The 72,089-nt window shown below is 34.7% G+C and overlaps 4 pseudogenes; all 4 read left to right on the top strand.

The window, feature by feature from the left end:
- Positions 1–498: 498 nt before the first annotated feature.
- On the top strand, positions 499–32,750 carry LOC114746070 (protein PPP4R3C-like; annotated as a pseudogene).
- Positions 32,751–36,698: 3,948 nt separating this feature from the next.
- On the top strand, positions 36,699–39,261 carry LOC114746058 (glucan endo-1,3-beta-glucosidase, basic isoform-like; annotated as a pseudogene).
- Positions 39,262–53,810: 14,549 nt separating this feature from the next.
- On the top strand, positions 53,811–54,859 carry LOC114746059 (glucan endo-1,3-beta-glucosidase, basic isoform-like; annotated as a pseudogene).
- Positions 54,860–67,608: 12,749 nt separating this feature from the next.
- LOC114746071 (serine/threonine-protein phosphatase 4 regulatory subunit 3-like) lies at positions 67,609–71,672 on the top strand (annotated as a pseudogene).
- Positions 71,673–72,089: the final 417 nt, after the last annotated feature.

Genomic DNA, 72,089 nt, shown 5'->3' on the forward strand with positions numbered 1-72,089 from the left:
AGTATGTCCTCTCCTGGCTAAGCTGAGCATGGTGATCTCTATGTAGGAAGGTGTGATTCACTGTTTTGTTATGTAGTCTGCAGTTATCCACCAACCCAGATACTAATGGTTAATATTTACAGAATTTGCAGCTAATTAGTTCGTTATGGGTCCAATATGTTTTCAATCACCATGGATATACTATGTTCTGAAAGTACCGTTAGTCATGTATGTGGTTCATATGCTGTCAACGGTTAGCATCCAACTGGAAGCATTAATATCACGTCATTTTTTGGGGGCAAATGAGAGGAGGAGGGAGGGGGGAATTATTGGGTTGGATATGGTGGAAGGTTTCGGTTTGGTTTAATAAGTGGTTTTAGTTTTCTTGCTTTATAATAGCTTTTTCATTTGGAGTCAACACACTTGAGTTTTTTTATGCAGGTCTTAATTTTGAATGTTGACTTTTGTTTTATGATATATCTGCTGATTTGTTGGAAAACTTGTCAGTTTTCATGTGAGATGGAGGTCTCTTTCTAGGTTCGTCACATTGTTATTACTGGACTAGTTGTATTCACTATTTTCATTTTTTTTCTTCCCGACAGAGGGACACTATTATTGATATCTTCTATGAGAAGCATTTGGGGCAACTGATCGAAGTAATAACAGCGTCATGTCCTTCTGTTGCTCGTGCAAGTAGCAATTCAGTGGATCCCAGTCAAAGGGTCAAGTGTCAGATGGAAACAAAACCAGATATATTATCAAACACATGCGAATTACTATGCTTTTGTGTGCTGCATCACCCATACAGGATAAAGTATGTTGCTGCTGTGCATTATGTGATTGATATACCTTTAGGAATTTGTTGCTGCTCATGTTAATTTTGAACGTGAATTCACCCATACAGGATAAAGTATGTTGCTGCTGTGCATTATGTGATTGATATACCTTTAGGAATTTGTTGCTGCTCATGTTAATTTTGAACGTGAATTTTTCTGTTGCTCGCTGGTGCAACTTCCTTTTGAACAGTGTGATTGACAAAATTTTGCTTTTGACAAAAAGAAGGGAAAAATACTAAGTTGTTGGTGCTGTTCGATTTGTTCGTACTATCCTCTCTTGTCATGTGAGTCTTAATATCTGCACTAATAAAATGTTCGATGAATTTTATTTTTAGGGAAATGCAGAATGTATGGTGGTGGAGTTGAGAAGCAAGTGTTTGTTAATTTTAATGGTCCATTGGTCCCCAAGTTCATTTTAGGATAAGATTACGGATGGTTTTTTTAATGGACACTTAGGTGGTATGTTATGCCGAAGTCTTGCGGTGAGCAGTGGGGTATCTAAGTTTCAAAATTGAGTAGTAATGGGGTGCTTAACCGGTATTTATGTGCTTGTTTGGGATCACAATTGGACACCCCAAAAGCACTTATTCACATAATTTGAAACAAACCTCTCATATACTTACCTCATATTCTATTAATTATGATTGCAAAGTTGAGTATGAAGAATTCATCTGCCATTCCAAACAAGCACTATGTAGATTGGCTCTCCAACCTCAATAGTTAACTTTTGGGGGAGGGTTTCTCATTTTACTTAAGTACCTATCAATTGTTATCAGAGTTGATGGACATTGGTTCTGGAAAGGGCTGCCTATTGAGGGTTTTAACCGTTGGAGGATTTAACTAACAACGAAGATGAGTGAAGTGTTGTGGATTCTATTGGGATGCCTAAATCTCACATAAAGTAGCATAGGACCCTCAATAGGGTGTTCAAGTAGGTTCTCCACTTTTATGGATAGCTTTTGGAGGAGGGTTAGTGTTAAGAATGGTTTGAATTTGTTTAGTGTCCTATATTTTCTTTTGTTTCCATGTTATTCTGGTTTTGCTGCCATTTTCTGCTGGCTGACCCCCTTTAAGCATTTTGCGTAACATTTTGGAGTGTTGACCTGCAGGACGAGCATCTGATAAATCATTTTGTTAGGAACAACCTTCTCAAACCAATTGTAGACGCTTTTGTTGACAATGGCCATCGCTACAATCTGCTAAACTCTGCAGTTCTAGAACTTTTTGAGTATATCCGGAAGGTTCTTTCTTTTATACCTATGTACCGTGCATCTTAAATGTCTGAAGCAATTATTTACTGATAACATTGTATGCTGCAGGAGAATCTAAAATTGTTGGTGAAATATTTAGTTGATTCTTTCTGGCCTCAGCTTGAGAAATTTGAGTATTTGGCTTCCATTCAATCACTGAAAGTAAAATATGAGCAGGTATTTTCCTTGCTGCTGCTCCTGGTTTTGGCGCATATGTTGCTCGTCCTTGATATAAGAGTGCTAGTAATTAATGAATGAGGTTTTGAGTATTGATATATGACAAATACTCCAACATGATGTAATTTCGAATGCGAAGAAAAATAAAGTGTCTGCAGTTTGAATGTCTTTAAGATACGAATATAATCCACGCAAAATCCCTCTTTTACACGGCGAGGGCACCGATGATCGCTTGAGTTAGGGAGGTCCAGAGATGATCAGCATTCCTCTTTCTCCATAGTTCATAATTAAATTTTGGTTTTAACCCCTATATATAATTTCATAAGGAATTGTTTGGCTATGAAAGAATAAATGTTTGTGAATATGCGTGTGAATGGAAGTACATAGGAAATAAGAATATGACTCATTCTCTGGCCACGCATAATTTCATTGTCACGAGTCAATGTTGATATGATGAGGCAGAGGCGTGTTTAAACTTGAGCAAAGAAATTGCTATACTGGCCTTGACGGCATCGAGGTATTATGGTATTGATGCGCAAATGAATGCAAAAGAAAGCCCAAAATCAAATAAAAGGGCCACAATTGTATATGGGCTTTAAATTTCAAGTTGATGTGGCTAATTGGATGATGCAGGACTTGTGTAAATCAGAATATGCTTTAATAATTATTTGGATGGAGAAACTAACAAGAGTTGCTCTAACTGGTAAGGAATTAACTCATAACCTGTAAAGTTGTTCGTTTGAATTCTGCTTTCAATATAAAGATCTTGTTGATTGTTGTGTTCTTTGAGTTTAGAAACATGCAATAATTTTGGTGAGTTTCTACGCTCAATTCATCTGAATTTTTGTTGTATAAAAATATTATTTGGTTGGTGAGAAAGGAGAGTGATTTGACATGAGCTTGTGAGCGTTATTACATATTGAAAACCCGAGACGCGATCACGGATACAAATCCGTAGGCAGGTGTTAGAAACGTATGGCTATATATATAGGCAATGGGAAACGTCATTTTATTATAGTACGATAAGATTGGTTGACAGCAGGATGGAATGCAAGGTTCAGACCGCGTTAAAGCATATGACAAAACACGTTTTATTCCTATTTTTCCAAGCTCTCGACATGGGGATTATAGATGATCTACTTGTCTTGTCTCCTTTAATTTTTTTTCCCAAGAAAATAACTTTATCCTCTATTTTTCTTTTAAGCAGCTGTTTTCTAAACTTAAAAATATGTCCTGATTTTAGTGAGTTCTGTATCTAATTCATCTAAATTCTTATTATATCAAAAAATATTGGTTGGTTGGTGAAAAAACAAGAGTGATTTAACTTGAGGTTATAAGCATTATTACACATTGAAAACTGAAAAGACTCGATCACCAGCAGGGAACCTCTCCATTGCATACCCTCTCCGTTGCGCTTCCATTTAATTGAAACGGCATTGTTTGGATTTTTTTTTTGGGGGAAAAATGGCAGCTTTCTTTTCCAATCCTGTGCAGCATCCATCCCAAATTTGTTTCGGCCTCTTTTTTTTTTTTTGGCAGCTGAGCAAGAAATTCTGGGTTTTGTCTCCAAAAAATTTCCCAACTCATATGTGAGAAGAAATAATGGAAGAAGTTGCTCACCGGTTCACCTCTTGTGTTTGTTGGTTGCCTCTTCATTTCGTTATATACATCTGTTTTATAGTTTGAATGCACTCCTTTGAGTTACTTTCAGGTTGTTTCTTATGATCGTTTAATTAGGGAAAAAAAAAGAATCGTTTCATTTTATATTTATACTTTTGCTTGCCTCTTGCGTGTTTCATCACCTTTGTCCTGGGTGATTTTCGGATGATTACCCGATATCAATTTGCCAAATTTAGGATGGACACAAAACGAGACTGGAAAAGAAAGCCGCCAATTCTTCTTTAAAATAAGCAAATGATGCCGTTTCAATTAAATGGAGGCCCAATAGAGAGGGTATGCAGTGGAGAGGTTCCTAGTCGCTCAATCACGGGTACAAATCCATGTAGTCAGATGTTAGAAGCGTATGGCTATGTGCCCCCGCGCGCGTGTAAATATGTATCATGGGCATTGCTTTCTGGGAAAGTTCGTTGTAAGGTATTCCTTTTGTCTTATTTATAGAACACTTTTAATATATTTCATACAGATTTAGAAAAAATTTAAACTGTATTAACTCTTCATTAAAATTTAGTAACTTTTTAACTTTATCCCTATTTAATATATATATTCTTAAAAAAATAACTATATGCATTATAATAAAAAGAATAATATAATACATTCATGATAAAAATTTAATGAAGTGACTTATAGATAGAACAAAAAAAAGCTTCTTTTCTTGTTTTATAAATAAGAGGAGTAGTTCCGCCTTTATGATAGGACGATAAGATTGATTGAAGGGATGTTTGGATGGAAACCAAACTATGATTTTAAAAGTGTTTTTACGGTACACTAGATAAATATGTGAAGGAGTTTGCCTCGTTTTGTGGAAAAGTGCTTCTAAGAAGCACTTTTGGGTGCTTCCAGGGGGTGTTTGGATGAAACCAAACTATGGTTTGGAGAACAATTTCTGGAGAATAGATTCTTGAGAAAATAAATTTTACGAAAAATAAATTTTGTGAAAAAGTGATTCAAATAAATTTAGAGTGTTTGGATAGTTGTTATCAGAAACACTTTTTATATATGTAAATTACTAAAAAAAACATAAGTTAATGTGATAATTACATAAAAGATAGATTTTATAATATATTTTAATTTGAAGGAATAAAATTGTTAATAATATATTTTTTACCAACATAATTAATAATATATAAGATAATGTAATTAATAAATAATTAATATGTGTATATATATTTATAAAATATAAGATTAAATATGTCCATAAAAAAATAATTGAGAGATGTGAAAGTCATATTATTGTTGAGATCTACTCTGATAGGCATAATCATACTCTTTAATTTGAGCTAGAAACAGAATGGATTCACTTCTTTTGAAATCATGATTTTGAGTCCAAAATCATAATTTTGACCAAAACCGTAGTTTTCCGAAAATCATGCTTATTTGGCAATTTTTCTCTCCAAACAATGATTTGGGTTCCCAAACTATAGTTTGAACAATTACCCAAACAGGTCCTGATAGTAGGAAGGTTCACACCGCGTTAAAGCATGTGACAAAACGCTTTTTATTTCTATTTTTTCCAGCTCTCGACATGTGGTCTATAGATGATCTACTTGTCTTGTCCCTTTATTTTTTTTCCGAAGAAAATAACTTTGTCCTTTTTTTTCCGTTTAATACTACCTCCGATCCTTAATATAAGATTCTGTTTAATTTTTATTTTGGTTTTAAATATAAGATCCTAATCTACTTTATCTCTCATATTTACTCAATTTTTTTCAAGATAATCCTTCTAATAATTATAGTTCTAGTTAATACATTTGATTAGTAAAGATATTTTAGGAAAGACAACATCTATTTAGGACAAATAACTAACTCAACTTACTTTCTTAATATCTTCAAATTAGTCAACTGGCTCTTATAATTAGGATCGGAAGTAGTATATATTTTGTAAAATATGTAATTGATCATTTCTAATTAGAGAAACCTTTGTTAGCAAATCGGATGATTTTTAGCATGAAGGCACGTGCGCCAACTGGCTCGGCGTCCTCGCAAATTAATTATACGGATTATATATTGTGACGGCAATTATATATATTTACATGACGCTGCCGACAGCTGATGCTTTTATAAGCCTCTAATCTCACTATTATGAAAATATTTAATCCCAAAGTGTATATATAATCAATCAAACTAATAATAACAATAATCACTAATTGACATTATTATTTTCCTAACAATTGAGATTATCTATCCATGAATTATGAACACGGACACGGTGGCTCTTCCATTTTTTTAATTTTTTTTTAATTTTCACATATTCTATTGAGCTCTACTTTATTGGATTCATTAAATGTGATTCAAATTAAAATTATTTTTCTAATTTTATTCATATTAAATGATGTTGTGGATGAGAGGAAAAAATGCAAGAAATTACATTTTGTTATGAATATAATAATATCTTTGTGAATGTTCATATATCTCCCTTTATCTCCTATATCTCCTATAATCTCTAATATCTCCCATTATCTCTATATCCCACAATTATCTCATATTATCATGTAATCTGGAGATTCTATCAAAGATATAAAGCTGTGCCTATAAATAGAGGCCATGTATAATGTATTGTGTACTCTTGAATGGAATGAGAAAAACTCTCTCTTATCAATCCTTTCTTCCTTTGTATGATTCTTCTCTATTCTTCTTTATTCATAACACGTTATCAGCATGAAGCTCTAACCAAGGTGCGTATGATATACCTTTCTATTCCAGCATAATTTTAGAGCATCATCTATATTATTTTTTTTTTGGAGTATCTCTTGCTTTGTTCAAATAAGAATATCTCGAGTATCACAAATATGGTGTTTCAGAGTATCCATATTCCTATTCAATTTATCTAGAACAATCTAAGCTATTATATGGAATAAAAAAAAATATCTACTGTTGTTTTAAACATCGGGTTCCATGGCTATGATTGGAGATTCTTTCCCCCTCTATTTCTTATTGACCTGATGTCACTATTTCGACGGAACCCGAAGTTTCAATGGATACTAGCAGTATCTTAAAAGAGTTACCATCTAAAGTTAAATGGCCAAAAGCCATATAGTTCTAAGTTCTCATCTCATTGCGATTAAATGGCTAGAAGCCATATAACTCTGATTTTACATTCTTTTCAAATTAAATGGCTAAAAGCCATATAATTTTGATTTTCTATATTATAGCCAGAAGCTATACAACTTTGAGTTTTTATCTTATGGCTAGAAGCCATATATATATATATGGTTAATTCTCTATTTTTTTTAAATGACTTGAAGTCATATATATTTGATATTTTATCTTATTAAATAACTAGAAGTATTTACATATAAATTTTCTATCTTATGGTTAGAAGCCATATATATTTGATTACTGTTATCTTATTAAATGGCTAGAAGCCATGTAATTTGAATTTTTATTTTATGGCCAGAAGCCATATATATATAATTTTGTTTTATCTTATTAAATGGCTAGTTGCCATATAAATTTGATTTTCTATCTTACGGCCAGAAGCCATAGATATTTGAATTATTTTTTATCTCATTAAAAGGCTAGAAGCGATATAATTTGTATTTTCTATTTTATGACCAGAAGCCATATATATTTAATTTTTTCTTTATTTATATATATCATGTTGAATTTTCTATTTTATAGCCAGAAGCCATTTATATATATTTAAATTTTCTTTTATCTTATTAAATGGTTCGCATTCATATAATTTTGATTTTCTATCTTATACTAAAAGTCATAAATATTTAATTTTGTTATTTTATTAATTGGCCTGAAGCCATATAACATCAAAGTTTTATCTTATGGTCAGAAACCATATATCTTTAATTTTTTTTATTTTGAAATTAAATAGCTAGATATCATGTATCTTTATTTTCTTTATTAAATTGCTTGAAACCATATAGTTTTGATTATGAGAAGGATCATTATATGGTTTGTTTATAAAAGAAAAATTATGACAATTAGAATTATAAATAATGTAGCCCCAGAAAACTAATGACTATATAGTGAAGGATGTATTGGTAAAAAAAGTTTATTTTTTTAATTTTATGTTACATTTAATTAATTTGAAATTCAAGTTTTATTTTTATTTTATTCTCATATATTTTTGACATTCAATTTGATATTTATTAATATTATAATTTTGTTATTACTAAATGGCCAGCAGCCATTACACTCATGTTATTGAATGACATGAAAATAATAACTTATGATGTTTTTAAAGCCATGAAGGTTTATGGTTTAAATATTAAGTGACACAAATGATCTTTAAAAATATATATAATTTTTAATATAGAGTCTTGAAGACTAATGACTTATAAATAGTCCTGAAGGCTTATGGTTCAAATCTTCCTAACTATAGTTTGATTTTAGTCCTTATAGATTTTTTTTTTTGAATTTATAAATTTATGAATAAGTTTTGAAGCATTACATAATATATACAAAGAAATAAAGTTTTTGAATAACGAAATATCGAGAAAATATATATTTTGTTCAAAAAAAAAATACTTCATATCTTGAGCGGAAAAAAAAGTATAACAAAAGTGAAATATACCATATAGTGATATAATAATATATTTTAGTTCCTGAAGAACTATATAGAGCATTTTTTTTTTGAAGAACTATATGTAATCAAAAAATTGATATAGTTCCAGAAGGACTAATAACAAAAGATTAATATAGTTTCAGAAGAACTAATAGCAAAATGTTGATATAGTTCCTGAAGAACTAGTAACAAAATCGATATAGTTCTTGAATAACTAATGTAGTTCCCCCCCTTTTTTTTGTGGGTAGAAAAGGAATTGATAATGAAAAATTATAACCCACAAACATTTATATGAGATATTTACTTATTATAGGGTTTTAAAGTGATAGCTCAATTGGATTTAAATCTATTATTATATATGAATCAGGAAACATTTGGATTTCCAAGTTAAAGATATGTTATTAGCTTACTATATATTATTCACTGTATTTGAAATATAGAAATAAGAAAAATATATTTATATGACTCACACTTGAGGGGGAGATTGTTGAAATACAAGTGTGAATCATGTTAGGTGGAATTTGTTATTATTAATATTAATTTCATTCCTTATATCTCATGTTCCTTTTGAAAAAAAAAAGCTCCAGAAGAGCCAGTAGCGCTCAACCTTCCATGAGTGCACAGGTTTCTACCATTTGGGTAAAAGATAAAAACTAATGCTCTAGAAGAGTTATATCATTATTTATTATCCTGAAGATAAAATCTATAATTGATAACATATTCCTTATGGAATATTAAGGAAAAAATAAATAATATAACATGGTAACAAGAAGTTTACCAATAATTGAGAATAATTTTACAATAAACCAGAAGTTTATGCATTCATAGTTTGGCATGACCGGTCAGATCATCCCGGATCATAATGATGCAAAATATCATAAAAAATGTGCATTGTCATTTATTAAAGAACCAGAAGATTCTTTAAAATGATATGTGATTCAAGAATTTTTATGTGTTGTTTGTTCTAAAGAGAACATCACTAGCTATGCTCAAAATCGGATCCGTACAGATTTATAATGTATCAATTTATATATGGGCCCATTTAGACACCATGTAGACCAAAGTAATACTCTATAAGTGAAAGATGCATCTATAAAATGGTCACAGGTGTTTATGATCAACTTGCAACCTGAAGTTTGCAAATATGTTCAATAATTACATTAAGTACATAAGTTCTTGATTATGAAATCAATATGATTCTTGTTGAGATTGCTAGTGATTGTTCCTCACGTTGCTGATAATTATATGCTTAGTAAAAGCCTCCATAAGTAGCTAGATCAAAGTTTATGAGAACAGAATTCCTACTTGAGTGTTGGGATGATTGATTTTATATATTTTTGCACATAAATGCATCAAGCCAACAATGTATTGTGAATTCTCCCATTATATTTGGCTTTTAGTCAGGAGTCAGACATTTTTCATCTTAAAATATGCAATATTTATTATTCCATCGTAATAATGGACATAGGTGGATATTAAAAGTAAGTTGGGATCAATGTTGGATAAGAACCTCCTTATTCTTGTTTGTCTCTAAATGAAACAAAATAATGTTTCTAAAAAGATTTATGGATTTGGGAGACCTACATTGCATATTCCCAATATGAGGGGGAGAAAATGTATAGCTGGAAAAGAGAACACATAGAATGTACTTTCACTATCAAATGTAGATCCTCAAATATAGTAGTATGAACTAGAAGTTCATGAAGTATTGCATTTGTAAAACATTACTAATGTCTGCCAGATGCAATTACTGACCCAAATGAGAATTTTTAATTCTTATATTCCGGCTAAAAATGCTCCTATTCTTGAAGACATGCTAAAAGCATGATATTATGATCGGTTCCAAAAGAAAAGAAAAAGGAGCAAATGATAATGATGATCATACTAAGGAGGCATGAATTGCAAAAGAGATTAAGACATAACTCTTTGACCCCTGAAGAGGTTTAAGTGTCTGAAAGCAATAAAGAGATCTCGATATATTATGTCATAAAAGAAAACGGGACCGACAAAGGAATAAAATTGTCGACAATAATTTGATTGATGATATCACATGATCAAGTGAGGATCTTATATATAAATCTGTTATGAGATACAGACAGAAAAATGATTGGCCAACAGAAAAGAAAAGATGCAACATTATAACAAGAGATTTGTGTATTTCTAACCCAAACACCTGAGTGTAAGGGGTATTTGTACAAGAAAAGAGAAAGAGAATCTTGTGGTGAATTAAAATTTTTATGTATATTATCAATCTGGCAGTTTGATAAAATCTCATATGCGTCTAGAAATACAGTGACCCACTATGTAGTGAAATTATATGTGAATCCCAGAAGGATTCAAATTCTTGTATAAATATAAACGATCCAATACATGAATAGATATGGATCATAATGTATGAAAATTCTTGAAGGATTTAAGTTTCTAGAAGCATACAATTATGTTCTCAAGAACATCATTGAAGTAAGTCTCTATATGAGAGATATGTGGTTAATATCAACTGAAGGAATGTTGTAAACTTATTCCAACTTGTCTGTTTATGAAAAGATTCAAAATGAGTTTGTTATCAATACTATTTATAATGATAGTATCACAACTCCTGATGAGTTTTCAAAAACTACAAATTAATTAAAGAAAAAGTTTGAAATAAAAGCTTTGAGAAGAATACATATGGATAAATCACATCCATTATGTGTTTCGATAGTTGCAAGATCTTTAGATATGGATTAAAGATCGATTTAGACCTCTAGAAGGTAATGAACAAATACTTGGTCCAGAAGTACCATGCTTTAGTGTCACTAGAGCACATATGTATCTATCTAGCCACACATAACTCAATATATCATTTGCCAGTTAGCATGATATAGTTTGTCGCTAATATAAAGACGATGGAGCGAAATTAAGAATATTTTTCATTTAAAGGATACTGTGGATATTTGAAAGTACCCACAACTAATTTTACTGGCTATGTAGATAAAGTATTTCTGTTTGATTCTCATGTTAAGAGATCACAGTATAATCCACATGTGGGTAAACTATAAAAGGACTATTCGTCTCATAATTTTTAGAAGATTATGAAATTCATATTTGACATTTTTATCTAATTACAATATTTGGAAGAGTTGTTCGTTATATTAGACTTTGCAGGCTCCAAGATGTCAACTGATGTTGTCAAGAGGGGGAGTTGATACACGCTGTACTCTTTTTTCCTTGTTTATGGTTTTGTCCCACTGGGTTTTCCTAGCAAGGTTTTTAATGAGGCAGCATTGCATAGTGTATCAATGAATGATGTACTCTTTTTCTTTCGCTGGGTTTTTATCCCATAGGGTTTTTTCTAGTTGAAGTTTTTTAACGAGGCACATTCATATATATTGGACATCCAAGGGGGAGTGTTATGAATATAATAATATCTTTGTGGATGTCCATATATCTCCCTTTATATCTCCCTTTATCTCCTATATCTCCTATAATCTCTAATATCTTCCATTATCTCTATATCCCACAATTATCTCATATTATATGTGATCTGTAGATTCTATCAAAGATGTAAAGCTGTGCCTATAAATAGAGGCCATGTATAATGTATTGTGTACTCTTGAATGGAATGAGAAAAACTCTCTCTTATCAATCCTCTCTTCCTTTGTATGATTTTTCTCTATTCTTCTTTATTCATAACACATTTAACCATTAATTGCAAAAACAAAATTGATAAATAAGTATTATTTACTCTTCAAGTGACTTATATTTTTGATCAAACTATTCTTTTACAAGTGATTTATATTGAGGGCATTGGAGGAAGTATTAATTTCTTTTCAGTTTGTGCATATAAACTTACAAGACAACTATTTGTTTTGGAGTGGCTTTATTAGTTAACAAATTAAACTCATGATGCAGTTAATTGACCTCAACATTAAAAAAAATTAATAGAAATGGAAATATAAACAAGTGACGTTGCCAAGTGGTGTATATGTTAAAAAAGATCCGCATATTTAGGGGTATCAAATAAAGTAGGAAGCATGCGTTTGCTCCGTTACATTATTGAGGCAATTCATTGCACCAAAAGTACAAACACTCATTGCGAAAAAGACTACATGACTTTATCAAATTGGAGGTGGATGGTTCAGATGGAAGAAGTGGTTGTGATGGTGCTCTTTGGAACAATCATGGACAATGGATGGGGTGATTTAGCTGCAAGATTATCTCCGTACCACCAGTTGTTACTGAGCTTCTTGGCATGATTCATGGATTGCAACTCTGTTGGAGCAGAGGCTACAAGAAGATAGCGATATACATTGATTGTGTTGAGGCCATGTCTCTGTTTTGTGGAGGCTGTGGTGAAAATTACCCATTTAAAGATATTGTTGATGATGCTAGATTATTCTTTTATAGAAACTGGACTGTTGTCCCGATTCATACCACTAGAAAATAGATCTCCATGGCGGATGATTTAGCCAAACTCTCGTTTGATGGAGAGTAACTTTTATATTATAGATCAACCACCTTCTACGAGGGAGGAGGAGGTTGAGATAGGAAACTAGATTTTTGTTAGACTTTGTTTGTAATGCTTTGTAATCCAATACTGATTCAAAAAAAAAAAAGATAGGAAATGAAATAATTAATGCGCACGTTGTATTTTTTTTATATCATGATGATGTCGTTTTATTATGAGAGCCCCATATAAGCAGCCCTAAGTTGTTTCAATCCATAGGACTTACAAGTTTGGTCAGTCTTAATTTATATTGAGGGCATTGGAGGAAGTATTAATTTCTTTTCAGTTTGTACATATAAACTTACAAGACAACTATTTGTTTTGGAGTGGCTTTATTAGTTAACAAATTAAACTCATGGTGCAGTTAATTGACCTCAACATTAAAAAAAAATAATAGAAATGGAAATATAAACAAGTGACGTTGCCAAGTGGTGTATATGTTAAAAAAGATCCGCATATTTAGGGGTATCAAATAAAGTAGAAAGCATGTGTTTGCTCTGTTAAATTATTAAGGCAATTCATTGCACCAAAAGTACAAACACTCATTGCGAAAAAGACTACACTAACTAACTCCAAGATGACTCTATCAAATTGGAGGTGGATGGTTCATATGGAAGAAGTGGTTGTGGTGGTGCCCTTTGGAACAATCATGGACAATGAATGGGGGGATTTAGCTGCAAGATTATCTCCGTACCGCTAGTTGTTACTGAGCTTCTTGGCATGATTCATGGATTGCAACTCTGTTGGAGTAGAGGCTACAGGAAGATAGCGATATACATTAATTGTGTTGAGGCCATATCTCTGTTTTGTAAAGGATGTGATGAAAATTATCCATTTAAAGATATTGTTGACGTTGCTAGATTATTATTTTATAGGAACTGGACTGTTGTCCCGATTCATACCACTAGGAAACAGATCCCCATGGTTGATCATTTAGCCAAACTCTCTCATTCAATGGAGAGTAACTTTTGTATTCTAGATCAATCACCTTCTACGAGGGAGGAGGAGGTTGAGATAGGAAACTAGATTTTTGTTAGGCTTTGTTTGTAATGCTTTGTAATCCAGTACTGATTAAAAAAAAAGAAGATAGGAAATGATATAATTAACGCGCACATTGTATTTTTTTAATATCATGATGATGTCGTTTTATTATGAGAGCCCCATATAAGCAGTTCTAAGTTGTTTCCATCCATAGGACTTACAAGTTTGGTCAGTCTTACCAATCAGATTTGAAACTTCGATCGAGTCCCTTTCATGGTTTTGGATAGACTTCCATAAATTTGTTTGTCAATTTGTTAATAAATTTTATGTATCTGACTGGCTGGCTTCCAGCTACTATTAATTCAATCCCTCACAAGTTCATAAAAGATCCATTACAAAAACTACGCAATTTTATACATAAAGAGAGTTATTTTTACATTAATTGACTCAGATTAATTATAGATCACAGTTGGCATCTGTAAATTTATAGGGGAAAAACAAATTGCATCTCTTTTTCTTTTTCTGCCAAATTATATATCTTAAATTCTTAATTATGTCTGGATGGATCAAAAAGATATATTGCATATCTATCATACTTTGATTTACAAATTAAAATATTGACTAACTTGTGCATGTGCGGGGGAGAGCCATCGCCATGTGGCTGCATCAAGTTGAAGAATGAGCTAAAAAGCTTGAATTTAAGTGGCTAGTCAAAACACTCAAACTGGGTGGCAAGTATATATATTGAGGGCAAAAGTTGAAAATGGACAAGAAAACTGTGGTACTCTTCCGGTTTTTAATATAAGACCCAATTCTTGAGTTAGTTTTGGTCCTAAATATAAGATTCATTTCTCATATTTATTAATTTTCTCTAAATTACCCCTATAGATACTCCCTCAACCATAATCAAGTATAAAAGGGAGATGAGGTATTAAGAAAGATGATTATGGTGTTTTAGAAAAAATGTGTCACTTTTTTTATAATTAACTAACTTACCTAACTTCTTTAATCTAATCAAATTAGTTAAATGAGTCTTATATTAAGGACCGGAATAGTATTATCGATTAAGCCGAGGTTCCCAAGTTTTCAAGTAGCATCTTTTCTATTCATTTTGTTATGGGAGCCTCCATTGACCTGACACGTACGCACTCCAAATCCTTATTCTTCATTCTTCACCAGCCATTAATCTAACTTCGTTTTCATTCACATCAGCTCGTAGTTAAAATAAGCCAAGTCACTGATGCGTCCTTGAAAGATCATTCAATTTTTTTTAAAAAAAATAGTCCTTTTTTTTTCCTTTTGGTTTTTGTATTAGATTTTATACAAGACTTCAAAAGTTAACAGTGAACAAATATATTTTATCAAAAAATAAAAACAAAAGTGAAACGATAGAACTTAATATGAGTGAATCCGATTGATCGCATGGTAATCTTTAGACTATCATAAGTTCCTGGAATATCCCACAAGTAAGAATTATGATTTTTTTTATCAAATTCCAATTCATTCATATATATATATTAATCATTTAGAAAACCCCAATTTATGGATGTTCCTTAATCAAATCATTTTGAAGTCGAAGAAAGGACATCAAAACCTTAGGGTCGTAGAAAGTGAAAAAAGTTGAGTCTTAATTTGAAATAATTTGACGAGATTATCAATACCGATCTCCAGCTAATTTTATACGCAGAATATGCATTCATTTGTATCGTTTACTTGGAACTAATTAACTCTTTATGAGTTTATTAGACTTATGGCTACGTCAGTGGGATATAGGACATAGTAGGATTAATAGTGAAGGGGCCGCCGAAAGCATAACATTTCAAGTGAGACATGAGAGGAGAAATTCTTGTGTACACCTGGAGCACCACCTCATTTGTACTCTAACCAATCAGAATATAACAAGTCACAAAATTTTAATCTTAGCTGGCTGCCAGGTCATCTCTAATTATTAAGCAATTAAGATTTCAATTAAAATAATAATTATAAGAAAAACTATCGGGGATTTCAACTTGCATCGAGAAACTTCAAATTCAAATTTCCATCGAAGAACCCTAGCCTCTACATTTAACGATCGTCCTCTTCCCTTGCTCTGCAACCAACGCTCTTCTTCGTCCACGAATCTTCGCCGCTCAACGCACTCGCCGTCGATTACTTAGGCTACATTTGGATTGCCGTTTCAAACGGTGAAAGAGCCTAGGAAATTGTGAAACCAACGTTTGTAACTGAAATGAAGGAAAATGGTTGTTTGGCTGGAATATCTTATCCAACTGACTTCTGTGGCAAACGGGGAACATTGGCAACGCTGAGGAGAGCTACTTCTGGAGCGTCTGAAACTGAAATTTACCGTTATGGGTCATTATTAGATCCATAAAAATACCACCTACCAGTTGTAACCCTCCCTACATTTTCCCTCCCCCCAAATCCATTCGCTAGTCACTCCCTCCGTAGAGCTTCTCCACCATCACCGACTGGTCTCCCTCCCTCCTGCTTCACCATCACCGATAGGTCTCCCTCCCTCCTTCTTCACCATCACCAACTGCTCTCCCTCCCTCCTTCTCGCCGGCCCTTCTCCATCCGTGATTGTCGCCGGTGCTTCTCCTTCCTTCACTCTGTCCATTTTCTCCCACACCGTGGAGCGTGGTGCTCTGTTCTTCTCCCTTACGCTCTCCCATTTTGTTCTTCCATTTCAGGTGGTCCTCTGGTTGTTCGATAGAGCTCGCCACTTCGTTCACCGTGGGTTGTGCCAGAGATCAGTCGGAGTATTTATTACAGATCAGTGTGGTCCTCCGGTTGTTCGACCGAACTGAACCCTTCTATTTGTTGCATCCTCAGTGCGTTTGCTTCACCGGATCTGTTGAGGTTCACCGTCGTTCTAATTGAGCTAGCCCCTTCGATGTGTAGCTGTACGTCCCGTACATCCGGCCATCTCTGCTTCATTTGATTTCCGCTCCACTTGATTGACTGTGGCTGCCAAGAAGCAAGTGGTCAGCTTTGTTCTGCTTCACTTGATTTACCCTGTGTCGGCGCTTCTCCCTCCGTGATCTCTTCTGCTTGGTCCTGTTTCAAACCCGCAGCTTCAAGTCGCAGGTAAGGTTGTCGATGTGTGATGCATATATATGTATATAATCTGTTGAGATCAACCGTTTTGCTTCATTGTTCTTCGAACTCATCTACTCCTGGTTTGTGGTTTTAATTCTCTGGTATTATCTGATAAATTTGCTGATTTTTATGTCTTGGTAGTATCTGATAAATTTGCTAATTTTTGTGTCCTGGTAGTATCTGATAAATTTGCTAATTTTTGTGTCCTGGTAGTATCTGATAAATTTGCTAATTTATGTGTCCTGGTAGTATTTGATAAATTTGCTGATTTTTGTGTCTTGGTAGTATCTGATCAATTTGCTAATTTATGTGTCCTGGTAGTATTTGATTAATTTGCTGATTTTTGTGTCTTGGTAGTATATGATAAATTTGCTGGTAGTATCTGATAATTTGCTGATTTTTGTGTCCTGGTAGTATTTGATAAATTTGCTGATTTTTGTGTCTTGGTAGTATCTGATAGATTTGCTGGTAGTATCTGATAAATCTGCTTGATAATCTTTCTAAGAATACGTGGGAGTTATTATTCAGGTAATTCATTTAGAATTGAAGAGGGATGCGGTTGGGTTGTCCTATGGCGTATAAAATGGATAACACATATGAACACTATTAGTTTAAAAATGTATCGATTGATTGTTTTTAAATAAAAAGTTTAAGCAGACATTGTTAATTGTGGGTTTATTCGTGTGTGTTACTGCTTCATTCTAAATCTATTGTGAATTTGATACATATGTAATTTCATCAAGAACAATGAGTAACAATAAAGGCAAAGCGTATTGGGATGTAAGCACTACTGGTGTTTTTCTCAAAATATGCATGGACCAAATTTATAACAAACATCATCAAGGATCCTCGTTTACAAAGCCAGGCTGGGACAACATTCACAAAACATTCAATGAAAAGACAGGGAGAGGATATGAGAAGAAACAACTGAAAAATAGATTGGATAACTTGAGGAAAGAGTGGAAGCTATTTGAGCAGCTAATTGGAAAGGAGACCGGCATAGGGTGGGACCCTGAAAGGAACACAGTGGTGGTATTTGATGAGTGGTGGGAGAGAAAGAAGCTGGTATGAACTAACTTTTGTTAATTTTTAAGCAGTTAGTGACTTTTGAAAATAATTTAACCTTTGTTTACTTTTGGCTTTGCAGGAAAATCCAGCATACGAAAAGTTTAGGTAGCATGGGTTAAAATTCCAGACTGAATTAGAAACTCTATTCAGGGGCACTATAGCATCAGGACAAGATATGTGGTCACCTTCTTTAACCCAGCCTGAGCCACAGCCTGAGCCACATAGGACTGATCAATCAAATGATTACCGACTAACCATGGATTGGGAAGAAGGTTCAGGGGACAGTGAAGATGGCCTTTTAGGTGTTGACACTAAACGCCCTGCAGGAGTTTCGGACGATTTGGACGGCATCAATTTAACTGCAAACACATCAAACACTACACCCATTATACCTATTGGTTCAGGGAGCCAAGGGAAGAGGAAGAGAGGTGGAGGGTTGGATAAGTACAAGAAACAAAAAATGCCAGCAACAAAAAGAATAGCAGATTCAGTAAGCTCAATTGAGAAGGCTTCAATTAGTACAGCAGCGGCAGTAAACAAAATGGCCAACAGTGATAACACTACCGAGCTGACCACTGATCTGCTGAGTATGAAGGAAATTGTCAGTGACACTCATCTTTGTGTCATGTGTTGTAATCTGCTGGCAAACAAGACTTTCAGGGACATATATGCTGGTTTGAGAGAAAATCGGGAGGTATTAGTGGCTTGGTTGAAGCATAATGCTGGAAATCCACCGCCATATGCTGCACCCAAGAATCCTTGAGTTGTGCCAGCAAACTTGTTATGACTTCTGTTTTTCTACCTTAATGTACTATTATGTGTTATGTGTTATGTGTTATGACGATGTATCTAATTACTAGGTTTAATGTTTTGTGTTTTGTGACTATGTTTAATGACCAAGTTTAATGTGTGTTTCATGACTATGTTTAATTATTATGTTAAAGTTTAATGGCGATTTGTGTATTATCTTTTCTTTTCTTTTTTGTGAAAATTTTACTTATATTTAGTATTTATCTATTCACAGGTAACACACATCTATTATGTCTGATTCAACGGAAGGTTGGGGCGAGGGTTGGGAGGATGATGGGGGAGATGAATGGTCTCAATTATTTCCTGCTTTACATGAACACACAACACAATTATCCGAGCTAAGTGTGTTAATGGGTCAGTATGTGACACCTTTTCTGTGCAAACAACCATGTAGAACTGGTGAACAAACTAGTTATTTGTGGGTTCAAGAACTTTTAGACGGGCATGAAGGACTGTCTAAGGAAATGTTTCGAATGGAAACAGAGACATTCCATCGGTTATGTTCTAAATTGGTTGAACATGGGTTACAAAATACTAAGTATATAGGTGTCCATGAATCTGTTGCCATGTTCTTGAATATAATTGCACATGGCCAATGTAATAGGATGATTCAGGAAAGGTTTCAGCGTTCAGGAGAAACTGTCAGTCGGCATGTTCATCAAGTGTTAGCTGCTTGCCTCAATTTATCTCGAGAAAATATCAGGCCAACTGATCCTACATTTTCCTATTGTCACCCAAAAATAGCAAATGATCCACGATACTTCCCATTTTTTAGAGATGCAATTGGAGCAATTGATGGTACCCACATAAGATGTAAGGTTAGTCAAGCTAGGCAAGACAAATATATCAATAGGAAGGGATTTCCTAGTCAAAATGTCATGGCCGTATGTGATTGGAATATGTGTTTCACGTTCGTGTTGGTGGGCTGGGAAGGTAGTGCACATGATGCTCGTGTCTTTCATTCTGCTATCTCAACTCCATCCCTGAATTTTCCTCATCCACCTGAAGGTATATTTCTTTGATTTCCAAATTAAATATTTTTAAATTCAGCTTCATTTGTATTATTTTCACCTCAATATAATTTCGTCATGATTTTTTAGGAAAATATTATTTAGTTGATGCTGGTTATCCATCACAAGTGGGATACCTTGGCCCATACAGACGTGAGCGCTATCACCTTCCAGACTTTAATCATCACCCAAGATTTACAAATCAGAATGAGGCCTTCAATTATTATCATTCAAGTTTGAGATCCACTATTGAAAGAACTTTTGGGGTGTGGAAGAATAGGTTTGCAATCTTAAGAAATATGCCCAGATTCAAGTTTGAAACACAGGTCTGCATAGTTTGTGCAACAATGGCTGTCCATAATTTTATCAGGCAAAATTCTCCAACTGATGATCGCTTTATAGAAGCTGAACATGGAAGTGTAATAGATGAAGACAATAATCATGCAGGTGGTGAGGCATCCTCGTCAAGTTTAACATCTGCTGCACAAATGAATCGTGTTTGTGACTCAATTAGAGACCAAATTGTGCAAAGTTTACTATCTAATTAGTTATGTTATTTCATTTACTTTAATTACAGACTAAATGAATTTTAATTTATATTCATGTTTGTCCATTATGTATATTTAATTAATTATTTCCAATGTGTTTTTTATTTTTCCGGCACAAATATTTTTATTTCATAATTTCATAATTAAACTATTTATATTTTATCATAATAATTTTATATGTTTTTCTAACCTATTATCACATTAAAAACATAAAATTTCAAAAACTACTATTTAATAAAGTTCATGCCCTTTTTAGTCATTTTACAACTAAACTAACTTTTTTATTCATCATCCAAACAACTTTCAACTTTTTTAACTGACTTTTCAAAAGCACCTATCCAAACATACTCTAACTGACTTTTACTCTAACTTTAGTTACAAAAGTCAGTTGAACTAGAAGTCAGTTTTGCCCAACGCCAATCCAAACATACCCTTAGGGAGTTGATTGTCGGTCTCGCCTTTGCCGGTAACTTCCTCAGCCCAATAGTTCCCTTATCTTCCTCTCCTCTCTTCTTTTTCTAATCCAACCTCATGCCAATCCCTTCCTAAATTATCCCCGTGATATTGTTGTTGAAGGATTGAAGGCCACAAGGTTAGGACCATTAAGTGTCTGTGATGACATTGAATGCCGAATCAATGATGGTGCGTTCTAGCTCGTTGGCACCGAAAGGCCACCATATTCTCTTCTATTATTTTCTTCGATTTCAATTTGTTTATATATGTTTTAATTTGCTAGTTTATTAAGTTATGTTGTTTCTACGTAAAACTTCTTGATTATTTTATAATTTTACAAATCTAGTATTCAATCAAATGTTGATGATGGATAACCAACCTCTAGTCTTTGATATTCAATTTGGTCATTCCTCAATTTACGACCTTTTGGTGAAAGTTAGCTAATGGCACATTCTTGAACATATGGGAAAAAAGCTTTATAAAAGGATTTTGAAAATGCATCTTCATGTTCTATGTCAATGCTGCTGATTGATATTTTTTTCAATTGTTTGTGCACTCCAAATGATATTGTTGCTATAAATGCAGGAGGTATGCTGCAGCAATTGTTTGGATTAGACTGAAGTACATGTATCCAAGCAAACTTTAGGCAAGATTAAGGGACGAGATGGACAGAGAAAAATAACTGAAATGGGTCAGGGCTTCTGTGAAAGGAATTGAAAGACACGCAGCGGAAATTAACTTTACAATTTTTCAATTCCTTGCCCGGATCTACCGATTGTGTTTAAGTCAAGTGGTAAGAGGTGTTACCTGCGGTATTCGAATCGATGGTGGCTCGGGGATTCCGACATTCGGGATGCCTATGCTCTTCTTTGATCGTGAGAAGTCGACGACTCAGATCGGCTTCCTCTACCGGTATCCACACGAACAGCGTTCCAATCATGAATGACGTGCTAGCGCCTCTCGTCCTTCTAGGGTTTTTGATAATCCCTCCTCACGTCTCTCTATTGGCCGTTTCTTATCTGCAAACATTTTGCACCTCACACGCCCCAAAACCCTAGCTCCTAATATCAAATATATATAGGACGCTAAGGATATTGGATTTCAGAATTAATCCTAAATTAATTCTGAAATTAATACAATATCACATATTGCGTAATCTGATAAGAAATTAATTAAATAAATACGGTTTTTTTATATTAAATCCGTCTTACAGATTTAATTCACCTATTCATTTAATTCACAATTAAAGATATGACGGAATTATATTTGATTTATTCTAATAAATCAAATTTGAGATATTATACCTTATCAATTAAAAAAATGATACAAATTTAATTTATCCTTATAATCAAATCTCATAAATATCTCTTATATCATATAATATATATACACGAATTTATATATATATATACGTCCACCCTAGATTATTCATTGAAGCTGGACATATCTTAGATTCAATGAATCTGAACATCATAGCTCGCGTTGGGCTATTTTGTGTGCGACCCGTAGGCCCATATGAAGTTGGCAGTGGGCCATTTACTATAATGACTCACAAGTCGTAAGCGGTCTCTAGCAAGACATCACGACTACCCAAATCATATGAGGATCGATGAACGATATAACCTTTCATACAACCATATCACGTTCCTTTTGTCACACGACATTTTGGTCATGGATGAGGCATGGAGAATGTCATCCTCCTATTCCTGACCGTTACTTTCTCGATCCATGAGTAGTCTGAGTATAGAAATGGAACTACCTTTCCATTATAGTATGGCCATACATTTCTCAGACTCACTCATCGAGGGGCCCAGTAATGTCTCTCTACAAATGTGAGGGACAAATTCCATCTTAACCATTCACATTCCTCTATATGAAAAACCACTAAGCCTGAACATAGTCTTTATGATCACTCGGTCAAAAGTGACTTTTGACTAGGTCAAAGCTGAGCGTTTCTCATGTAGGAATCCATGATGATCTCAGGTCAAAGGGCATAGTGACATGGTTTGTATATGAGAGAAGCTTATGACTTAACCCATGCAACTCTCTCATAGCGGGTCGGTCCAACACCTTGTACTCTTACATGTGCCTATGACTTTGATTTATATCTCTATACATCTTTAAAGTCATACTGGTCTTATTTCATCTCTGTTCCCACATAGATGACCAACCAGGGACATTTAGGATAAAATCATGAGTTATCTAAGGATAGTCATCACAGTAAACATGCAAATAATATGATAACATAATTAAGAAATTCATAAATCAACAATGTTCATTACACAATGATTGGTTCCTATGGCACAATTTCCAACATTCTGCTTAGCTGCTGTAGTAGTTAGGAGTGAAGGATTGATTTAGTGTTTTCATTATTTTATTAGGGATGAACATGATTCTGCACATTTGGTTGGTTTGCTTCTCAAATGTTGTATTGCAGGGTTCTGGTCTATCAAGATCATTGTATGGTTGATCATTTGTATTTTGTAAAGTAACAAAGTTCAATTAATTGAAATGTTGCTTTGCTCTCCAGCTTTGACACGATAAGAATTTTTGTACTGTTGTGCCCTTCACTTTTGGAACTCTTTGTTATGAATTTTGGCATAACTATATTTGGAAGAAGAATCAACTATCAAAACACCAAATCAAAGGCATTCCATTGAAACAATCAACTGTCATGTTATAATACCAAATTAACAACATTCAATTGCAACATTACATAAAACATTTCTGGACAGCAAGTTACATATACTAAATAGTAATCGCCTGTTACAACAAACTGTGCCAACAAACTAGCTAGTCAGCACCAAACTCATTGAAGTCAAACTAAAGTCATCATCCCCTTCAATTCTCAAAAGCTTTCCATATCAAAATCACATTGTTAGCCATTATGCCTCGTGTAATGAATGATTTCAGCAAGGCCACATCCTCTTCTCACCTACCCACCTTGCCATGGTGTATAATTCTCCTCTCCTGAAGTTTCATACCTACACGAAGCCATAATCCCAATGCCACATTTTGATGAGGTTAAAAAAAGAAGGTTGAACTCTGATTGTTAATTACAATGAAAAAGCAAGGGCTATAAAGCGAGACAGCTAGGCAGACACTAGGTAATTTTCTTTATGATCTACATAGACAACTCACTCAAATGGAATTTAGGCCTAAAAATTCTGCAAAGAGTCAAAAACAGAATAAACATCACAAAATTTATGTGCCTGAAGTACATGAAAAACAATCTAGGTGTGCAGGTTGAATAGAAATTATTGCAAACATAGTAACCATTACTAGTAAAATGATTTCACATAAACAAAACAAGGCAGCTGAAATTACAAATATAGTTAAACTCACCATCCATAAAGACGCCTTGTAGAAGATATAAAGTTATAAACAATGATATTCGTTCAAGGCCCCAATAATCTTCAAATATTCCACAGCATTTTGGACCGGCAAAATGCAAGTACTTCGAAAAATAATAAATAAATTGAATCAAGTGCCTTGATGATATGTAGGATTAGTCTTATCGTACCTCAGTTCATGATCAATTAAGTCAAATAACAAACATCTCATTTCAGTGAAACTTCCAGAATCATAGTGAAATGATTTTTTTGGTAGAGGCTGTAGTGGTTGCAACACTCTAGGTAGGATTTCTAAAATACTTCCACGGTTCATACTTTTGATTTGAAGACAAAGGGACTGTAAAAGGGTTATTAAAAGCTTCAAGATTGATTTTAAGTTAGGGTTTTGGGCTTCAAACATGATTTCATTACTCACTTGTATCCATAAATCACAGCTTACCAGCCACAAATCAAAGCGAAACACGATAAGAAGGGGATCGTCAAGAACCTTTAGCCTTCAGGGCATAACCATCGTCTCAGGAAGATGAGGATAAATAGCTTCTTGTTCGATCAAAAATAAAAGAAAAAGGAAAGCACAACTTGCAACTTACCTACCGCAAACTCGCTGAGAGACCTCCAGCCTTAAGAGTTCAAGTTTCGTCTCAGGTCACCAGGAAGAGGGCAATCGTCGTTGAATCTCAAATGTAGAGGTTAGGGCTCTTCGATGGGAATTTTCTGATGCAAATTGAAATCCTTGAGTTTTTCTCTTAATTGAAATCTTAATTGCTTAATAATTAGAGATGACCTGGCAGCCAGCTAAGATTAAAATGTTGTGACTTGTTATATTCTGATTGGCCAGAGCACAAATGAGGTGGTGCACCCGGTGTACGTAAGAATTTCTTGTGAGACATGATATCTACCCCGACAACTTACCTAGTGAAATTAAACAAGAAAAGGATAAGATATTTTGAAAGTAATTGATAACTGAAATGAGAGACATGACTTCGCATATTGACTTGGTAAACATAGATAGCTACTACCTCCGATTCTATTTAAACTGATTTAAAGAGATTGAAAAAAAATTAAATTAGTTATGAATATTTATAATAAATAAATATTATCTTTCTTAAAATATTCTTATTAATTAAGTATATTGGTTATAACTATTATTATTAAAAGGATCATATTAAAAAAATACATAAATATGAGAAATAAAATGAATTAAAATTTTATATTTATAACCAAAATAAAAGTCAAATAAAATTTTATATTAAGTATAGAGCAAGTATATTATTGCACGTTAATGTGAAAATAGCCACTGGCCATTAATAATAAGCTTCGGATGCGTTCTCTAGAAGGAGGAAGGAACGGTCCAGATTCTTAACGGTGCGTCTATAAAACATAGACGAAGCAGGCGAGAGGAGGAATCGATTGATCAAAGCCATAAAAAAGGAAAAATCAAAGTATTGTATCAGTGAGAAACTCCATCGATGAGATCAAATGGGGTCGGTGCTGATGACGATAAGAAGGCTTCTGGAGAACGAAGCTCAGGCTCAGGCTCAGGCTCAGGCCAGCAGATCAGCCGGAGGCTACAACAGTGGAACCCAAGGCTCATTCAATAACAGCGGATCAGGCGCTCAAAATTTTAGAGACGTCAACTACAACAACGACTCTTATTCCGGCAACCGTTACGATTCTCCTTACTACCACAACGCTGCCGGAGGCAAGTTTGTTCATAACAGTGGCACTACATAAGGCAACGGCAACGGAAGCATTGTGAACAATGGAAGCCCTTTCTTTTGGTGAGTTTGGTGGGTTAGGTTGTATGATAGGTCTTTTTGAGTGTTTGTTTTTGGCCCCGGGGCTATTAGCGGCTGTAACTTTTTTTGACTATTAATAAAATGGACTTTTTTGCTCCAAAAAAAGAAAATATATCATTTCAGTTAAGGCTTCTCTTCAATTGTTTTTAGGGTCTCTGTACTGCTAATTATATCTCAGTCTTATGCGTGTGATAATCTAAAGATCCGATTTTTTTTAGGGAAATTATGACTTACTTAGTAAAATGATCAGATGGATCACATATAACTCAATCAAGCACGGAAGCAGAAATTCCTTCTTATGGTTGGATACGCGTACTTAATATGAGTATTAATAATTATTAAGAATGCCTTATCTCCAAAATGTAGTAAATAATTGAATTTGTTTAGTGTCCTATATTTCCTTTTGTTTCCATGTTATTCTGGTTTTGCTGCCATTTTCTGCTGGCTGACCCCCTTTAAGCATTTTGCTTAACATTTTGGAGTGTTGACCTGCAGGATGAGCATCTGATAAATCATTTTGTTAGGAACAACCTTCTCAAACCAATTGTAGATGCTTTTGTTGACAATGTCCATCGCTACAATCTGCTAAACTCTACGGTTCTAGAACTTTTTGAGTATATCTAGAAGGTTCTTTCTTTTATACCTATGTACTGTGCATCTTAAATGTCTAAAGCAATTATGTACTGATAACATTGTATGCTACAGGAGAATCTAAAATTATTGGTGAAATATTTAGTTGATTCTTTCTGGCCTCAGCTTGAGAAATTTGAGTATTTGGCTTCCATTCAATCACTGAAGGTAAAATATGAGCAGGTATTTTCCTTGCTGCTGGTCCTGGTTTTGGTATGTTGCTCCTTTTGTTTTTGGTGCAAATGTCTGATTTTGCATTTTGCTTGCAGTGTTTAGATAATGGGGGGCCATAAAGTACTGCTAATGTGATAGACCCCTGGAGACGAATTGATGAGCGGGCTCTAGAGAAAGAAGAGGAAGACTACTTCAACGAGGACTGGTACACACACACACACACTCTCTCTCTCTCTCTCAAATTGTTGGAGATTTCTTACATATATAATGTTGTCTTACTCTGTTGATTGAATCAGTGTTGAGGAAGATACAGCTTCTGTATCCGTTTCCCACAATCAGAAAGGACAGTCACAGCAATCTAATTCATCTAATGGTTCTGCAAGCGTCTCACAGATAAGGTAGATTCCATTTTCCTTTATTATGGAAATTGAATCGTTTGCATTCCATATGTTCCAAACTAATATGTTAATTTGGAATCATGGCCCAAGGTTGGTCTAGTAGACTATGATGATGATGAGGATGATGAAGATTACAAGCCACCACCAAGGAAGCAGCCAGAAGCTTCGGATGAAGATGAAGGGACCATGGAATCTCTCAGGCTAAAATGGAAATTGCCTTCCAAAGACAGAGAACCCGAGCATGTGAAGAAGCAGAAGTGGTTCAAGTATCCAAAGTCCAAATATGGTGTTTTTTTTGCCCTATGTTCAGCACTCAGCTGTTGGTTTGACTGATTCAAAAGTATAGGATAAGATTTGTTGAGTTTCGTGAGTCATGGGTCCGATATGTGGGGCTCAAGTTTATTCATATTTTAATTTATTATATTAGTATCTTAGTGGATCTATTAGTGGGTTAATGGGTCTAGCATTTTTTTGGGTAAGTTATCTTGTGGTCCTTATTTTTAGCCTTTCCTGTTATTGCTTTCTCTATTTAAGAGTCCCAAGTGTCGCATTCCAAAAGTGCAGCAATAAAGAGTACATTTCAGAATATATTTTCTTGTCTTTTCCTCTGTTCAGTTCTCACCGAGTATCATCTATTCTTCCCTTTAACCAACAATTTTGGTATCTGAGCCTTATCTAAACCAGGTTTTGGTCCTTCTTTTTCTACCGTAAGGAAAAGAGAGTGATGTGGGTGAGGGAGAGTCAAACACGAGAGCAAGTGAGGAAGTGTGAGTGCTTTACGGAATGGCCGTAAATGGAACGTCCGCTACTTCTCAGCCCCTTCTTCCAATTTTTAAAGGGGTTAATTATCATTTTTGGAGTCTAAAGATGAAGACTCTCTTCAAGTCTCAAGAACTATGGGACCTAGTGGAGCATGGTTTTGATGATACGCAATCAGCAGAGCCCAGTCAGCAGCTGCGGGAGTCTCGCAAGAAGGATTCAAAGGCCTTGTTTATGATTCAGCAAGCACTCGATGATGACATATTTCCCAGAATTGCAGCAGCGTCAACTTCCAATGAGGCATGGGAGATTTTACAGCAAGAGTATTTGGGAGATAAAAAGGTAATTGCTGTTAAATTGCAAACATTGCGACGTGATTTTGAAACTTTGCTGATGAAAAGTACAGAGTCAGTGCAAGATTATATGTCTAGAGTGTCTGGCCTTGTTAATCTTATGAAGTCTTATGGTGAGAAATTTATCGATGAAATTGCTGTGTCAAAAGTCTTGAGGACTCTCACTGCAAAATTTGATCATGTGGTTACTGTTATTGAAGAGTCTAGAGATTTATCCAAATTCTCCTTTGACGAGTTGATGAGTTCTTTGTTAGCTCATTAAGATAGACTAAACAGATCACAAGAAAAATTTACAGAAAAGGCATTTAAGGTGAATGAAGATTCTTCCTCCCACAAATCTGAAAATGGTGCTGGCAGAGGCAGAGGCAGAGCATTTCGTGGTAGAGGACGTGGTGGTGGAAGAGGAAGAGGAAGGTCCAGTGAGCAGAGGCATTCTAGTGAGCAGAGGCATTATAAGGATGCAATCCAATGCCGATATTGCAAGAAATATGGTCACAAAGAGGCTGAATGTTGGAGTAAACAAAGAGATGGGCAGAAGGCAGTCAACTTCACAAAAAAGGTAGAAGAGGAGAGTAAGTTGTTTATGGCTTATTCCCCTATTACTCATGCATCAGGTAATATCTGGTTTGTTGATAGTGGTTGCTCAAATCATATGTCTTATTCGAGATCTTTGTTTAGAGATCTTGATGAAACGAAGAAAAGTGATGTTCGACTTGGTGATGACAAGCAAGTCCATGTTGAAGGAAAAGGTATAGTTGCTATAAAGAATATTCAAGGTGAGGTAAAGCTTCTTACTGATGTGCAATTTGTGCCACAGATAGCTCACAATTTGTTAAGTGTTGGACAATTGATGAGTAGTGGATACAGAGTCGTGTTTGATGATGATGCATGCACTATTTATGATAAAAAATCTGGTCATATTATTGCTGCTATTAATATGACACAGAATAAAATGTTCCCTCTTGATGTTGCAACTGTCATGAATAGTGCTTTGTTTGTTAAGGGGAATGATGAAGCCAAATTGTGGCATTTATGATATGGGCATTTGAATGTGAATGGTTTGAAACTTTTAAATAAAAAAGAAATGGTGATTAGTGTGCCACATATTGCTAAACTTGACTTTTGTGAAGGATGTGTATATGGAAAGCAATCTAGAAATTCTTTTCCTGTTGGAAAATCATGGAGAGCTTCTAATTGTCTTGAACTTGTGCATGCTGACTTGTGTGGACCAATGCAAACTGAGTCACTTGGTGGAAGTAATAATTTTTGTTATTAACTGATGACTACAGTTGCATGAGTTGGATTTATTTCTTGAAGTTCAAATCTGAAACTTTTGAGAATTTCAAGAAATTTAAGGCCTTGGTGGAGAATCAAAGTGAGAAAAGTATAAAGGCTCTTAGAACTGATAGAGGAGGTGAATTTTTATCTAATGCTTTTATTGCTTTCTGTGATGAGCACGGTATTCACAGGGAACTTACAGCACCTTACACACCAGAGCAAAATGGTGTAGCTGAGTGAAAAAATAGAACCGTGGTAGAGATGGCTAGAAGTCTATTGAAAGCAAAAAAACCTCCCAGATCAATTTTGGGGAGAGGCAGTGGCAACAGCAGTCTATTTGTTAAATATCTCTCCAACGAAGGCTGTTTTGAATCAAACACCATATGAAGCTTGGTTGGGGAGGAAGCCACGGGTAAGCCACTTAAAGATTTTTGGTTGTATAGCATATGCTTTGGTTACTTTTCATCCTCAACTTGATGGAAAATCTGAAAAATGCATTTTTATTGGCTATAGTCCTCAATCCAAAGCATATAGTCTATATAATCCTATATGTGGCAAGGTGATTGTAAGCAGGAATGTTATTTTTAATGCAGAAGCCTATTGGGAGTGGAATATTGAAGAAAAAGGTGCTGCTATTCAAGTTCCATTAGAATTTGATGATGCACAAGCTATAACAGCATCCCCTCCGAATTCTGCTTCATCCTCACTAGTGATAGAAGCACTACTAGACCAGCAAGTCCTCTATCCTCAAGATCCTCTAATGAAACACCACCAAGAAAATTCAGATCTCTAAGAGAAATTTATGCTTCTTGTAATTTTGCTTTATATGCCTCTGACCCAACTTGTTTTGAAGAAGCAGTAGAACAATTTGAGTGGCAAAAGGCCATGGCAGAAGAGATGCAGTCCATTGAGAAGAACTCAACATGGGAGTTGGTTGATGCTCCTGAAGGGAAGAATATTATAGGGCTGAAGTGGGTATTTCGAACAAAATATAATGCTGATGGAAGCATCAAAAAGCATAAAGCTCGGCTAGTTGCTAAAGGATACTCACAACAGCAAGGTATGGACTTTGAGGAGACTTTTTCTCCAGTTGCTCGATTTGAAACTGTTAGAATTGTTTTATCATTGGCTGCACAATTGCAACTACCTGTGTATCAATTTGATGTGAAGTCTGCCTTTTTAAATGGTGAGCTTGGAGAAGAGGTTTATGTCTCACAACCTCAAGGCTTTGTTGTTAATGGCACTGAAAGCAAAGTCTACAGGCTAAGAAAAGCTCTTTATGGGCTAAAACAAGCTCCGCGCGCATGGTACAGTAAAATTGACTCTTTCTTTCATGAAAGTGGTTTCACAAGAAGTGAAAATGAACCCACACTGTATTTGAAACAGCATGATAATGGAGACTTTTTGGTGGTTTGTTTGTATGTTGATGATATGATTTATATGGGTTCTTCAGAGTCATTAATTATTGATTTTAAGTCTTGTATGATGAGGAACTTTGAGATGACAGATTTGGGCTTGTTGCAATATTTCTTGGGTCTTGAAGTGATGCAAAGCAAAGATGGAATCTTTGTGAGTCAGAAGAAATAGGCTGCAGATCTTTTGAATAGATTTCATATGACAAATTGTGATGTGGCAGCAACTCCAATGAATATCAATGAGAAATTGCAGCGAGAAGATGGGACAGAAAAAGCTAATCCAAAGTCTTACAGAAGTTTAGTTGGTGGGCTAAATTATTTAACTCACACTAGACCTGATATTGCCTTCTCTGTTAGCGTTGTTTCCAGATTTATGCATGATCCTACCAAGCAACACTTTGGTGCAGCAAAGAGGATTCTCCGTTGTATAGCTGGAACTGTCAATTTTGGCATTTGGTACTGTAAAGTATCAGATTTCAAACTGTTTCGCTTTACAGACAGTGATTGGGCAGGAAGTTTGGATGATAGAAAGAGTACTTCATGTAGTACTTTCAGTCTTGGCTCCGAAGTAATAACTTGGAGTTCAAAGAAATAAGAGACAGTGGCCTTATCATCCTCTGAAGCAGAATATACACCAGCAACCTCAGCAGCTCGACAAGCTTTATGGCTCAGAAAACTTCTTGCTGATTTACATCATGAGCAAAAGGAAGCCACAGAAATTTTTTATGATAACAGATCAGCAATTCCAATGGCAAAGAACCCAGCTTTCCATGAAAGAACTAAGCATATTGATGTGCAGCATCATTTCATTCGACAACTTGTAGTGTTAGGAGTATGTGACGAGTCAGAGATTTTGAATCAAGGGGGAGTGTTGGTTTGACTGATTCAAAAGTATAGAATAAGATTTGTTGAGTTTCGTGAGTCATGGGGCTGATATGTGGGGCTCAAGTTTATTCATATTTTAATTTATTATATTAGTATCTTAGTGGATCTATTAGTGGGTTAATGGGTCTAGCATTTTTTTGGGTAAGTTATCTTGTGGTCCTTATTTTTAGCCTTTCCTGTTATTGCTTTCTCTATTTAAGAGTCCCAAGTGTCGCATTCCAAAAGTGCAGCAATAAAGAGTACATTTCAGAATGTATTTTCTTGTCTTTTCCTCTGTTCAGTTCTCACCGAGTATCATCTATTCTTCCCTTTAACCAACATCAGCCAGGCCGTGCTTCCTGCTAAGAAAACTGCAATCAACGTGCATGCTAGTCCTGACGCAGCTGAAGGGAGAATAAGCTCTAGTGACAGCAGTGAAGAAAAGGCATCAAGTGCTCCTAGAGTAATGTAGAGGAAGAAACTACTGCCTCTAGGCACTGTTCTGATCACTTGCATGGCAACGAAGATAATAGACAGTTGGATGGTGAGGAACGTCAACTGGTGCCACCAAATTCCTCACCGGAGATGGTTGTAAATGGATCATAAGTAGTATTCGGAACCATGTACAACAAGGCACGGATAGTCTATTCTGTTATAACGTGGATTTGCTAGTGAGCTGACTGCCAAATCAATAGCTTTGAGACGACGAAGGATAACGGACGTGGGGGAAATGTCGTAAGGTACCATACCACTAAAGAGGATCATGAGGAGATAACATAACGTGGCACCTAAGAGGCGGGGAAGATATTAATGCCATCAGCTTGAATTTTACCCTCTCCTCCGGCTCCTTGTCTAGTAATTTCTTGCTTTTTTGTATAACATTCATCAGCATTAATTTTCATCTTTTCTTTTTCTTTCCCTTCCTCTGCTCCCTTTATTTTTGCTTATTCGAGCCCTTTTCATAAACCCTGCCATAAAAGAGGGTGGGTTGGCGAATGGGAGTGAGGGAGATAGAGTCCTGTTACCATCCTTCCCTTTTTCGGTTGTTTGAACTTGGTGATCCAGGACATCAATATCTGCCTTCCACAGGTTTTTTTTCCCCCCAATGTTTTTGTGGTGGATATGGTAACAGGATTGTGCAGTGAGTTTGTAGGGTCAATTTTTAGCAAATGTAGCGAGTTAAAAGAATCCAGTGTATATTTAAATATTAAAATTTCAATGTATTTTTCAACTTTAGATGTGGTTCTATTTCTGGATAACCACACTTGTTTGTCTTGGCCATCAGACATTTAAGTTACTTGCGTTTTCCTGTTACTCCCGCGCCTTCTAAGTTGAAATACCATTGTTGGTCACAACTATTTTTTTTCCAACTCTATATTACTTTCCAAAACAAAATTAAGGGTTACGTGAGAGACAATTCAGAGGTTAGAGTCCTCTCCGTGATGTCAACTTGAACGAGATGTAAAGTCCTAGATTGTTAACTAAGTGGGTGGGGTCTAGCGGAAGGATTGTCCTCCACAACGTGGTGAATATGATATATTTATATTTAATGTTTAATAGTGTTTTTAATAAAAGGATATCTGTGCTTACCGGAAAAAAATCTTAATGTGTGATCTGTTGCAATCGAATTCAAAGTGGCAACATTAGGTTAATTCAAATTAATGATGAATTTAAAATGTTTCGATGTTGCATCGTTGGAGGATCTGACATTGGATCAAGCAAACAAACTCTCTCAAACAATGAATATAAATTTCAGGTCCAAAAAAACAAAAGCAGTGAATATGAACGAGTTTTTTCCCAATATAACTAAAGATTGACTATTAAGCGCGGTGAGCAAATTGAACGTAGTTGTTCCTCTTCCCACCTTTAGTAGGAAAGAAACGGTTGAGAAGAACCAGTTGGTTTGCAGCATAAAAAGTCAGAAACATGAACATAAAGGTAAATTTAAAAAGTTAGGGAATTAAAAAAAAAAAAAGCATGAGTTATTGCTAATGCAATATGGACAAGGGTGAAAAGGGTTGAAATTTAGGTTACTAAAAGAAAATGCATACAGAGAAGGAAGCTGGAAATGGGTTGGCAACAGCAGAAAGAGCCACGTACAAGTGATAATAACACGTGTTATGAGAAGTAGTTGTGTGCGGTGCATTGTTGTAGGCTGAGGAACAGTGAACCCGTTTGGAACAGCTTATAAGTGGCTTATAAGTAGCTTTTTAATAATGATTTATGGAATACGAGATAAATATGTGAGAAGAGTTTTGTCTTGGTTTACGTAAAACGTGCTTATAAGGAATTTCTTAAGCTCTCCCAAACAAGCACAATATAACGAAAGAAGAGGAAGCTTGGCTTTGTGAGTGTGAGGGAGTAAAGATGAGCAGCAAGACCTTGGATTCCAGATCTCTGATGCAGGAACTTCGTAGCTTTGATAATGAAGTTCCCCTGTTCGACTTCGGCCATCCTCTTCTCAATCGCGTCTCCAACGGCTTCCTCAAAGCTGCTGCGGTATAATATTGCATGATTAATTATGTACATGCTTCTTCATATTTGCATGCATGTGATGAACTCTTAATGGAAGTAACAGGCGTGTTTGGCAACAGTGGAAAGCAAGACGTCACTGGCATCACCAATCAAGTAGGATTGGTTCAAGGTGTTTCTTAGTGGAAGCATCCTTTTGGGGCATCACAATTCTATTACTGTGTATCATTGTTGTTAGGCTGTATCCCTCTATATTAATACAGTTGCGTTTATGAGTCTAATATTACACCCCTTCAATCGTACTTCTGTTATGATTTACCGTACCTGATCTGGTTTTTTATTCAATAAAGTTCTGATCCTTGGTTGTATATCAGCCTTTGTAAACACAGGAAATAAACAGCATTCAATCTCAAACCTCTTGCATCTGGTATTAACTAGATTCAGTTGATGACTTTATAATGATGGATCATGTTTAGATCAACAGAAATACTGGACATGCATATAATATAAATTCTAAATTCTAAATTCTAAATTGGCGAGAACAACTAATAAACTTGTTATATTCCTGCTGTTCAAGCATCCCAACTCCCTGAAAATGATTTTTTTCCCCCAGTATCGACTGACCATTAACTGAGTTGAGAGAATTCGTTCCTCTATGTTGTGGACTTGGTACTTTACCCCTCCTTCTCACAACCAGAGGCGACGTGTTCCATGGCTTCTAAAGCAGTAAGAAGGGGAAGATTGACATATGATAAGCTAAATATGCCTGAGTTATTTAAACTGGAAGGAATTATTATCCTATATCTATCTGTTCTGTGTGTTAGCCTAGACTCAGTTAAGTCGATTGAACGGGACAGCTGAGGCTTCTGGATGATGCATTTGATGATTTTCAACGTTAAACCAAACATGCTAGTAGAAAATGACACGGTCAGATTACTTTGATGCCCAGATTCCTTGTGCATTTAGCAGAGTAGCCCAGCTTTTATGAACAGAGGAAACAGGCGGCATTGAATTTCAGGCTCATTTTCCTTTTAAAGATTCAACTTTTTCAATAATCTGGAATTAAATAGGTTCGGTTGATGGCTTGACAATGATGGATAATGTTATTGATCATTGGAAACACAGCTTGTGATTTTTCAGAGCTGGTTTCTATTAAGGACAAGTAGTATGCACATTATCTTCTCTTCAATCATCCTCCCCATGATGCTAAATCTCTGGATATGAAAAAATTTATTTCATAGGACCATTAAGTAAGGTGAGAGAATCCATTTCTCTATGTTTTGGTCTTTCTCATTCTTTGCTCGTTCTCACAGAACCAGTAACGAACAGTTATATGGCTTCGAAAGCACTATGAAGGGCAAGACATGACAACCTAAAGATACCTAATTAGCCAACATATTCTCTATAGTTACAGTGTGTAGTATAAATAACTTCTGCGATAATAGCTCAGTGATCTTCTCAAAAATTGGACATCCGTCTGTTTAGGCTTTTTCTCCGAGGGTGTGATGATAATAGGATATAGCATATAACAAAAAAAAAACTACCTACTATCCTAATTATATTTGCAAGCATTATTAAAATCTAGTTTGATTTTTGTAAATAAAGATGAGATAAATTAACCGGATGAATCAGAAACATCAAAGTGGGCTAATTTTTTTCCCACGCGCTATCATTACAATCGTGGACTGACTTCTTGAGTTTTCTTCACCGTAATGCATTGCACTGCAATTGAACTGCCCGTGAAGCCTTTAGATATATGCATAGAAGAAATTTCTTTTTTATTTCATACTATTTAGTTTGTTTTCTGGCGTTTATGTCCAGGACTCCCCAATTACACTTGGAGTTTTTATTATTTAGTATTTTAAATAATAACTTTATAAAATATTAAATCTAAATCATTTAAGTTTAACATGATGGTTGATAACGAAAGGTGAAAAAGAAGAGGAAAGAGAGGCGAGCGGAGGTGATCCACGCGAGAGAATAATGTAGCCAACAATGGGAAAGAGGGAGGAAGAAGGAAGGAAGTAAATATGACGAGTACGTATTAACTGTTAATTAAGCCACAAGCCTATAACGATATGATGTTCTTACAAATTGATCTGAGCTGCAAAAGAATCATTAAATTAATAACTTTTTTCAAAGGATCTAAAAGTTAAATACACGTAGAGAATGTAATTAAAATAATGTTGGGGGTGAGCCATACCCATTATCTTTAAATAGGGAGAGTTAGAGATTTAGCGATGAGACAAAACAAGTGATTGAGTAGTGATGATATCTTTAGACATAATGCCTGGGAAGGCTGCCTCCATGGTTTCTCTACTCTTCCTATTCGCACTCTTCACCTCAAATCTTCGCATCACAGGTGATCCATCTCCCCCCACCTCTTATTAATATTCAGCCATCGCTATTTTATGATTAAGTTTTTGACAAGCAGAATTTATCAGTCCGTAGATTTTGTTACTTCTGACATGTGGATTACAATTTTAAGGGAAAACTAATTTGAATGTCCTTATAGTTTTTACCAATTTTGAATTAGGTCCTTAGGTTTTTTTTTATTTTTAATTGGGTCCTTAAGCTTTTCGCCGTTAAATCCCTTAGTCCTTGTCATTAAATAGTTATTAGCACCGTTACAAATATGGGTTATGAATCAGCATGAGATTAAAGACATGCTTCAATGAGACTAGAGTATAGAGATTCTTCTGATCAATAGAGACAGGAATGCCCAAACTGATAACCTAGCCAAACGAGCTCTAAGCTGTCCCTATGGGCTTCAGATAGTAGGGAACTCTCGGACATGCTCATGCTAGAGGTTAACGCAAAATGGGTCATTGTTTTGCCTTTGTTTCTTTTCATTTTTACCTTCCATGTATTTAAAAAAAAATTTAATTAGTTATACATGTTTGAAACATCTCCCTCACCATTTAGCTTAACTTTGTCTCGAGCTTCTTAAGGCTTGAGGTGTTTCTTGTACAAGTGACACACAGCGAGTCACCCATAAGATTTTGTTGAGAACACCTCCATCTTCTTTCGAGACTGCACCTCAACCGTTCCACTTATGGTGGGATAGAAAAAGGACCCAACTCCAATGTCTGTGAAATGAAAAAGTGACTTACCATTGAATAGTTATTATCTATGCATGATATGTGAATTGGGAGAGCCTCCCCTATTTTTGTAATGGAAAAACAGAGCAAATTGAACTACTCACCATCAACACGAGGCTACCACTAATGATCTCACTCCTATTGCAATCTCCCACACCTCCAAGAATCAATTAATATTCCCCTGGATCTTCAATATATATATATATATATATATAATTTTATGACTGTGGAATCTATAATTTTCATTGAATCATTGATGTGCATATGGTGAGAAATTACTCAAAGGCGGACTTGAGCTTGCTTTTGATTTTCCAATAGCCATTATATATATATATATATATATATGTAAAGCTTATGTAGGCTTCTTAACTTTTTTTTTTTTAAATTGTGCTTTCCCTGTAAAATCAGTAAACACTCTTTTTTCTCGTGTGTGTACTCTAATTAAGTTAGGCTATGAGTGGAAGAGTTGAGTTGCAGTTGCATGAACTGAGGAGGGTGAGGGTGTGGTTAGCAAACTCTTGGGAGTGATCGGTTGTGTGTTGCCTGGGCAAGGTATGACTCAAACGTTAAGAAACTCCAAACAGGGTCAAGCAAACATTGCAGGCGCGTATCTCACTAATTCATAGCCAAAATTTTTAACGGTTTTAATAACTATTTAACAGCAAGGACTAAAGAATTTGACGGGAAAAAGTGTAAAGAGCCCATAAAAGAAAAAAATTGATAAGGACCTAATTCAAAATTGATGGAAACTACAAGGATGTCTACATTAGTTTTCCCCAGCTTTAACACACAAACTTAATTCTACGTCAAGCAAATGCTCAGATCGGTGTTTGCTATGGCATGTTGGGCAACAATCTGCCATCGCCACGCGAAGTTGTGAATCTTTACAAAGCCAACAACATCAAGCGAATGAGACTCTACGATCCCAACCAAGCAGCTTTTGAAGCTCTCAAAAACTCTGGCATAGAGCTTATGCTCGGCATCCCCAACGGCGACCTTCAGAGCCTAGCCAACAACACCGACACCGCCTACCAATGGGTTCAACGCAATGTTCTCAACTACTACCCCTCCGTCAACATCAAATACATCATCGTCGGCAATGAAGCGAACCCCATCGGAGGCAACAGAGAGCGGTGGCCGTATATCCTTCGGGCGATCCAGAATGTGTACCAAGCCACAAGGGCGAGAGGCCTTCACGACCAAATCAAGGTCTCAACCGCCATTGACATGACCCTCATAGGGACCTCGTACCCTCCTTCCAAGGGTAGCTTTCGGAACGACGTCAGATCATACTTGGACCCTATTATAGGCTACTTGGTCTACGCAAACGCACCATTGTTGGCTAATGTATACCCTTACTTCAGCTATGCCGATAACCCTCGTGAATATCTCAGCAATATGCTCTGTTCACTGCTCTAAACATGGTGGCACAGGACGGTTCGAGGGGGTACCAGAATCTGTTCGATGCCATGTTGGACTCGGTTCATGCGGCATTGGATGGTACGAAGAATGGGTATGTGAAGGTGGTCGTGTCTGAGAGTAGGTGGCCTTCTGATGGGGCGTTTGCGGCTACCTACGATAATGCGAGGACGTACCTGGACAATCTGATTCGACATGTTAACAGAGGCACTCTGATGAGACCGAGACTTACAGAGACGTATGTTTTTGCAATATTTGACGAGAACCAAAAGTACCCAGAAAGGGAGAAACATTTTGGGCTGTTTCATCCCAGCAAGCAGAGGAAGTACCCCTTTGGCTTTGGGGCATAAAAGAGCTCTATAACAGAACGTTTCCTTAAGAGTGCTAGTAATTAATGAACAAGGTTTTGAGTATTGATATATGACAAATACTCCAACATGATGTAATTTCGAATGCGAAGAAAAATAAAGTGTCTGCAGTTTGAATGTCTTTAAGATATGAATATAATCCATGCAAAATCCCTCTTTTACACGGCAAGGGCAACGATGATCGCTTGAGTTAGAGAGATCCAAAGATGATCAGCATTCTTGTTTCTACATAGTTTATAATTAAATTTTGGTTTTAATCCCTATATATAGTTTCATAAGGAATTGTTTGGCTATGAAAGAATAAATGTTTATGAATATGCGTGTGAATGGAAGTACATAGGAAATAAGAAAATGACTCGTTCTCTGGCCACGCATAATTTCATTGTCACGGGTAAATGTGGATGTAATGAGGCAGAGGAGTGTTTAAACTTGAGCAAAGAAATTGCTATACTGGCCTTGACGGCATCGAAGTATTATTGTATTGATGCGCAAATGAATGCAAAAGAAAGCCCAAAATCAAAGGGCCACAATTGTGTATGGGCTTTAAATTTCAAGTTGATGTGGCTAATTGGATGAGGTAGGACTTGTGTAAATCAGAATATGCTTTAATAATTATTTGGATGGTGAAACCAACAAGAAGAGTTGGTCTAATTGGTAAGGAGTCAACTCAATTTTTGGTGAGTTTCTACACTCATTTCATCTAAATGTTTATTGTATAAAAATATTATTTGGTTGGAGAGAAAGGAGAGTGATTTGACATGAGCTTGTGAGCATTATTACATATTGAAAACCCAAGACTCGATCACGGATACAAATCCATAGGCAGATGTTAGAAAGGTATGGCTATATATATATATATATATATATATATATATATATATATATAGGAAACGTCATTATATGGTAGTTCCATCTTTATGATAGCACGATAAGATTGGTTGATAGTAGGATGGAATGCAAGGTTCAAACCGCGTTAAAGCATAAGACAAAACACGTTTTATTCCTATTTTTCCAAGCTCTCGACATGTGGATTATAGATGATCTACTTGTCTTGTCTCCTTTAATTTTTTTTTCCCAAGAAAATAACTTTATCCTCTTATTTTTCTTTTAAGCAGTTGTTTTCTAAACTTAAAAGTATGTCTTGATTTTGGTGAGTTTTGTATGTAATTCATCTAAATTTTATTATATCAAAAAATATTAGCTGGTTGGCGAAAAAGCAAGAGTGATTTAACTTGAGGTTATGAGCATTATTGCACATTGAAAAGACTCAATCACGGATACAAATCCATGTAGTCGGATGTTAGAAACGTATCGCTATGTGCGCGCGCGCGCGCGTATGTGTGTGTATATATATATATATATATATTATAGGCATCGTTTTCTGGGAAAGCGTTTGTTATAAGTTATTTATCTTGTCTTATTTATAAAATACTTTTAACATATTTTATATAGATTTAGAAAAATTTTAAACTGCATTAATTTTTTATTAAAATCTAGTAATTTTTTAACTTTATCCCTATTTAATATATACACCCTTAAAAAAAATAACTATAGTCATTATAATAAAAAAGAACAATATACTATATTCATGATAAAAGTTTAATAAAGTGACTTATAAATAGAACAAAAAAAATATTCTTTTCTTGTTTTATAAATAAGACTAGAGGAGTAGTTCTGTCTTTATGCTAGGATGATAAGATTGATTGAGGGAGTGTTTGGATGAAACCAAATTATGATTTGGAGAATACTTCCTCCGTTCCTTATTATAAGAGACATTTGATGCTTATGGCATGTTCCTATATATAGGAAACACTTAAAAGTTGTCTCTACTTTTTTGTGTTGATTTCCTGTTTTACCCATATTTATTGTCTCCAACTCACACTCTCTCTCCTTCCCACTTCTCTTTCTTTTAATAATTTAATTGTTCTCTCTCATGCTCTCTCTCCTTATTAATGAGGGCATTTTTGGAAAAAAAAAATTATACTTTTTACACATTGATTGTTCTTAACTAATTTTAACTGTTTTTTTGAACAACGTAATTCCGTTATTCGTCTCTTATAATAAGGAACGGAGGGAGTAATTTCTGAAGAATAGATTCTTGAGAGAATAAATTTTGTGAAGAATAGGTTTTTTTTTGTTGCTAAAGCATACATATCCTGTTATTAGAGGCAATCCTATTCGAGGCACTGTTGGGCACTAAATGTGGGCACCTCTCCCAGCGGGGATTCGAACCTTTATTCGCCACGTTGGGAGGGACTAGCCCTTTCGCTAAACCAACCCCCGTTGGTGTGAAGAATAAATTTTGTGAAAAAGTGATCCTGATAAAGTAAGAATGTTTGGATAGTTGTTATCAAAAGTACTTTTTATATGTGCAAATTACTAAAAAAAAACATAAGTTAAGATTATAATTACATAAAAGATCGATTTTATAATATATTTTAATTTGAAGGAATAAAATTATTAATAATATATTTTTTACCAACATAATTAATAATATATAAGATAATATAATCAATAATTAATTAATATGTGTATATATATTTATAAAATATAAGATTAAATATGTCTATAAAAAATAATTGAGAGGTATTAAAGTCATATTGTCGTTAAGATATACTCTGACAGACATAATCATACTCTTCAATTTGAGCTAAAAACAGAATAGATTCACTTCTTCTAAAACTATGATTTTGAGCCCAAAACTATAGTTTTGGCCAAAACCGTGGTTTGCCCAAAACCATACTTGTTTGGCAATTTTTTTCTTCAAACTATGGTTTAGGCAATTATCCACAAACAGGTCGTCAGTAGGAAGGTTCACACTGCGATAAAGCATATGACAATTATGAAAATATTTAGTCCCAAAGTGTATATATAATCAATCAAACTAATAATAATAATAATAATAATAATCACTAATTGACAGAGATTATTTATCCATGAATTATAAACACGGACACGGTGGCTCTTTCATTTTTTTATTTTTTTTTTAAATTTTCACATACTCTATTGAGCTCTACTTTATTAAATTCATTAAATGTGATTCAAATTAAAATTATTTTTATAATTTTATTCATATTAAATGATGTTGTGGATGAGAGGAAAAAATGCAAGAAATTACATTTAAATGCAAGAAATTACATTTAACCATTAATTGCAAACTATTCTTTAAGTGACTTATATTTTTGATCAAACTATTCTTTTACAAGTGATTTATATTGAGGGCATTGGAGGAAGTATTAATTCTTTTCAGTTTGTGCATATAAACTTGGAGTGGCTTTATTAGTCAACAAATTAAAACTCATGATGCAGTTAATTGACCTCAACATTAAAAAAAATTAATAGGAATGTAAATATAAACAAGTGACGTTGCCAAGTGGTGTATATGAATAAGCCAAGTCACTGATGCGTCCTTGAAAGATCATTCAATTTTTTAAAAACAAAAAAATAGTCCTTTTTCCCCCTTTTTTTGGTTAACAGTGAACAAATATATTTTATCAAAAAATAAAAACAAAAGTGAAACGATAGAACTGAATAATCCGATTGATCGCATGGTATCCTGGAATATCCCACAAGTAAGAACTACGATTTTTTTATCAAATTCCAATTCATCATTTAGAAAACCCCAATTTATGGATGTTCCATTTTGAAGTCGAAGAAAGGACATCAAAACCTTAGGGTCGTAGAAAGTGAACAAAGTTAAGTCTTAATTTGAAATAATTTGATGAGATTATCAATACCGATCTCTAACTTAAAGTATTTATTAGACTTATGGCTATATCAATAGGATATAGGAGGAGGATTAGAGGGGTGTTTGGATAGAAGCCAAACCATGATTTTAGAAATGCTTTTACGGATTACGAAATAAATATATAGAGGAGGTTACCTCGTTTTGCAGAAAAGTGATTCTGAGATTGGTTTTGCCAAACACCCTGGGATATAGATATAGAATAGGATATAGGAGTAGGATTAGGATATAGATATAGGAGTAGGATTAATAATGAAGGGGCGGAAGACATGATATCCACCCCGACAACTTGCCAACTGATATCATGAAAGTAATTGATAATTGAAGTGAGAGACAATGAGACGACTTGGCACGTTGACTAATGTGCAAATAGCCGTAGGCCATTTATAAAAAGCAGGCGAAGCAAGCGAGACGAGTAAAGCCGTCGGAAAAACAAGGAAAATCTACAATATCAGATAATCACTGAGATCAAATGGAGTCACCTCCTAAACCCAGCAAATCAGCCGGCGGCCACATCATTGGAACTGTAGGCTCATTCAATAACGCCGGATCAGGCGCTCAAACTTTCAGAGACATCAACAACAACAGCGGCCATTCTGCCGGCAGCCGTTACAATTCGACTGGCCAACCCGACGTCGTCAGCAACGTTGTTCACAACAGCGGCCCTCCTGAACCAGCAAATCAGCCGGCGGCTGCATCATTGGAACTCAAGACTCATTCAATAACGCCGGATCAGGCACTCAAAGTTTCAGAGACATCAACAACAACAGCGGCCCTTCTTCCGGCAGCCACTACGGTTCGACTGGCCAACCGGACGTCGTCAGCAACGTTGTTCACAAGAGTGATGGCAACGGCAACGGAAGCACTGTGAAAAATGGAGGCTAATTAACTCATAATGGTGATCTATCTGTCTGTCTGTCTTTACTAAGGGAATAATCTGATCTGCTGTCTAGTACTGGCCCTTTAATTACTATGGTTTGATCCTTAATTATTAGATATATAGCGTGTGCACGGTATGTAATCAGGAGGCTATTCTCTTAATAAAAATATCGTTTCAGTTATAGGGTTTCAATTGTTTAAAGGGCCCTCTGCTGCATGAGATCAGTCTTATGCATGTGATGTGAAGGATCTCATCAACGGGGAAAACTTCATTAATAAATCAAATGGTATGTCGGAAACGGGTGCTCAATATGAGTAATTAATAATTGTTAAAAATATTATCTTCAATATTTAGTAGATTAAATTAATATCAATAAGAGGTTCATCCTAGCTAGTTAGTACTATTCCGGTTCGATTCTAATTATAAGGCCTCATTTATAGACTACAAACAAGATTTTATAATTAGGACCGGAGATAGTGATGAACTCTGTCGTAGGAGCTTATCAAAAATTCTAGGTTGCAGAAAATATGTAGTAAATTGTGCAAGTTCCAGGTCGATCTCTTGAGAAATTAAGATTCCTTGAAAATCAGTTAACAAAGTGCTCAACAAATTAAGTTGAAGAAAAGTTATTTTGTGCGAATTGTTGGTTCAGAAATTCTTTTCATAGAGTAGATAAAAAGAAAAATAATTAGAAATAAATTGTCTAAAAAAATTAAAGCATCAAGTTGAAAGAATTCTTTCGGAGAGTCACCTAGCCTTCACTGCCTATCAAGATTTAGTTTGTTTATATGCATTCAAAGCTCCTAGATGAATACTAAACAGTATCCATTAAGTTTTAATCAACTCAGTCACAAATCTGATTTGAACAAATAAAAAATCACAACTGAATCTATTCTGAAACAAAGAACATTAGACACCTAAACACATAGCATATTCAAAATCCTGATTTAACAATCATAAAGAACTACACAAACTTAGCTAACAAGATCAGGAATCACAAGTTCTGAACAGAGATGAGTATTTCCAAATCCAGAAAAATAATCTGAGCAATATCTGTTATTTGAACTTGGTGATCCAGGGCATCAATATCTGCCTTCCACAGGTTTTTTTTTCCCCCCAAATGTTTTTGTGGTGGATATGGTAACAGGATTGTGCAGTGAGTTTGTAGGGTCAATTTTTAGCAAATGTAGCGAGTTAAAAGAATCCAGTGTATATTTAAATATTAAAATTTCAATGTATTTTTCAACTTTAGATGTGGTTCTATTTCTGGATAACCACACTTGTTTGTCTTGGCCGTCAGACATTTAAGTTACTTGTGTTTTCCTGTTACTCCCGCGCCTTCTAAGTTGAAATACCATTCTTGGTCACAACTATTTTTTTTCCAACTCTATATTACTTTCCAAAACAAAATTAAGGGTTACGTGAGAGACAATTCAGAGGTTAGAGTCCTCTCCGTGATGTCAACTTGAACGAGATGTAAAGTCCTAGATTGTTAACTAAGTGGGTGGGGTCTAGCGGAAGGATTGTCCTCCACAACGTGGTGAATATGATATATTTATATTTAATGTTTAATAGTGTTTTTAATAAAAGGATATCTGTGCTTACCGGAAAAAAATCTTAATGTGTGATCTGTTGCAATCGAATTCAAAGTGGCAACATTAGGTTAATTCAAATTAATGATGAATTTAAAATGTTTCAATGTTGCATCGTTGGAGGATCTGACATTGGATCAAGCAAACAAACTCTCTCAAACAATGAATATAAATTTCAGGTCCAAAAAAACAAAAGCAGTGAATATGAACGAGTTTTTTCCCAATATAACTAAAGATTGACTATTAAGCGCGGTGAGCAAATTGAACGTAGTTGTTCCTCTTCCCACCTTTAGTAGGAAAGAAACGGTTGAGAAGAACCAGTTGGTTTGCAGCATAAAAAGTCAGAAACATGAACATAAAGGTAAATTTAAAAAGTTAGGGAATTAAAAAAAAAAAAAAGCATGAGTTATTGCTAATGCAATATGGACAAGGGTGAAAAGGGTTGAAATTTAGGTTACTAAAAGAAAATGCATACAGAGAAGGAAGCTGGAAATGGGTTGGCAACAGCAGAAAGAGCCACGTACAAGTGATAATAACACGTGTTATGAGAAGTAGTTGTGTGCGGTGCATTGTTGTAGGCTGAGGAACAGTGAACCCGTTTGGAACAGCTTATAAGTGGCTTATAAGTAGCTTTTTAATAATGATTTATGGAATACGAGATAAATATGTGAGAAGAGTTTTGTCTTGGTTTACGTAAAACGTGCTTATAAGGAATTTCTTAAGCTCTCCCAAACAAGCACAATATAACGAAAGAAGAGGAAGCTTGGCTTTGTGAGTGTGAGGGAGTAAAGATGAGCAGCAAGAACTTGGATTCCAGATCTCTGATGCAGGAACTTCGTAGCTTTGATAATGAAGTTCCCCTCTTCGACTTCGGCCATCCTCTTCTCAATCGCGTCTCCAACGGCTTCCTCAAAGCTGCTGCGGTATAATATTGCATGATTAATTATGTACATGCTTCTTCATATTTGCATGCATGTGATGAACTCTTAATGGAAGTAACAGGCGTGTTTGGCAACAGTGGAAAGCAAGACGTCACTGGCATCACCAATCAAGTAGGATTGGTTCAAGGTGTTTCTTAATGGAAGCATCCTTTTGGGGCATCACAATTCTATTACTGTGTATCATTGTTGTTAGGCTGTATCCCTCTATATTAATACAGTTGCGTTTATGAGTCTAATATTACACCCCTTCAATCGTACTTCTGTTATGATTTACCGTACCTGATCTGGTTTTTTATTCAATAAAGTTCTGATCCTTGGTTGTATATCAGCCTTTGTAAACACAGGAAATAAACAACATTCAATCTCAAACCTCTTGCATCTGGTATTAACTAGATTCAGTTGATGACTTTATAATGATGGATCATGTTTAGATCAACAGAAATACTGGACATGCATATAATATAAATTCTAAACTCTAAACTGGCGAGAACAACTAATAAACTTGTTATATTCCTGCTGTTCAAGCATCCCAACTCTCTGAAAATGATTATTTTTCCTAGTATCGACTGACCATTAACTGAGTTGAGAGAATTCGTTCCTCTATGTTGTGGACTTTGTACTTTACCTCTCCTTCTCACAACCAGAAACGACGTGTTCCATGGCTTCTAAAGCAGTAAGAAGGGGAAGATTGACATATGATAAGCTAAATATGCCTGAGTTATTTAAACTGGAAGGAATTATTATCCTATATCTATCTGTTCTGTGTGTTAGTCTGGACTCAATTAAGTCGATTGAAAGGGACAGCTGAGGCTTCTGGATGATGCATTTGATGATTTTCAACGTTAAACCAACATGCTAGTAGAAAATGACACGGTCAGATTACTTTGATGCCCAGATTCCTTGTGCATCTGGCAGAGTAGGCCGGCTTTTATGAACAGAGGAAACAAGCTGCATTGAATTTCAGGCTCATTTTCCTTTTATAGATTCAACTTTTTCCATAATCTGGAATTAAATAGGTTCGTTTGATGGCTTGACAGTGATGGATAATGTTATTGATCATTGGAAACAATGCTTGTGATTTTTCAGAGCTGGTTTCTATTAAGGACAACTAGGATACACATTATGTTCTCCAATCATCCTCCCCATGATGCTAAATCGCTGGATATGAAAAAATTTATTTCAAATGACCATTAAGTAAGGTGAGAGAATCCATTTCTCCATTTTTGGTCTTTCTCATTCTTTGCTCCTTCTCACATAACCAGTAACGAACAGTTACATGATTTCGAAAGCGCTATGAAGGGCAAGATATGACAACATTGAGATACCTAGTTAGCCATCCGATTTTCCATAGTTACAGTGTGTAGTATAAATAAGTTCTGCGACAATAGTTCAGTGATCTTCTCAAAAACTGGATATCCGCCTGTTCAGGCTTTCTTCTCTCCGCGGAAGGTTGACTTCTTTATGATCATGTTAGGCTTTTTCTCTGAGGGTGTGATAATAATAGGATATACTCCTCCGATCCTAAATATAAGACCCTTATATTAAGGTCTTATATTTAGGACTAGATGAGTAGCATATAACATAAAAATATATTTATTTAATTAGTAAGAGGTTGACTCATGACTCAAAAACATGAGTTTAAATTTTACCTAAGTGTTTCTGTAAGCAATCATTAAGTCTGTAGACATATTCATGACTTTCTTTTTGTGGAATATGTCTAAAACATTCTCTCTTTTTTTTTTTTTTTCAAAAATCACGAAATTATTGAATCCTCTTCATTTTTAAGTTTGTGCAGATAATTTTTTTTGGTCTATTAGTTAGCATATTTTTCCAGTGTGGGTATACAGTATTCTTGAAGATATATATATATATATATATATATATGTGCCTCTAGATTTAACTTCTTTAGCAGACAACCTCTTTAAATCTGGTGGGAAAAAAAACCTTTTTTTTGGCCAACCAAAAAGCCATTTTAAATTTGGAGATATCATATTTAAATACATTTGTATGTTACATTTTATTAATAAATAATGGATAAATTGATGACAATGAAGTTAGTTGCATAAAAATTGTTATCTACACATACCCTTAAAAATTCAAAATTGAAAATTCAGCTGTGCGCATTATTTAGCCAGTTTTTATGCGAAGTCTAGAATGATCCTGGCATAGCTTGACCCAAAAGCCCAAAAAAAAAAAAAAACAAAAGTCTTTGAATAGGCGCCCGCCAAAAGACCCAGGGCTACCTACCCCCGCGAGAATCGAAAACCCTGAGCTCTGTTCTCCGGAAGTTTCAGTTTTTGATTTCGCTCCTTCCAATCTCCAGCGTCTCCTTCTTCTTGGGCCTTCCAAGATGAGTACTATGAAGTTTTGCCGCGAATTGTTGCTACCTGTTTTCCTTACCTTCATTACGATGCTTTTACGACGTTGAACATGGGCTTCCATTTTCACATTATTTTCTTCATCTCTTGATTTCAGCAACAACATTCTGTATCCTAAGGAGGAGAAGGAGCAGAAGATTCTCCTCTACGCTTGCCGTAACTGTGACCACCAGGTTCTTGTTTAGTTTACCTCACCTTCGCTCCCCCCCCCCTCTTTCTCCCCTTTAACCTTCCTTCTTGTTCATGCGTTGCTGCAAAGTGTTAGACTTACTGAATAGACACTCTAGTTACTTATCCAACTATTTTTAGGTTTACTCTGATGACATGTTTCTCTCGAAGCAATATGCCTCATTAGAGAAAGAACTTATGGATTTCTGTTCTGATTATTTACTCCTTCTGATGTATTTTTGCTAGTGAGGAGCTTAATTATGAATTTTGATTGAAGATTCTACCGATGAAATGTTTCTAGAATGCCAAGGCTCAGATGCCTTGGTTTGTTTGGTAATCTATATATGGAAGATTGCACTATAGAAGAGCTACATTTTTCTACGCTGAGTTTGATGCGAACAAGATCATCTACTCAATTCTTTTTTATAAGATGGAATATAATTTTTGAAATCTGATGTATTTTTTCTTGGTTGATTTAGTATATGAATAACACTTGTTTACATTCATTTTTGAGTTAAGGAACTGAATCATTGGACTTCTATGGAACTGCTGTTCTTATATTTTCACTCCGCGACTCACATTCCATTCTTAGTAATAGTCCATTTCCTTTGTTTTCTACCCAAAGTCAAATGCAAATTGACTCATTATGTCCTTTTGAAATGTCAAGTCTTTTGGTATATGCGAATTGATTCAGCTTATAAAGCTCCTGCCATTATTTAATTTCCTAAAAACAAATTTCACCCTCTCCAAAATATTTTTGGGTTTCAAAGAGGATTAAAGGATGCCTTTTAACCTCCTTCTCAATATTGATAAAATGCATCAAAGTTATATATATTTCTTTTTTGGTGATTACCCACCCCATCCAATACTGCCAATTGATCTAGCTTTGAGTTGGGTTGAGCTCCAGTGAGGGGGAGCTCTTCCAATGTGGTTTTTCTTCCGTCCACAAAGCTCAAATTCAAGATTTTGCTTAAATTGTGTCAAGTCTCTCACCATTCAACCCAACTGCTGTTGATAAATTAGAATACTTTCATTAGCATCATGTTCATTTTATTATGTAAATGAAATCTAATTGGTTTGGAAGAAACGTGCATATGATATTCCTCAATCACGTTTTCTTAGTATTTTGAGTTTTATAATTTTGATGCATGTCAATTCAAGGGCAAATTGTCCTCACTTTGTAATACCGTAAGTTATTTGATGATTGAAAAACTCAACCTTCTAGGTATGTTATACTTATTTTGGTTAGTTAGTATTGTGTGGCTGCTATGCCTCCATACTGTTTCAATGCCCAAAATATTGGAGCCAATAAGTCCAAGGTAGCCAGACAGATGCCTATGACTTAAGGCGCAGTGGTTTTTGTTTAGAATATATTTTGACTATAGCATTTTTCTGAACCCATGTTGGTTTTATTGCCAGTGTTTCTGTTCTCATTTTTTGCACTTTGATTATAAAGTTTGTTTTACACTGCTATGCTTTCTTATAAAAATTAATTGCTGATGTTTTTGTTATGGAGGAATTGCATCTAATTTCACATGAGTATGCTCAGCCACGTATCTGTTGATCATTTACTCGTCATTGTTCTGGAGGCTGCAGATAATAACTGTGTCTATAGAAATGAGATACATCATTCTGTTGGGGAGCGCACTCAAGTGCTGCAGGATGTAGCTGCAGATCCTAATCTTCCATGTACAAAGTCTGTTCGTTGTACTCAATGCAACCATGGAGAAGCTGTTTTTTTCCAGGTTAAATCCCTCTTCTACCTGTGGGCATTGCATTAAGATGGGAAGGGAGGGGAATGATAACAATTTGTGGTCAATCATGAATCTACTCTTGTGAACAGCATGAAACTGATAACTTCCTTAATATTAGCACTAAATGGTCTAACCTAAAGTTAGGAAAACCAGATTGTGGAGTGGAGGGAGAACTGTTATGTAGGTCTTTTTTGGTTGGGGAAACACACAACACTGCTCAGGTTTGGACAGTGAAAGAAATAACTGTAACTCAAAGCTAAGCCTGAAGATACAGACTATGCTAAAATTTTCCTGACAGTGAAATAGCGTTTTCAATAACATTATACTTACTCGGAAGTGGGATGATACGATGTCATGACTGTTCATTTATTGAACTGATAAAAGCACTAGTTTACAATTTAGTAGTAGTTGGATAGTAGTCAAATCAGTAATAATCAAATGTACGTATTATAAATTAAAATTAAGGGCGCACACCCACGTATTATTTAAAATCTATTATAACAGATAAGAACATAGTTTTTATTTGCAGTTGAATTTGATTCTCAAATGACGTAGGAAGACAATAGCATATAAAAAGAGCATATATGTCCAAATCTGGGGGGTGTTGTTATGGTGTCTATTTGCATGATGCAGGTAAAACGGATGATATATGATTTAGGGTGATTTACTTATTTTTAGAACACAACATGCTTTAGGTACACTGGTTTGGCCATCTTTTTCTATGGCATTGACTCTGATTTTCACTTTTCTTTATCGACGTGTAGCTTCTAATTAGTTGAAGGAAGCTACATAAAATTTGTTCCAGTACCACCAATGCCCATAAGCTTGTCGTGTTAGACAGAAGTCGGAGAAATGCAATATTTTGTTTGATTCTGCAGATTCAAAACACAAATGTAGAAGTACTTTGGTTTTAACAAGTTTTTGAATTTATGCAGGTGACGGCCAGAGGGGAAGAAGGTATGACACTGTTTTTTGTTTGCTGCAACCCAAACTGTGGCCACCGGTGGAGAGATTGAAAATGTTACCCTCTCAAATCGAGGTTGGAGATCTAACATATCACTCTTGTTTGTTACCATGCAAAACTTAGTTGATGAGAGGAAATTCATTCTCAAGTATTGGGGGCTTTTAACTGCACTTCCCAGAACAAATTGTTCAGCCATATGATGCTTTATCGACAAATATTGAAAACCTTCTATATGTGAATAATTTTATCGTAAATGCTAACTAAATCAAAATAGACAACAGATTAGTGATATATGAAACTGGAGGTGGCATTCGGCAGAGGATATATGGCAAGAACTCTTTCTGCTCATCGTTCTCTTCTCTTCTCAAACTCCCAAGTTTTCAGAACTGGAGGAGGGAAGTCTAAAGATAAATATAAAATAGTACTAAATAAGGTACAAGTTACTGAAAGATCAGTTTAGCTAATAGAGAATATCATTAACTTAGTTACCCAGAAGCACTTGCTGAGATAAATTATCACAAATGCAGCAGAGATTTTCTAGGCCTTTTCTCTGACAAGTGAGTAGTGCATGGTGTTTATTTATAATAGTTGCTTTATGCACCTGGAGTAGTAAGTGGTATGGGATCACTTAATGAGGCTGGGAGCCTTGAGAACTCCATTACCATCGCCATGGAATTGATGTTGGTGTCGTTGGTTAAACCAATAAGCTTTTGATTATCACCGTTGAGGAGAGCAGGTGAAGATGGTGGCGAGCCGCTATTCAGTATTTTGGGAATGAATGGAGGTTGAGGTTCTACAGCATGTTTGCTCTGAGGATCACCACCATCTATGAAGTCGGCTAACCCTCGAACCAAACGTGCCATTAGGTAAACACGTTTATGCACAACTTCTCTTGGTTTTCCTTGCTGCGCTGCACACACTACCTTGTAAGGGAGTTGGCCCCTTTATTATATATAGAGGGCCAAAATCAGATCTTCATTTCATGTCATATGGCTTGAATACGAAGCTGACTCCGCAAGTTGCCTCTTGGAAACAGATTCTGTAATTGATAATGATAGATTTTTTTTTACCTGAATCGATAATGATAGGTTCGTTATAATAGTTTCGCAGTGGCGTATCAATGTGGCCAGAAAAAGCATTGGACAATATATTGTTTTCGAAATATCTAGGTATCGATGTTTCAAGCATATGCTGTGATTAAACTGAATTCTCTCTCTCTGTTTTTTTTTAGTTGTTCGAATGATTTGTATTGAACTACTGATCATCTTATAAATTTAAGTATCTCTTATAGGATCTGTTTCATCTAGATTTTGAAAAACTTGGTGAACAAATTTTGATCAGAACTTAATAAACGTTCAAGACTTTAAGTTGTATGACGGGAAAGAAAGTCTAGTTAAACAATACATTTTAAAAGAATCAAAAGCAAATAAATCGTTTAAGCGATAACCTCATATTACTTGCATTATTGAATCGTCTTGTCGTTTTCCGAACCAAGACGATCAAATGTTAATGGTCCCAACAAGCACGCGGAGTGTCTCTCTTTATCTCGCCATTATCAGGTAGGTACCTTCATACAAAATTTATAAAGAAAAATTGCAGTATTTAATTTACTATTTAGTATTTTATTTTATTTTACTAAAATTATATAATATAGTTAAGAGGATTATTTATATATAACTCAAAGTTTGAGGTATTTTTTTTAAAAAAAATGAAATTTAAAAGAATAGTCATGTTTCAATAACAAAATTGATGGCTGAGAAATAACTGCACAGAATAAGCAAAGACATGCATCAATATTTTGAGTATTCACCTCGTGCCTTGGTGGCGACCAAGAATGAATGGTGGGAAATACTACTAATTAAGAAGGAAAAGGATATATAAGAGATTATGAAAATAGAGCGTGATAGATGATAAGAATCCACTGAATTAGTATAATGGTTTTTACTGGGGTATATAAGCATATTAATTTCTCTTTTCTTTGAAACAGAATTAGATTAGAGCTAGAAATCAACATGGATATTAGTGGCCTAATTAAAAGCAAAAACTTGCTTACACAGAAGAAGTTACAAACATTATCTAGTGTTTGACATAATTAGGTAAGAAGTCCATTTCCTCGGGTAGTGATTGATTAAGCAAAAATTTGCGGCAAAGCAGGTGGCGAAATAGGTGTTTGCTATGGCATGCTGGGCAATGATCTGCCATCTGCTCGCGAGGTTGTGGATCTTTACACAGCCAACAACATTAAGCTCATAAGACTGTACGATCCCAACCAAGAAGCTCTTGAAGCTCTCAGAGACTCTGGCATCGACCTCATGCTCGGCGTCCCAAACACCGACCTTCACCGGCTCGCCACCAACGCCGAAGACGCCCGTGAATGGGTTGAAAACAGCGTTTCCAAATTCTACCCCTCCGTCAACATCAAATACATCGCCGTCGGAAATGAAGTGACCCCGTCGACGGAGCCAACAGACAGTACGCCCCGCACGTCCTTCCGGCGATCCAAAATGTGTATCAAGCCATACGTGCGAGAGGCCTTCATGAGAAGATCAAGGTCTCAACCGCCATTGACATGACCCTCATAGGAAACTCATATCCTCCCTCTCAGGGTAGCTTCCGAGATAACGTCAGATCATACTTCGATCCTATCATAGGCTACTTGGTGTTCGCAAAAGCGCCCTTATTCGCCAATATATACCCTTACTTCGCCTATAGTAGGAGCCGGCCTGGCGACATACCTCTGAATTATGCTTTGTTCTCTGAACCAAACGTATTGGTTCAGGATGGTTCGAGAGGGTACCAGAACCTGGTTGATGCCATGTTGGATTCGTTGCATGCAGCTTTGGATGGTACGAGGATTGGGCCGGTGAAAGTGGTTGTATCGGAGAGTGGGTGGCCTTCCGCTGGTGAGGAACATGCCACTGAGGAGAATGCTAAGACTTACTTGCAGAACTTGATTCCTCATGTTAACACAGGTACTCTTATGAGGCCTGAACTTGTGTTCGATGAGAATAAGGAGGTGGGACAAGAGACAGAGAGACATTTTGGGCTCTTCTATCCCAACAAACAGAACAAGTACCCCTTTGGTTTTGGGACATAAGAGTGCTCATATAATATATATGTGTGTGTGTACTCAGTTAAATAGCTCTTACATATTAAAGAGCCAGGTAGTACTATTTAGTTGAAACGTTTGCTCCATAAAGAACTAATATTCAGTTAACGGTGAGTATGATATCAGTACGGTATGGTCCTCTCTCTCTGAGATTTCGTTTTCGAATGATGAACATATACGTCTTACGTTATAATTTATAAAATATTTGTTTTCTTCGCAAGTTAATTTTTGTATGTTGAAGTTCTAATTGATGTCTTCAATTTCTCTTTAAAAAATTGTAAGTGTGTTGTAATAAATTCGGTTACAATAATGCAAGCATCTAAGCATATACATTATCATATTCAAAAATTCATAAAAATACTGTGAAAAGAAAGAATGAAATGGACGGTAGTTAAGCAAGTTAATTATCTATCACATCTATAGTTTAGTATAGTAGTGGTGGAGAATTTCAGTTTCGATTTTAAATTTCAATTTTCAAGTGTTAAAAAGGTATAATGGACGGAATAAAGCTGATACTTGAACACGGTGTGTGATTAGAATAGGAGGGCAAGTTTTACAGCTAATTGTGAGATGTGTGAAGCCTTTAGACAGACAGAATTAATGAAAAGGAAAAATGATGAGTGATATGAATGAGATTTGGAATCCGAACGATGAAATAGGGATGGCTTAGTCTGTCTGTTTTGGCGTATTTGTGCATCCTCCCTCTTTCACGCAGAAACGTGTATATATATATGTATATGTATATGTATATGTATATGTATGTATGTATTTTGAATGATTCGTTTGATACATGCCATTAATTGTAATCTGAATGAATGATTCGTTTGATACATGCCATTAATTGTAATCTGAATGGAACAGATTATATCCTTGAATACCATAAATATTTCATTTAAAAGTCATATGTATTTTTAATATTCAAAAAACGTAATAATTTCAAAATATTTTTCAGACATAACAAAATAAAACATTGAAATCTTATAATTATGGCAAATAAAAATATAACATAGTATGTACTTGAGGAGTACAAAAGCTTTCACGGTTCACTCCATCGGGGCCTTCTCTTGATTGGTTGATTCCTACTAGATCCTTCACCTAAAAATGTTAATATAAGGGATGAGATCTAACGTTTCAGTAACTACTGAAATTCTAACATACACAAGCAAATCATATATGATAAACAAAAATCTGTTTATATGTGTGTATATATTTGTGTATGAAAATCACGAATTTATATATTCAACTCAATTTCATTTTTAATTCAACAATATACCAATATCATTTTTTCAATATATCTAAAAATAATACAATATGTAACTTCTCTTGTATCATTATCCACCCTTACACCGCTGACTGGAGCCACAAGCTAACACATAGTTCAATAGAAATAAATTCATTTTACTAGATTATTTCAAACTCACTGATACTTAAGATATATCCTGCTAAGGATATAGAGTTTAAGTTTAGGCTATGGCTCCCCTTCCTTGAAAATAAAATAAGGAGGTGTCACATGTCTCACAGTTTCAATAAATTCCTGACTAAAGGAAAACATGGAAGAAGGAGCCTTGACAAGTGCCATCCACTATGCATTAAGTGATGATATACCGCGTGGTAATTTATATCCATGTATATCTCCTTCTATTCTCAACCCAACAATGCATATGTCATATGTAAATAATGTTACATAAAAAAATACATCCGTAAATATATCATTAAAATAAGATAGCAATACAATTTTTGTACCAATTAACAACAATTCATTATAATTCAATAGTTATCGGTATATTTAAATATTGATAAAAATTAATAGTAATAAATCTTAACAAAATAAAGTAATATATTAAAATATTTATTTGAAAGCTCATTATATATAAAAATATTTCAGTATAATATAATAAAAACTAGAAAATCCAAAATATAATTATACACAATTCACATGTACATGAAAGAATTTTTAAAGTTACCTGCTACTCTTTTGCTTACAAATATTCACACAATGATTACTCCAAAATTCTCAAGAGTTTACTAGATTACATGTAAATATTTATTAATATATAAAAAATTATTTTAAAATTATTCTAAAACTTTAAGGCTACCCTTTAATCTAAAATCATAAAAATATATTAATTCTCCCAGATCTAGCTATTTATAATAGACACAATATTATTTGAAAATAAAACTTTCTCATCATATAAGACAATATTGTAAATTGATAACTTAAATAAATATATATTTATTACCCAAAATCTAAATTTTTTTTATTAAAATTCTCAATTTACAATTTTTTAAGCTTTCAAAAATTATTTCAATAATAGATCTTTAACTTATTCAATATTCAAACTGATTAAAACCTCAACGATAGATTAAATAACTCAAATAAATTATTTAACTTAAATTTAATCAGTAAAAACATTCTATATGTTTTTGAATAACAAATTTTTCAATTAAAATCTTAATTTAAAATTTTCAAAACAATCATTGAACAAATATAAACAAATTAAAATTCCTTAATAATGTATCTTTAAATTTTTACGGTCATATATTATCGAAACTCTATATTTACTTCATGCTTAAACTGTAAAATTTTCTCTAAATATTATAATAATATTATCAATATAAAGCTCTAAATATATAAGAAATATTCATAAAAAAATTGATAAAAAGTAGTATATTTGTGTACCTAAATAATTTTCAAATCTTATCCTAACCTTCTGACCACGTGCTCTGCAACTCAACTTCTCACTCTCTTTTCCTTTCTGCATCATGCTCTCTCTTGCTCTGCTTGTTCTCTCCTTTTTTTCTCTCTCTGCCTCTCCAAAGAATTTAACATACTCGCATTTACTTCTCCCCCATATTTTTCTTCAACCTACACCACCCCCTATTCACTACAAAAAAACATGGTTTTAGCGACGGAATTTAGTGACGGAATTTTCAATTTAGCGACGGAATGAATTAGCGAAGGAATTAACGACGAAATTTTTTCCGTCGCTAATTAGCGACGGAATTTTTCCGTCGCTAATTACCAACGGAATTTTTCCGTCGCTAATTCGATTTTTTAAAAAATAAAATAAAATGCCACGTGGCACCTCTACCAATTGCCACGTCATCACTGGGACCACCTCCACGTGTCGCTGCCACCTCACCTCCGCCTGCCACGTGTGCGCCACGTGTCACCATCACATAATTCCCTTCTCAAAGTGACTTCTCACTGGCTTGAACCCAGGACCTCCTCCGTGCGCATATGCGGCTTTACTAGTTGAGCTGCAATGAACCTGTTGACTTATTATGTAAAATTAAATATATATTATATTATTTTAGACAAACAATTATATATATTATTAAAAACTAAAAATATACTATATGATAATTTTAATCATAACTATTTTAATGAAAAAATAATTTTTAAATATTTGTTTTACTATTTTTATAATGTTTTATTTTTAAAAAAATATTTTTAATATAATTTTAATTTCTAATGACACTAATTTTGAATTTTACATCATAAATAATTTTTCATAAATATTTTTTAAATTTATTTTTTAATTAACATTGATAAGATATACAATTTAATTATATATATTATATTACATTATATTATATTATGTATATGTGGTTTATATATTTGAAGAAAATCATTTACAATTAGTCAAAAAATCTTGTTATTCAAAAAATTCAAAAAATAACTACTATAATAAAATCCAATAAATTATTCTATATAAAAAATTAAATGATTTAAATAGATTATGATAAACAGTATTTTTCTACTTGTATATATATCCTATGTAATTTATTTTCTTAAAATTTGCGACGGAAACAAATTCCGTTGCTAATTTCTGACGGAATTGCGATGGAATTTCCGTCGCTAATTTTTTTGATAGATTAGCGACGGAATTAGCGACGGAATTGTCTGACAAAAAAAGATTCCATCGCTAATTTTTTTTGATGGATTAGCGACGGAATTATCGACGGAATTGTCTGATAGAAAAAGATTTCGTCGCTAATTCCATCGCTAAGCCATCCAAAAAATTAGCGACGGAATTTCTGTCGCAAATTCCGTCGCTAATTTGCGACAGAATTTGATTCTGTCGTTAATAAGCTGTTTTTTTTGTAGTGATTTCTTTTTATTCAACTATGTCCTCTCTCCTCTTCCTTCTTCAATTAATACTCCCCATTTTTCAACTTGATTGAATACTTCTCCTCCCAAATTTCTCCCTTTTTAATAAATGCTCTACTCGGTGGAAAAGCTATTTTTTAATTATATATATTTTTTAAAATTACAATTTTTTTAAATAGTATGTTAAAACTCTTCCCACCTAAAAAGAATTTTGTCCTCAAAATTTGAAACACAGAAAGAGAAAAAATTTACTTCAAGCAATAGGTACAATCACAATCATCAATACTACACATTAATATAACACAAGTATTAGTATAACACAAATACCAAAGCCAACACAACAATAATACTTCCTAATCAAACAAGTTTGGAAAGTCTTGCCACATCCGCTCTTCTGTTTCCTATCTAGCATCCCCAGAAGACATTCCTTTCTAGAAAATTTTAAGCAACCGAATAGTTTTATTTTGAAGTTGTTTATTCTTAAAGTCGAGAATGCGTTTGGGCTCGGCCTTGAAAGTAAGATTCTCTTATAACCCGATCTTTTCAGGTTCGATCACATGAGATAGATTTGGGTGGTATTTCTTGAGTTGTGACACGTGGAATACATTATGAATGTTTGCTAGTTGTGGAGGTAGGGCAATTCTGTAAGCTACCAGTTCTACTCTTTCTAAGATTTCATAAGGACCTACAAAACGAGGGGTCAGTTTCTTTCCTCAAATCGATCTGCCAATGCCCGTTATTGATGTGACTCTAAGAAATATATCGTCTCCTATCATGAATTCCAAAGGTCACCTTCTCCTATTTGCATAACTCTTCTGTCTGCTTTGGGTATAAGTAGTTTTTGCTATATTATCTTAATCTTCTGAGTTGTGTGATTCACTGGTTCTAGACCTATCAAACTTCTCTCACTCAATTTTGTCCAACAAAGTGGAGATCTATACTTTTTTCCATACAATGCTTTATAAGGAGCCAACTGAAGACGTGAGTGAAAACTATTATTATAAGCAAACTCCAATAAAGGCAGGTGATCATCCCAATTTTCTCTTAATTCAATTGTGCAAGCTCTTAACATGTCCTCAAGAGTTTGAATGGTTCTCTCAATTTGTCTATCAGTTTGGGGATAGTAGGTAGTGCTAAACCTCAACTATGTCCCCATCGCATCTTGCAGTAATCTCTAAAATCTTGAAGTGAATCGTGGATCTCAATCTAATATAATATTCTTTAGTGTGCCATGTAACTAACGATATCATTCACATAAATCTGTGCTAGTTTTTCAAGGGAGTAATTCATCTTGATAGCTAGAAAATGGGCTAATTTAGTTAGTCTGTCAACAATGATCCAAATAGCGTCATGCCCAGATTGAGTTCTAGGAAGACCTATGATAAAATCTATAGAGATACTATCCCACTTCTATTCTGGAATCTCTAGATTTTGCAATAATCCTGGGGGCTCATGGTGTTCAATCTTGACCTTTTGACAAGTTAGGCAACGAGAGACAAACTCACTTATATCTTTCTTCATACCAGGCCACCATCAATTTCACTTTAGATCATGATACATCTTGGTCATCCCAGGGTAAATAATGTATTTGCTCCTATGAGTTTCATTAAGTAATAGCTTTTTTAACTCTCTGTCACTAGGGAGACACGCCCTCACTTTATATATAAATGAAAATGGGATATTAAGATATAAAAAAAAATTCAATTAAAAGCTTAATTTAAAATTCTTAAAACAATCATTGAACAAATATAAACGGATTAAATTTTTTTAATAATGTATCTTTAAATTGTTACAATCACATATTATCAAAACTCCATATTTACTTAATATTCAAACTGTAAAATTTTCTCTAAACATTATAGTAATACTATTAATATAAAAGAAATATTCATAAATAAATTTGGATAAAAAGAAGTATATTCATGTACTTAAATGATCCCCAAACTTATCCTAACCTTCAGATCACATACTCTGCCTCTCAACTTCTTGCTTTCTTTTCCTCTCTGCCTCATGCTCTCTCTTGCTCTACTCGTTCTCTCTGTTTTTTTTCCTCTCTGTCTTTCTAAGATATTTAACATACTTGCATTTACTTCTCCTCCTTATTTTTCTTCAACCTACATCACCTCCTATTTCTTTTTATTCAACTATGTCCTCCCTCCTCTTCCTTCTTCAATTAATACTCCCCATTTTTCAACTTCATTGAATACTTCTCCTCTCAAATTTCTCCCTTCTTAATAAATGCTCCAACATTTTTTTTAAACTTAATTTAATAATAATAATAAAATATTATATATATTTTTTAAAATTACAATTTTTTTAAAATAGTATGTTACACTAAATATAAAGAGAATCGCTATAAAATCCCAAGAAAGGGATGTAATTACTAAAAAATTCCATTAACAACAAAATAGTACTCCTTCTGATCCTTAATATAAGGGTTAATTTGACTTTCAATTTAGTTCTAAATATAAAATCTCAATCTACTTTGTCTATCATATTTATTCTTTTTTTCCTTTCAAAATAGTTCTTGTATTAGTTGTACATGTTAAAGATTCCATCAAATGATAATTATAACTAATATATATCATTAGCAAGAATATTTTAAAGAAGAAAGCATCTATTTATTACAAATAACTAACTTAATAAATTTTCTTAATCTATTCAAAGTAGCTAATAAACTCTTATATCAAAGACGGAGGGAGTAATAACTTTCAAACCAATGCAAAGAATGACAATAGCCGCCTTATTATTGAGACTTTTTGGTACTTCTCCCTAGAATACATGACCCAATTAAAAAGAGCACTATAATGATAGTAATGGATGACTTCCATGGAATGGGCCAATTGAAGTATTTAGAAGTATAAATGATGTCAAGTTTTTGCTCAATGGGTTATGAACATATCGGATGAATATTGGAGTATTGTTGCTGCAGCTTGGAATCATGCACATGTCGGAGGGAATGGAGGGTTTGGCACTACGTGTGGCTGCTGGCAAGAGGGAAGATACTTCAGTTTCACAAGTCAGCATATTCTTGAAACTCTCATCCCACCAGGCTTATTCAATATTATATTATAATATCTCTGATATTTAATATAAAAGCTTGTTTAATTTTTATTTTGGTCCTAAATATAAGGCTATAATATACTTTGTCTCTCATATTTATCTATTATTTAAGGTAGTCCTTGTAATAATAGTAATTCTAGCCAATACACTTGATTAGTAAGGATATTATAGAAAAAGCAATACATATTTATTATAAATAACTAACTTAACAAGCTTCCTTAATCTACTCAAGTTAATTAAGTAGTTCTTATATTAAAGATCAGAGCTAGTATAATGGTGGAAAGCTTTTGCAAATTGCAACAATATTGATTCAACCTTATACATCGAATTCAATTTAATGCTAAAATGACGAGGATCCCATTGCACTTTCAACATAATTAATGGATATAGCAATCCTGGAAAAAAAAAAAAAAGCGACAATGTGCAATGTAGGTTCATGCTCGTTTGGAAACATAATTATTAGGATGTTCAAAGTGTAAGTGGATTTAAGTCCATATATAGATGATAAAATAATTGGAAGGATTCATGAACTTAGTTAGAGTTACGATATGGCGTATCTCTTCTATATAAATAAACGTCAAGATAAATTTACTCTGGTTTGCAAAGTGAAGCACCCCTTATGAAACCAATTTCGGTGCTTATCAATCACCATAAGCTCATCAAATCTGAACTGTTTATATCCGATTTGAACGATCTAAATTTATAATCATTAATTAATTATTTTTAAATAAAAAACTATTTTTTAAAAGAATAATAGTTAAGAGATTATCTTTCTTTTGATAGTTAGGAGATTATCTTCATCCAAGGGTAGTTTCTGGAACGACGTTAGATCATACTTGGACCCTATCATAGGCTACTTGGTCTATGCAAACGCACCATTATTGGCTAATGTATACCCTTACATCAGCTATGCTGATAACCCTCGTCACATATCTCAGCAATATGCTCTATTCCCTGCTCCAAACATGGTGGTACAAGACAATTCGAGGGCGTACTAGAATCTGTTCGATGCTATGTTGGACTCGATTCACGCGACATTGGATAGTGCGAAGATTGGGTATGTGAAGGTGGTCGTGTCGAAGAGTGGGTGGCCTTCTGATGAGGCATTTGCGGCTACCTACGATAATGTGAGGACGTACCTGGACAATCTGATTCAACATGTTAACAGAGGCACTCCGATGAGGTCTAGACCTGTAGAGACGTATGTTTTTGCAATGTTTGACGAGAACCAGAAGCACCTAGAAAGGGAGAAATGTCACACCCCAATTTGTAGAGTCTAGAGACCCTGAAAGTAGCCTAAAGAAGTTAGGTTATCAAGCTTTTTTGAGCAAAAGTCCTAAAGATGTGAAAGGAACTAGAATGAGAATAGGGACTAAACTGCAAAGTAAAAATTTTCAAGGGCTAAAATGTAATCAAAGTCAGAGGTTTCAGTAAAGTCTCAAAGGCCTAGAAAGAGAAGAGGTAAGATACAAGCTGAAGGTTAAGTTAGAAACCTTAAACGGATGACTGTATAAGGTTAAGTCTAAGCATGGACTAAATTGCAAATTCAGAAAGTTACGGTTAACAAGGGTAAAAATGAAAAGTATACAGAAAATTTCAAAAAAATTCCCAAAAAATGGAAAATAATATCGTAAGACTCTTTTATGAAGATAAATGACAAAAATACCCCTGAGACAGTTTAAATGAAATTTATAAGTTTATGATAGGTAAAAAGTGTATCGATTAAGGCAATTATTTGAGATAACAAGAGATCTAAAATATATATGCAAAAATGAGGTTAAAGGGTTAAAAGGTTGTACTAATTTTATAAATTAGCCCCGTAACTAAAAGGCCAGTGGAATGGCTTTAATAAAATAAAAAGTCGATTATGCTAATAAAAAGGGTATTTTGGTAAATGATTTTATACGAGGCTTAAAAGAAATGTTATGGCCGAGAAAATTCATAGATTTTCTTTAAAGATAAAAGGAATTTTTTAAGCAGATAGAAAAATTTTCTGAGCTCCAGAAAGCCGTTAAGAAAGCTGAACAAACATGAGCCAAGTAAATTAGGAGAAAATTTAAGGATTAAGTTTTGATCCAATAGCTAAGATTTAATCTCCCTACTCCTCCACCAAATTATTGACACGTAGCACCTTCTAGAAGAATGATGTAAGGATAATGCAAATAGGTGATGCAATGATGATGCAAAAGTTTACTTGAACTTTTAAGTTTGCCCTTATTCTTGCTTTTAGCTACCAAGGGCATTTTGGCTCATTCAACTCAAAGTTTTGGCTATAAATAGAACCTCTCCTCCCCCTCTATTTCGGCCAACATGACAATACTAGGAAAAACTCTTGCAATTTTATTTCTTGAAGCATAATCAGGAGGAAGACACCTACTTTTGATGAATCAAGCTTTGATCTAATGTTAGTAGGTTGTTCTATGTTGTTTCTTGCTTTGTTTCTTTGAGTTGGACAGTTGAAAAATCTATTCTTCCCTCTTTAATGTTGCTGGCTGAAATGTACAAGATTAGGGGATGAAAATTTTAATGTTATATCTTGTTAAAACACAATGGTTCAAGGTTGTTTCAAGTGGTTTTGAGTTGTTGTTTAAAAGATTTCATGATTTGAGGACTAAGGGTGCTATTTGGCCAAGCTAAGATTTGTACCGTAAGATGTGTTTTTTATAGTTTTGATGCTTCTATTGTGTTTAAAATAAAAAATAGTGTAGGATTGATCTAATGAATAAGCATTGGAAGCACTAGAAAATGTGTGTAACAACGAAACTACTACACTTTTAAATTAATCAATATTGAAAAGCTAACCATAATAGAAAAGAAACTTTGTAAAACATTTAAAAATACTATCATGGTTATATAAACATCCTAAATCACACGAGATTAATCATGATAGAAAAGAGTTAAAGCAATATATAAAAATATCTATCATGGTTAAAAGAGTCCTTCTAAATCAACTTTGTGCAAATCGAGATTCACAATAAATAGGGCTTTGGGCATTATGAACCCAGAATGTTATTTTCAACCATAAGCCCATAACACAAATTACTGAATTATACCTTTCATAACTTTCTAAAATCAAAAGTCATCTGATGTCAAGGATTGTTCTGGATCCACAACTCATACTAAAAAAAAATCATAGGCAAATACCTAGAAGCCTCCGGCTTTCTACCAGCATGCAATCTAGTAACAGTTATCAAAAGTATACTGTCAAAATAATCAATATCAAATATATCAAAGCATGCGGAATGGATCCTATTATGGCAATATACATCTATTCAACACAATCAAAGGGGTGGAAGCACTACTATTTTTCAGTAGTAGATCAAGCTTCCAGAGCCTTTCCTAATTGACTCGAATGGGAACTATCACCTGAAAACAAAAAAAGTTAAATCAACGGGGTGAGACAAAAGCCTCAATAACCAACAATCATACTTATCAAGCATACAAGTACTCGTGATGTGTCAAGTGAGACAATTGCAAATTCATAGTATTCAAACAAATTTCATATTGTCAAAGCATATAACAAAGTACAATCAATAATCCTTTCACCTCCTTTATATCCACTTATCTTATATCCTCTGATTGAACCCATGGGCTAAATCCTCATCCATGTGACTGGTAATTAGATAAGCTCACAGATCAAGTGATATGGACCGGCCAAAATCCACATAGCACAAGACCGGACCATAGGTTCCCCCTCTAGTCTACTAGTGGGGTGTCAATGTCCTATAATGAGTAATTGAGCCAAAGGACCAATCAGTGTACACCTGATGGCCCTATCACTTTATATCCTCAAATGTACATAGTTCATCCTCTTATATCCTCTTTGATATAATTCCCATCATCAACATCCGCCACCCCTCACATATCAATACTCAAAATAATGTATTCATGATAAATAATCAACATATCAAAATCAATTCAAATTTCCAATTCCCAATTAATTCATAATACATGAGATCATCATAATTGTAAACACATATATTTTGTAAAGAAAGTCTCACAAGATAAATTTCGATAACAACATAATTTCACAGCTCGTATCATAATTCAGTAATATTTTATAAATCTCATATAATTCAAAATTAATCACAATCAACTTACGAGTATGAATAATAAGTGAAAAGTAGTTACCTCTCACCCACTAGGAAAAGGATTACCACAAGGTTAATCCCGTGCTCAAACCAACAATCCAATAATTTAATCTACACAATCAATACATTTGCATATCAATACACAAGCTATTTAATTAATTACCTAAGCTAATATATAAATATATATAAGTTAAAGTTTCTAATTTTATGCCAAAACCCAAACCTCTCATAACCCATAATTAAGTCTTTTAGCACAAAAATTCATATATCCTAACAATCCATAATTTCATTTAAACCTTTCAAAATATTTACTTTAATACATATTTTTCTCAAAATTTTTTAAAAGATGAAATTATCATATTTAAAATTTAAACATCCTATCTCAAATTTAAATCTCAAAAACCAGTTATTAGAAATTCAATATACATCAAATACACTTAAGTAAATAATTTAGGTAACAGTTTCATAGTAGAAATATCATATTTTCCACAAATAAATATCTGTTTAACTAAATAATTCATTTAAAAATATTAGGTCAGTCAAAAATAAAACTAAACTAATAGAAATGATCAACTAAAATAGCTCTATAATACTATGCTCATCTATCATCAAAACTCAATATTTGCTTCAAATTCTAAATCCAAAAATTCTCTCTAATCAGTACAAAACTATTATCATTAGATAGATATAAATTAGTAGAAAAACTTTCATAAAAAGAATTTGATAAAAAAAAGTCATTTGATTTACCAAAATGATATGGAAATATTAAAACCCTAGTGACAAATGAGAGAACGGTGCCAGAGAATGAGAAAAAAAAGAAGACGACGCCTCCAACGGCGAAAATAAAATGTTGGGGTAAATTTCAATTAAAGACCCCATATAAAATGAGACGAAATTACAACTTTAAACCCTGTTTTTTCCTTTTTTTCTTTACATTTTCTTCCTTTTCCTTTTTTTTAATCCGTTTTATTACTTTTATTTTGTAAATTTTTTTGTATATATAATTTATAAATTTTATTTTCAGAAATTTTCTTTTCTTAAATAACTAGAGAATAAAACTCATTTATTAAACATTAAACTACTTCTAAATTTGTTTAAATACTAGAAATAAAAACTAAAATGTTACAATTCACAATATATATAACTTTATTTATAATTGAAATTAGTCTATTTACATGTCACTCCATAATAAATATTATAAGAGTACTTATTACAGGACAATAACGTTGTTTTCTTTGTGAAATTCACGTCTTCAAACTAAAGCTATAAGCTACCGTAACGAACACCCCCCGTCTTGTAATAAAGTGTTAGAAAATTTTAAAGGTTTTTTAAAATTAATTCTATACTGTGGTCCTTAAACAAAATTTTCCCAAAAAGATAGCTTCGTCTTGAAGGAAGAAACAGTACAGATTCTTAGCAGTGCATCTATAAAACGCAGACGCCAGCGAGAGGAGGGACCGATCGATCAAAGCCATAAAAAAGGAAAAATCAAATTATTGTATCACTGAGAGACTCCATCGGTGAGATCAAATGGAATCGGTGGTGAGGGTGATGGGAAGGCTTCTGGGGATGATGCCGGAGAACGAAGCTCAGGCTCAGGCCAGCAGATCAGCCGGAGGCTGCAACAGTGAAACCCAAGGCTCATTCAATAACAGCGGATCAGGCGCTCAAAATTTCAGGGACGTCACCTGGAACAACGGCTCTTATTCCGGCAACCGTTACGATTCTCCTTGCGACCACAACGCCGCCGGCGGCAACTTAGCTCACAGCAGTGGCAACGGCAACGGCAACGGAAGCATTGTGACCAATGGAAGCCCTGTTCGTTCCAACCGAAACCCTAATGGGTGATTTTGGTGGGTTAGGTTGTACGATAGGTCTTTTTGAGTGTTTGTTTTTGGCCACCGGCGTATTAGTGGTTGTAACTTTTTTTGACTATTAATAAAATGGACTTTTTTGCTCCAAAAAAAGAAAATATATCGTTTCAGTTAAGGCTTCTCTTCAATTGTTTTTTGGGTCTCTGTACTGCTAATGATATCTCAGTCTTATGCGTGTGATAATGTGAAGATTCGATTTTTTTAGGGAAATTATGACTTAGTTAGTAAAATGATCAGATGGATCTTAGTTAGTAAAATGATTAGATGGATCACATATAACTCTATCAAGCACGGAAGCGGAAATTCCTTCTTATGGTTGGATACGCGTACTTAATATGAGTATTAATAATTATTAAGAATGTATTATCTCCATAAGTATCTCCATAATGTAGTAAATAATTAAATTTAATACCAATAATAGGTTTTGCTGCAAAACCGCAACTGTTGCTACCATTGTTATGGATGGTCTCAAATTGTCTCAAAATCTTCTTGAGTTTCCACTAGTTGATGTTTACCTAATGTGGTTGATTTTGTTTGAGACATCTTTAGTATGTCCTCTCCTGGCTAAGCTGAGCATGGTGATCTCTATGTAGGAAGGTGTGATTCACTGTTTTGTTATGTAGTCTGCAGTTATCCACCAACCCAGATACTAATGGTTAATATTTACAGAATTTGCAGCTAATTAGTTCGGTATGGGTCCAATATGTTTTCAATCACCATGGATATACTATGTTCTGAAAGTACCGTTAGTCATGTATGTGGTTCATATGCTGTCAACGGTTAGCATCCAACTGGAAGCATTAGTATCATGTCATTTTTTGGGGGCAAATGAGAGGAGGAGGGAGGGGGGAATTATTGGGTTGGATATGGTGGAAGGTTTCGGTTTGGTTTAATAAGTGGTTTTAGTTTTCTTGCTTTATAATGGCTTTTTCATTTGGAGTCAACACACTTGAGTTTTTTTATGCAGATCTTAATTTTGAATGTTGACTTTTGTTTTATGATATATCTGCTGATTTGTTGGAAAACTTGTCAGTTTTCATGTGAGATGGAGGTCTCTTTCCGACAGAGGGATACTATTATTGATATCTTCTAAGAGAAGCATTTGGGGCAACTGATCGAAGTAATAACAGCGTCATGTCCTTCTGTTGCTCGTGCAAGTAGCAATTCAGTGGATCCCAGTCAAAGGGTCAATTGTCAGATGGAAACAAAACCAGAGATATTATCAAACATATGCGAATTATTATGCTTTTGTGTGCTGCATCACCCATAAGGGATAAAGTATGTTGCTGCTGTGCATTATGTGATTGATATACCTTTAGGAATTTGTTGCTGCTCATGTTAATTTTGAACGTGAATTTTTCTGTTGCTTGCAGCTGCAACTTCCTTTTGAACAATGTGATTGACAAAATTTTGCTTTTGACAAAAAGAAGGGAAAAATACTTGGTTGTTGGGGCGTTCGATTTGTTCGTACCATCCTCTCTTGTCATGTGAGTCTTAATATCTGCACTAATAAAATGTTCGATGAATTTTAGGGAAATGCAGAATGTATGGTGGTGTAATTGAGAAGCAAGTGTTTGTTAATTTTAATGGTCCATTGGTCCCCAAGTTCATGCTAGGATAAGATTACTGATGGTTTTTTTAATGGACACTTAGGTGGTATGTTATGCCATAGTCTTGCGATGAGCAGTAGGGTATCTAAGTTTCAAAATTGAGTAGTAATGGGGTGCTTAATCGGTATTTATGTGCTTGTTTGGGATCACAATTGGACACCCCAAAAACACTTATTCACATAATTTGAAACAAACCTCTCACATACTTACCTTAAATTCCATTAATTATGATTGCAAAGTTGATTATGAAGAATTCGTCTGCCATTCCAAACAAGCACTATGTAGATTGGCTCTCCAACCTCAAAAGTTAACTTTTGGGGGAGGGTTTTTTACTTGAGTACCTATCAATTGTTATCAAAGTTGATGGACATTGGTTCTGGAAAGGGCTGCCTATTGAGGGTTTTAACCATTGGAGGATTTAACTAACAAGGAAGATGAGTGAAGTGTTGTAGATTCTATTGGGATGCCTAAATCTCACATAAAGTAGCATAGGACCCTCAATAGGGTGTTCAAGTAGGTTCTCCACTTCTATCGGTAGCTTTTGGAGGAGGGTTAGTGTTTAAGACTGGTTTGAATTTGTTTAGTGTCCTATATTTCCTTTTGTTTCCATGTTATTCTGGTTTTGCTGCCATTTTCTGCTGGCTGACCCCCTTTAAGCATTTTGCTTAATATTTTGGAGTGTTGACCTGCTGGACGAGCATCTGATAAATCATTTTGTTAGGAATAACCTTCTCAAACCAATTGTAGATGCTTTTGTTGACAATGGCCATCGCTACAATCTGCTAAACTCTGCAGTTCTAGAACTTTTTGAGTATATCCGGAAGGTTCTTTCTTTTATACCTATGTACTGTGCATCTTAAATGTCTGAAGCAATTATGTACTGATAACATTGTATGCTGCAGGAGAATCTAAAATTATTGGTGAAATATTTAGTTGATTCTTTCTGGCCTCAGCTTGAGAAATTTGAGTATTTGGCTTCCATTCAATCACTGAAAGTAAAGTATGAGCAGGTATTTTCCTTGCTGCTGGTCCTGGTTTTGGTATCTTCTCCTTCTGTTTTTGGTGCAAATGTCTGATGATGCATTTTTTATTGCAGTGTTTAGATAACGGGCGGCCAAAAAGTACTGCTAATGTGACAGACCCCCGGAGACGAACTGATGAGCGGGCTCTAGAGAAAGAAGAGGAAGACTACTTCAACGAGGACAGGTACGTTCTCTCTCTCTCTCTCTCTCACACATTGTTGGAGACTTCTTACATATAATTGTCTTACTCTTGATTGAATCAGTGATGAGGAAGATACAGCTTCTGCATCCGTTTCCCACAATCAGAAAGGACAGCCAACGCAATCTAATTCATCTAATGGCTCTGCAAGCGTCTTACAGATAAGGTAGATTCCATTTTCCTGTATTATGGAAATTGAATCGTTTGCATTCCATATGTTCCAAACTGATATGTTAATTTGGAATTATGGCCCAAGACTGGTGGTCTAGTAGACTATGATGATGATGAGGATGATGAAGATTACAAGCCACCGCCAAGGAAGCGGCCAGAAGCTTTGGATGAAGATGAAGGGACTATGGAGTCTCTCAGGCTAAAACGGAAATTGCCTTCCAAAGACAGAGAACCCGAGCATGTGAAGAAGTAGAAGTGGTTCAAGTATCCAAAGTCCAAAGATGGTGTTTTTTCTGCCCTATGTTCAACACTGAACCAGGCCGTGCTTCCTGCTAAGAAAACTGCAATCAACGTACATGCTAGTCCTGACGCAGCCGAAGGGAGAATGAGCTCTGGTGACAACAGTGAAGAAAAGGCATCAAGTGCTCCTAGAAACTCTTCAGATAATAACAGCGCAACCTCTGAAGAGAGTAATGTAGAGGAAGAAACTACTGCCTCTAGGAACTGTTCTGATCACTTGCATGGCAACGAAGATAATAGACAGTTGGATGGTGAGGAACGTCAACTGGTGCCACCAAATTCCTCACCGGAGATGGCTGTAAATGGATCATAAGTAGTATTTGGAACCGTGTACAACAAGGCATGGACAGTCTATTCTGTTATGACGTGGATTTGCTAGTGAGCTGACTGCCAAAGCAATAGCTTGGAGACGACGAAGGACAGAGGAAATGGGGGAAATGTCGTAAGGTATCATACCGCGAAAGAGGATCACGAGGAGATAACATAACGTGGCACCTAAGAGGTGGGGAAGACATTAATGCCATCAACTTGGATCTTATCCTCTCCTCCGGCTCCTTGTCTAGTAATTTCTTGCTTTTTTGTACAACATTCATCAGCATTAATTTTCATCTTTTCTTTTTCTTTCCCTTTCTCTGCTCTTTGGTTTTTTGCTTACTCGAGCCCTTTTCATAAATCCTGCCAGAAAAGAGGGTGGGTTGGGGAATGGGGGTGAGGGAGATAGAGACCTGTTACCATCATTCCCTTTTTCGGTTGCTTGAACTTGGTGATCCAGGGCATCAATATCTGCCTTCCACAGGTCTTCTCTCTCTCTCTGTTTTTTTTTTAAAATAATGTT

This window comes from Neltuma alba, unplaced genomic scaffold, assembly GCF_004799145.2.
Source record: "Neltuma alba isolate B1F8T4 unplaced genomic scaffold, ASM479914v2 tig00004876_pilon, whole genome shotgun sequence".
In the NCBI taxonomy this organism is placed as follows: domain Eukaryota; kingdom Viridiplantae; phylum Streptophyta; class Magnoliopsida; order Fabales; family Fabaceae; genus Neltuma; species Neltuma alba.